A 72,089-nucleotide genomic window follows, 5' to 3' on the forward strand; every position below is an offset into this window, starting at 1 on the left:
GTATGCAAAGCTGGGTTTCTCTAATCTCCTCTCATTACTTCGTCACCTCTTTCATTAATCATCGCCATAATAAAAATCCACTCTTTACCCTAGTTTTCCATAAGGAAGAACATGTAGAATACGTGGAGTTTCTTTCCGTACAGGATTTATCGAGACATGTGGATTTGAGATTTCTCTCAGCAGTTCAGATTAAAAGTGAAATTTTTTTAGAAGCATCCTGTGGTGACTTAATATTATGCTCTGTGATGGATAAGTACATGAAGTCATCATATGCTATGAATTATTATATCTGTAATATTGTGACTAGGGAATGGTTTGCTCTTCCTCCAGCCCCTTCCGGAATAGGAAATTTTGGTGAAAACGTTGGTTTCTTGATTGAGCCTAATTCTAAGGATTATCATCATTACAAGTATCTGGTGTTACGATTTATTCCTTGTGGTAGTTCGAAGTTTCTTATAGAAAAGTTTGCGTCTGAGCAAGGGAAATGGACCAAATTGGTTGTTACATCTCCACGGATATTAGGGGTGTGATATCAAAAGAAGCTATACATAGATTGAAAAAACTGGTCAATATCAATAAAGTTGACTTTGTATCAGTTTTTGAACCCTTTGTTGACAAGAACAAAATTGAGGGATATAAAAGGTTTCTTGGATTTCAGTATAGTATTTCCAATGAAAATGGGAAGACATTGTGCTTCTGGTCTATTAATCTCCTAGCTACTACTATTATTAATGAATATCACCAGATTACTATTACTTTTGAAGATGGTGTTGGCGGAGATAAGGCCTACATCTCTGCCATATATACTAAGTGCATCTCTACTTAGAGGAAAGATCTTTGGTCTAGTCCGGCGAGTCTAAGCTCTAATATAGATGCTTCATGGTGCGTTGGAGGCGATTTCAATGTATTTATGGAATCAGAAGAAAAAATGGGGGGAAAACCTCATAGAGCCTACAAAAGCTTAGATTTCATATCCTGCTTGAATGAATGTGGGTTGGTGGATGCTGGTTATGTAGGATCAAATAATTCTTGGTGTAACAATAAAAGGCCAAGAAAGAGAATTTTGAAAAGATTAGATAGAATCCTTTACAATGATTTGGAATCATAAATTTCAAAGTAATATTGTTAGGCATCTAGGAAGAACATGCTCACATCATAGGCCTTTTCTTTTAAAAGCCCAATCAGATCAAGATGTCAAGCATAGTTACTTCAGATCCTAAATTTCTGGGTTGAACAACCAGGCTTCTTTGTTTTGGTACAAGAGGTATGGGATACTCAATTCAGAGGGAATATTGTCACGACCCAAAATCCGACTAGTAGTGAGGGCACCTAACCCAACCCGCTAGGTAAGCTAATTATCAATATCCAATTCCAATAACAATTATTAAAGCAATTTAAGTAAAGAAAAATCTTAATCTTATACATTTCCCAAGAACTGGTAGTACAAATCATGAGCTTCTAAGAATAGAGTATACAAAGCTGGTATGAAGTAAACACATCATCTGTTTGAAAAGTACATAAATAGAGTTTTATGAATCTAAGGCTACCATGAACAAGAGGCAGCTACAATCGGAGCGCATGTACATCTTCAGATCCAACTCCCAATGAACACAGCAACATCAACAACCAACATCTGCACACAAGGTACATAAGTGTAGTATGAGCACAACCGACCCCATGTACTCAATAAGTAATAAACCTAACCTTAGGTTGAAAGTAGTGACGAGCTTGTACCAAGGTCGGGTCCAAAACTAATAGTCCACAGCGGTCTATAAAAACGTAAAGCAAGTAATACAAGAAGCAACTCAAAGATAAAATGCTCAGCTAAATCATGATTTCTAAAAATAATTCTTCCTTTCAAGTACATCAGTAAAAACCCAAATCGTTTATCGAAGTTGCCAAAAATATGAGTACGTTTGAAACCAGAAATTTTTCCAAAATCCTTTCAATGGTAATTAAGATGTCTCATTTTCTTTCTAGATAACCAGTGTAAAACAAATGCATCACTATGCCCACATGTCAACTCGTGTGAGAAATCATGAATGACGTGATACCGTACAAGGAAAATACATCTCTATACTTGTATATCATGTGTACATGTCAATGCAATGCTGTATGTGATGCACCATGGTGACAACCACATGTGCTCACACTCTCGAATACTCAACCACTCGGTACTATATATGGCCCAGAGAAGATACATCCCGGAACATATACATAACTGACTATAAGTCACCCAGTACCAAGGAAGGACAATCTAGCCATGTGGAGAAGATCTATCTCCAGGTTCACATTCTCAAATACTCAATCACTCAGTACTGTATATGGCCCATACGGCCCAAGGAAGATCCATCCCAGAACATATATATCACTGACTCTAAGTCACCCAATACCGAGGAAGGCCAATCTAGCCCTGTGGAGAAGATCTATCTCCATATAATATCAACCGCGCTCACTGAGTGTGTGTGCGGACTCTGGATGGGCTCCTTCAGCCCAAACGCTATCATAAAGCCGTACCAATATCAGAATCAATCAGGCCCTCGGCCTCACTCAGTCATCAATCTCTCGATTCTCTCTCTCATAGGCTCACAATGTCGTGAAAATAACCCGAAAATAATGATATGATGTATCAATAAATAACAATAGAGACTGAGATATGATATGCATATGAATGCGTATGGTTGAGTATGTAATGCAATGAAAGCAGATAACATAACAGCAGAAATAACCTCGGTGGGTCCCAACAGGATAAACATGTAGTCTAAACATAGTTTATAGCATGAATCACATTTTGATAACTCTAGTATGTAGAGATTTCATGATTTCAGACAAGTTCAAATAACTACACAGTACCACAGAAATAACTGTCATAGTTCACACGGTGCACGCCCACATGCCTGTCACATAGCATGTGCGTCACCTCAACACCAAATACATAACACGTATAATTAGGGTCCATACCCTCAGCTCCAAGATTAGAAGAGTTACTTACCTCGAACAAGACGAATCCAATGTCGAGCAAGCTAACCAATGCTAAAGAAATTCCATTTTACGCATATCAACTTCTGAACGACTCGAATCTAGCCACAATAAATTTGATTCAGTCCACACAATTATAGGAATTAATTTCATATCAAAATACTAATATTTCCCCACAAAATCCGAAATTACACTCCAAACACATCTCGAAATCTGATGAAACTCACAAAATTCGAAAACGCATCCAATTACGAGTTCAACCATACTAATTTCACTCAAATCAGACTCCGAATCAATGTTGAAATCTTGAAAATTCATTTTATAAAATTGTAGAAAATTCCTCCGATTTCTTTTGAAAAATCAACAATCTAACGACGAAAACGAAGATTAATTCATGGAATATAATCACAAGGGAGTCGAAAACACTTATCCCAAGTTGTGTGAAAATATTCCTCTCCAAAATTGCCCAAACCGAGCTCCAAAATCCGAAAATGGTGAAAAATCACGAACCCTCGCACCTGCGAGTGTATTGTCGCTTCTGCGACCATCTCACCTGCATGACCATTTTCGCAGGTGCGAAAACACCAGAACCAGCAACTTTCAACAATGTAATATGCAACAAAATTGATCTGAAACTCACCCGAGGCCCTAAGGACCTCAATCAAATATACCAACAAGTCGTATAACATAATACAGACCTACTCGAGGCCTTAAATCACATCTGACAACATTGAAATAACGAATCACACCTCAATTCAAAATCAATGAACTTTGAAACTTCAACTTCCATAACCGATGCCGAAACCTATCAAATCACGTCTGATTAACCTCAAATTTTGCACACAAGTCATAAATGACATAACAGACCTATTTCAATTTCCAAAATCAAATTCCGACCCCGATATCAAAAAGTCAACCTCCCAGTCAAACTTCTCAAAAATTCAACTTTTGCTATTTCAAGCCTAATTCCACTACGGATCTCTAAATAATTTTCTAGACATGCACCATACGGAGATGTTGAAATCATCAGAATTCAAATTTGAGGTCGTTTATATATAAGTCGATATCCGATTGACTTTTCCAACTTAAGCTTTCCATTATAAGACTAGGTGTCTCAATTCATTCCGAAATCTCTCCGGACCCGAACTAACTAATCCGATGGGTCATAAAATAATTGTATAGCATAAATAGAGCAGTAAATGGGAAAACGAGGCTATAATACTCAAAACAACCGGTCGGGTCATTACAAATATCATGTGAAAGTTGCAGCAAAAATTGAAACTCCTGAGTAATAGATTAAGTGACTGGTCAAGAAATGTCATTGGTGATGTGTACCAGAATGTTAAAGAATGGGAAGTGAAGATACAAGCATTGGAGGAAATGGAACTAATCACCAATACGAAATAAAATAGGGAAGACCTTAATAAGGCACACGTAGAGTATATTACCTAGATGGCTAAACAGGAATCTCTCTTAACACAAAAAGCTCAACTCAAGTGGTATGAAGAAGGTGATTGCAATAGTAAATTCTTCCACAGTATTATAAAAGACAAAAGAAGGAGACTTCAGTTATTCAGAATTAAAAAGTGGCAGATGGATTCAGGGGGTGAAAAAATTTCTAAAGCAGCATGCAGGCACTTTGAAAGGCTCTTCGACTTGCCAGAACCTAGACTAGATAGCAATATATTTGATTGCGTTCCCACATGCATAGAGGAGAATGATAACAGAGTGCTAGTTTCTATTCCTTCTGCTGAAGAAATCAAAGATGCAGTCTTTGATATGTATGCTTCTAGTTCAGCTGGCCCGGATGGGTAAAGTGATATTTTTTACCAAAAATGCTGGCATATCATTCACGAGGATATTGTAGACTATGTGTAGAATTTTTTCAAAGGTGAAAATTTAACAAAGTATTACACTCACACTTGCTTGTATCTTATTTCTAAAGTGAAGTCTCCTAGAAATTTCTCCGAACTGAGGCCTATTAGCCTCAGTAACTACTCTCAAAAATTCATATCCAAAGTTATGTCAAGAAGGCTAAACTACTTTCTGCCAAAGATGATTTCAGATAATCAATCAGGCTTTGTTAAGGGAAGATCCATTACTGACAATGTCTTATTGGCTCAACAATTTTTCATGGAATAGCTCAAACCAACAGAGGAGGCAGCATGGTTATTAAACTTGACATGGCTAAGGCTTACGACAGGATGTCTTGGAGCTTCCTCATATATGTTCTAAGTAAGTTTGGCTTTTCAGATGACTATATTGATATTATAAGTAGGCTAATTTCTAATATTTGGTATTCTATTATTATCAATGGGGAAAGAAAAGATTTTTTCACCTCCTCACGAGGTCTCAAGCAGGTAGATCCTTTATCCCCCTCCCTTTTTATTATTGGTGCAGAAGTACTATCTAGGCTGCTTAACAAGCTTCACCATAATAGTGAGTTTATTCCTTTCTCTATGAGCAAGAGAGGCCCCAGGTGAATCATCTTGCCTATGCATATGATATTACTATATTCACCGGGGGCAAAAGTAAGTCTATTAAACTTGTCTTAAAGCAAATATAATTATATGAGGAGTTTTCTGGACAACAGGTTAATAGAGATAAACGTTTCTTCCTAACTTCTCCTAAAACATCTCCTTATAGAATTAACAAGATGAGAGAGGTCACTGATTTTATGGATCATAGCTTTCCTTTTGTATACCTGGGTTGTCCAATCTATATTAGGAGAAAAAAGATAGAATACTTTGATGGCCTTGTATCAAAGATTGCAAAAAGGTTAAGTGGTTGGCAAGGAAAAATGTTATCTCATGGGGGGAGAATGACTTTAATTAAGCATGTGCTTCAGGCTATACCCACATACACTCTTGCAGCCATGAGTCCACCAAAAGGAACCTTTAACCTTATCGAAAAATATTTTGCGAAGTTCTTTTGGGGCTCAGACAGTGAGAAGAGCAAGTATCACTGGAGCTCATGGAGCAATTTATGTAAAGGAAAAGAAGAGGGAGGCACTGGTATAGAATCTTGGTTGATATTAGTAGTACTCTTGCCATTAAAAGGTGGTGGAATTTAAGAATCAACCAAAATATTTGGAGCTCTTTCATTATCAATAAATATTGCATCAACAAACACCTTGTTGCTAAAGCATGGAGAAGTGGACAATCTCACGCCTAGAAACATCTCTTGGAGGCTAGGGACCAAGCTGAGAAGAATATCCTATGAATTATCAATAAAGGGAACTCTAATTTTTGGTGGGATAACTGGACTGGTAAGGGTGCACTTGTCAAACTATACCCCTGTCCAGCTAGATCTCACAAGATTCAAGTGGCAGATTATATTAATCAAGGAACATTGAATAAGGCCAAGCTTACTCATGCTCTTCCATTGACCATAGTGAATCATATTGGCACTTTGCCAATAGTGAAGTAAGACTATGAAGACTATCCAGTATGGGGAAACACTGCAGACAGGAAATTTTCCACCAAATCTGTTTATCAGAAAAGCGCAACTCATGGCAGCATAGTAATCTGATACAGAAGGTTTGGCATGGCAAGATCCCATTTAAAATATCCTTTTTGACATTGAGAATGTTGCAAAATAAGCTTCCCACTGATGATTTAGTGTATAATTTTGGGAAACAAATGATTTCCAGATGTCATTATTGTACTGCTTCTAAGTGTGAGACTCTTCAACATGTGTTTGTTGAAAGTGAAGTGGCTCTAAAACTGTGAGATTTATTTGGTGGATCACTGGGTATCAGACATCACAAAAGGCCTATTAGAAAGGTCTTGCAAGTGTGGTTTAGTACTAAGCCTGTTAACAATGTGCACAAGATCATACTGAACATTACACCCTTGGTTATATGCTGGGAGTTATGGAAATGGATTAGTTCTTGTAAATATGGGGATCAAAGAAAGGTGGTGTACAACATATTGTACCATAATACTATTTGGATCCTTAGAACAACTCTAAAATTGGCATTTCCTAGCTGTGATTGGGATCAATCTTGGCCTAAAACCTGTGAATTAGTTGAAAAGCTCAGGCCTATCCCTAAAAGCTTGATAGTCCTTTGGGATTTGCCTCCTGAAGGAAAAGTGAAAATCAACACTGATGGAAGCTATCTTCACTCTTCAGGATTAGCGGGTATGGGTAGAATTGTTAGAGATTGCGGCGGAAATTTAATTATGGCTTTTGCAGTCAGAAAATATGCAACAACAACAATATGGTTGAAGCCTATGCAGCCAAATATGGTTTTGAATGGTGCATCGAACAAGGATTCAGGGAGATTATATTAGAGGTTGATTCTCTAATTATTGCCAACATATTGATTCAAAATACAGTGGAGAACTGCAAGTTCAAAGCTGTAATACTAGAAACAAAGCAAATTTTATCTCAAGCTTATGTGGAGGTAAGACATTGTTTTAGAGAAGTCAATCAAGTGACAGATGGTCTAACAAAATATGCAAGTACCATATAGGATGCCAGAATTCTTTTTGCATTTCAAGATCTCCCCAGGAATGCTAAAGGAGCTTATCATTTAGATTGATGGCAATTGCCTAGTATGAGAATAAAATATGATAAGGCAAACTTTTTTGTAAGTTAATTGTCCTTACGTGTTTCATAATTGTGATAGTATTCTACTGTAATACTGCACTAAACATTTTTTGTCAGTGAGGCAAGGCCACATCCTCCTCAGGTGTCTTCCATGTTAAGCTATGACAACCAGACTCTACTGGGAATTTTTTTTTTTTTAAAAAAAAACATCTCCACGGATTTTGAATAGTTGGTGTAGTCCTCATAAGATTTCACTTATTGCTTGTGAAAAGATGTTATTTACACTAGTTTATGAGAGTAGCATTATAGTTGACTGTATTCTCTCATTTGATCCATTGAATGATCATGCCCGATTTTTTCGTATGATTAATTTACCACTTGAGGCTAGACATATTGGGGGTGTATGTAAATTGGGTGTATGTCAAGGTCGTCTACGATTTTCTCAGATAATTTTCCTACAAGCTTCTCCAAGTAGATACCCTTCGATAAGTATATGGGAGCTTGAGGATTACAGAACGGGGAAATGCTGTTTGGGGTACAAGAGAATCCTCACTAACACAACATTAAGATGCCCCCTCACACTCGGTAATGATTCCAAAGACATTGGTCCTGAGATTTGTGTGCTATCTTTCCTCCCATATAATGAGAATCTTGTATATTTTCTTATTGGTTACTCTGTTGTTGCGTACAATATGCAGACAGAGAAAGTGGAAAGCTCTAGCTGGCTTTCTCTATTGATCAAGCTGCAAGGGTCGGCGAGAAATCTAACAACATATTATCGTTCAAATGTGTTACCACTTACTCAAAAATGGTGGCCAACACCAGTACTAAGACAAACCCTTTAATCATAGAGCCATATCAAAGAGTAAGTTGTTTTTTTGTAAGCGTGAAATCTCAAGGATCAGTGGTGCTGTATGGTTAGAAACTAGATAAATCATGGGCCTGTTCCTTTAAGCTTCTCCACTTAAATAGGGCTTTTGTTGACATGGCTGAGTCTTCGAATGACGGTCGTGCTCGTCTTGGACTTGGCCGTGGCCTTTGGGTCGGCCATGCTCATGCGGTGCCGACGTCAATGAGGAATGCTACCTGGTTGATCCTGCCAGTAGTCATATGCTTGTCTCAAAGATTAAGCCATGCATGTGTAATGTCATGGGCGGCTTTCCAGCCATGCCCCATGATCCCTTGGACGCGCCCCGTGGCGTCCTGGCCAGCCTCCCAACGCCCGTCGCCACGGTCGGCCCCGTGGTCTCGGCAGCTCCAAGTGACAAGCGCGCATGTGCCTCTGTCGCCCCACCGATAGCCATCGCCAACGCCCAGCCACAGGCAAAAGCCAACAGCGCCGCGCGCGCAGACAATGCCGCGCGCGCAGACCCTGATGCTAAAGACAAAGTTGCTGCCAACGGACTTGCTGCTGCTTTGTAGAAGACTAAGTCCTTTTCATTGTAAATATAGAGTAGTTTTGCTGCATTTTCTTTAAGTGTGATTTTCCAACTTTCATAGGTCTAGTCATGTAACTTTGGTTTATTTTTTTTAAGCATTATTAAGGGGGACCAAGCAATCAAAACTTTCAAGCAAGCAAACAATTCTCTGTACTGGTGTCTCTCCCCCGACACCGTCTTGTTTTCTGTAATAGTTTTCATTCAATGCAATCAAGCTTTCTTTCATTCTCAATTCTCTTTTCTGCTCTCTTTCAATTGCTCATGACATTGGTTTTCCCGTACGGCACTGACAATCTAGTCTAGCGTACGGAGGGGACCTCAGTTGGCGGACAGCAACCGTACTGACATCGGTTGCCTAGCCTTACGTCGCCCTTCCAAGGAACTTCAGGAAGGCGCCGCGTAACAGTTGGTATCAGAGCCTAGGCTCGACATCGGACGAGGGATCACATTGCAATTACCACCATTTCTGACCATGGTGAATTATGGGGATCGCATCGCGACCCTTGAGGGAACGGTTGACGCATTACGGCCCATCGTGGAAATGGTGCCCGATCTAAAAACCAGCCTAGTGCAAAGGTTGGACGACCTGGACCGCAGACTCACCCAGGCCGAAGTTGACATAGAAAACATCAGCCGCGACTCTGAAGGAGACCGGCAAACAGCAGCCACAGAGGCAGCTGAAATTTTTGGTAAATTTGAGGTCCTCCAGCAGGAGCGTGCCGAGGATTTAGCCAACAGGGAACAAGAGGCAGACAGGGTGACTGCCATGCAACAAACCATTGACAACTTGACAGGCCAGCTCAATGTTGTCAATGCTGCTTTACAAGGCCTACTTCGAGGAGGCGGAAACCAATTTGGGGGTGGTGTGAACCTCGCCCCCATGGCACAAAAGCTGAAAATTCCTGAGCCAAAGCCATACAGTGGAGCTCGGAATGCCAAAGAAGTGGAAAATTTCATTTTCGACATCGAGCAATACTTCGATGCCGTGGGAAGCCTGGAAGAAGCTAAGAAGGTAGCAACTGCTGCCATGTATCTTCAGGGTGATGCCAAACTATGGTGGCGGGTGAAGTACGAAGCCATCAAGGCAGGTGAAGATGCCCTCGACACATGGGCGGAACTGAAGGCAGCCATACGCCTACAGTTCTTCCCCGAAAATGTTGAGTACAATGCCAGGAGAAAGTTGCGGGAGCTCCGCCAGACCAAATCAGTGCGAGATTACGTGCGGGAATTCTCCGCGCTCATGCTGAACATCCGTGACATGGGGGACAAAGACAAACTCTTCACCTTCCTGGAAGGGTTGAAACCTTATGCCCGGATGGAGTTGCAGAGACAAAGGGTAGACACGTTGCCTAAGGCAATCCAAGCAGCAGAGTGCCTTGGGGATTACCAAGTGGAAGCCCGGAAGGATAGGCCTCAACAGCCTGTCCGAGGAGGATACAAAGGGGGCCAACCAAACACTAGTGGCCCTAGCAGAAGTGGAGGAGACCGGAGTGCACCCAAATCCAAGACTCCCTCTTCCGGCAGTACTAGTGCTGCATCTAACAACAATGATCGGGGGAGGAAGCCCCCCTCAGGATGTCGCCATTGCGGCGGACCACATTGGAATAATGAATGTCCACATGCACAGATGAATGCCCATCAAGCTTTTGAGGATGGGACGGATGACGACGCCGATGATGCGGACCAGACCGAGCCAGTAGGTGCATTCAATGCAATTGTTGGCTCCATTTCTGAGCCCTTAGCGGGTACCAGTGCCGGTATCCGCAAGAAGAAGGACCCCTGTCCAATTGCCAGGAAAGGAAATAAGAAGGCGAATTTGAGGACTCCTCCTCATCAAGAGAGGACCCTAATGTTCGTTGACATGAAGGTAAATGGCAAGCCCATTCGGGCAATGATAGACACAGGTGCCACCCACAACTACTTAGCCTCGACTCAGGTGGAGCGTCTTGGACTAGTCGTAGGAAAGGGCAAAGGTCGTGTGAAGGCTATCAACTCACCACCTCAACCAGTGGGTGGAATAGCCAAAGAAGTACCAGTGAAGCTTGGCCCTTATGAAGGAAAGTTCAACCTGCGCGTAGTGATCATAGATGACTTTGAGTTAATCGTGGGGTTGGAATTCCTGAGACAGACCAATACCATGCCCGCACCGTATGCAGACATGCTGCTGATGATGGGGGCAAATGGGGCCAAGCCCTGCATTATTCCGTGCATTCCCATGAAGATGGCAGCCGAGAACATCTCGGCCTTGCAGTTGAAGAAGGGGGTAAAAAGACATGAACCCACGTTCCTGGCTACCCTCTGCATGGAAGATATAGAACGCTCCTCGGGTCCCATTCCTGCACCCGTGAAGGAGTTACTTCTGGAATTTGAAGACATCATGCCACAAGACATGCCAAAGCGTCTTCCGCCTAGGCGAACTGTGGACCATGAGATTGAGTTGGTGCCGGGTGCGAAGCCACCTGCCCGGGCGCCATACAGAATGTCACAACCCGAACTCGCCGAGCTTCGGAGACAATTGACGGAAATGCTAGACACAGGGATCATTGTGCCCTCTAAGTCCCCATACGGGTCCCCTGTGCTATTCCAAAAGAAACATGATGGTAGTTTGCGACTCTGCGTGGATTACCGGGCTCTAAACAAAATCACCGTGAAAAACAAGTACCCTATTCCGCTAATGGCAGACTTGTTTGATAGACTGGGTGGTGCGACGGTATTCACCAAAATAGACCTGAGGACAGGTTATTGGCAAGTTCGGATTGCCGATGGTGATGAGCACAAGACGACCTGTGTGACAAGATATGGGTCGTACGACTTCCTGGTTATGCCCTTTGGCTTGACTAACGCGCCAGCCACATTTTGCACCTTGATGAACCAAGTCTTCCGAGAATACATTGACGAATTCGTCGTGGTTTATTTGGATGACATTGTGGTATATAGCCAGACACTAGAAGAACACCTGGAGCATTTGCGGAAGGTCCTAGCCCGATTGCGGGAGCACGAACTATATGCGAAGCTATCCAAGTGCTCCTTTGCTCAGAAACAAATTGACTTCCTCGGACATGTCATCGAGGAAGGGAGGATCAAGATGGACCAGCAGAAGATTCAGGCCATTACAGAATGGCCGCCTCCTAAGGATATACATGCCTTGAGGTCGTTCCTTGGCCTATGCAACTTCTATCGGCGGTTTGTGAAAAGTTACTCCCTCATTGCAGTGCCGCTGACAGAACTTCTCAAGAAGGCCACCCCGTGGGATTGGGGCCCCAAGCGGGCAAAGGCCTTCGACGCATTGAAGATGGCTATGTCCAGTAGCCCAGTCTTGGCCCTCCCTGACTTGGCCAAGCCATTCGAAGTGCAAACGGATGCCTCCGACTATGCACTTGGTGGAGTATTGCTACAAGAAGGGCATCCCGTAGCGTACGAGAGCCGGAAACTGAAGGATGCAGAGCGACGCTATGCCGCCCATGAGAAAGAATTATTGGCTGTCGTTCATTGCTTACGCCTTTGGAGGCATTATCTACTGGGAGCCCCATTCGTGGTCAAGACAGACAATACAGCCGTTAGCCATTTCATGACCCAGCCAAAGCTGAATGGACGACAGGCTAGGTGGCAGGAACTCCTAGCGGAATTTCACTTCAACCTGGAGTACCGAAGTGGAAAGACCAATCATGTTGCTGATGCACTCAGTCGGAGAGCTGATCTAGCATCGATGTGTGTTCTCGCCGCCCTAAAGGGAAGCGAAGTAACCACCACCATAAAAGACCAGATACAGGATCTACTCATCAAGGATCCTGCTGCACAGTATTTGGTTGATTTGGTAGGACAGGGCAAGACTCGCCAGTTCTACACCGAAGATGGGTTCCTGAAGGTGAAAGGGAACCGACTTTATGTTCCTAAAGGAGGAGATCTGCGACGGACTCTTCTTGCAGAATGCCACGATACTTTGTGGGCCGGTCATCCCGGCGAGGAACGCACCATGGCATTGCTTCGCCGTGCATATTATTGGCCTCAAATGGTCGATGACGTCGCTCAGTATGTGAAGACTTGTCTAGTATGCCAGAAAGATAAGTCAGACCGCTTGACGCAGGCAGGGCTCTTGGAACCACTAGCTGTACCAAAAAGACCTTGGGAAAGCGTTTCCCTGGACTTCATCACCGGATTGCCCAAGGTCGGAGATCTCACAACTATCTTGGTTGTGGTGGATCGGTTTTCCAAGTATGCTACCTTTATAGCAGCCCCACAATATATATCAGCAGAAGATACAGCTCGACTATTCTTCTCTCATGTCGTCAAGTATTGGGGCTTACCTAAAGACATTGTTAGTGATCGCGACTCACGCTTCACTAGCAATTTTTGGACCCAACTCTTTAAGTGCCTCGGGTCAAAATTGAGTCATAGCTCAAGTTTTCATCCGCAATCTGATGGCCAGACGGAGCGATTCAATGGCATGCTAGAGGAATATCTCCGGCACTTTGTGACCGGATCGCAGAAGAATTGGGTGAAGCTTCTGGATGCTGCTCAACTGTGTTTCAATTCACAAAAGAGCTCAAGTACCAACAAAAGCGCTTTTGAAATTGTTACCGGACAGCAACCGCTACTCCCACACACAGTGAACGCACCAAACATGTCAAAATCTCCTCGGGCTGCCAGCTTCTCAAAAGAATGGAAGCAAAATTTGGAGATAGTGCGGAGCTATCTTGTCAAAGCCCAAAAGCGGATGAAGAGGCATGCTGATCAGAATCGCCGCTTTGTGGAATACCAGGTGGGAGACAAAGTGATGGTCAAAATCCCAAAGCGGTACTTGTTTGCAGGGGTCCATGACCCTCGCCTATTGCAAAAATATATTGGACCCTTGTCCATTGAAAGGCGCATTGGGAAAGTTGCATACCGGGTGGATACCCCAGCTTGGTGGAAAATCCATCCTGTTTTCCATGTCAGTCTCCTGAAACCTTTTCGGGAAGATGTGGAGGATCCTTCACGAAGCCAACTCACAATACCAAGTATTCGAGGCCCCAATTCAACCGGAAAAAGGCGTGCTGAAGCTATTCTTGATGATCGAGTGATTCACGCCTCAAGAAAAGATCACCAGGAGTTCTTGGTGAAATGGCAGGGATGTGATGTAGAGGAGAATACTTGGGAGAGGGGAACAAACCTCAAAGCCTACAAGAGCCTGATTGATGATTACCTTGCAAGGAAGGCGCCGAGGACGTCGCCAACTCAGGTGGGGGAGAATGTCATGGGCGGCTTTCCAGCCATGCCCCATGATCCCTTGGACGCGCCCCGTGGCGTCCTGGCCAGCCTCCCAACGCCCGTCGCCACGGTCGGCCCCGTGGTCTCGGCAGCTCCAAGTGACAAGCGCGCATGTGCCTCTGTCGCCCCACCGATAGCCATCGCCAACGCCCAGCCACAGGCAAAAGCCAACAGCGCCGCGCGCGCAGACAATGCCGCGCGCGCAGACCCTGATGCTAAAGACAAAGTTGCTGCCAACGGACTTGCTGCTGCTTTGTAGAAGACTAAGTCCTTTTCATTGTAAATATAGAGTAGTTTTGCTGCATTTTCTTTAAGTGTGATTTTCCAGCTTTCATAGGTCTAGTCATGTAACTTTGGTTTATTTTTTTTAAGCATTATTAAGGGGGACCAAGCAATCAAAACTTTCAAGCAAGCAAACAATTCTCTGTACTGGTGTCTCTCCCCCCCGACACCGTCTTGTTTTCTGTAATAGTTTTCATTCAATGCAATCAAGCTTTCTTTCATTCTCAATTCTCTTTTCTGCTCTCTTTCAATTGCTCATGACATTGGTTTTCCCGTACGGCACTGACAATCTAGTCTAGCGTACGGAGGGGACCTCAGTTGGCGGACAGCAACCGTACTGACATCGGTTGCCTAGCCTTACGTCGCCCTTCCAAGGAACTTCAGGAAGGCGCCGCGTAACAATAATAATGTTATATTTCTTCAAAATTATTTAAATATATGTATGTGCACCCGTGCTCAAAGACTCTTATGGTATAATTATTATTGGGTATACCTTTACAAGTGATATTGGCGGTTCAAATCACAATCCGAACGATCTTGTTTTCAGCATGGAGTATAAATATATGTAAAAATTACTAAAATTTCAAAAAGAATATAATTTTGAACCTATAATTTTAAAACTACAATGGGTTCATGTTAGAGACAAAAGTTAAACCTGTCAAATATAAATTCTAGATGCACCTCTTTACATCAGTGCACCCATCCTCTTGAAATCCTGGATCCGCCTCTGTTCATACTTTTGATTTTAACTACTTTTGAAAGCCCTCCTTACACTCCTCGGTCCTCCTGAAAGGAGCATCCTTCTGGGTCAATCTGGTCATAGGTGCAGCAATCAATGAGAAACCCTCTACAAATCGACGGTAATACCTTACCAAACTAAGAAAACTCCGTATTTCAGTAGCTGAAGACGGCCTGGGCCAACTCTGTACTGCATCAAGCTTCTTCGGATCTACCTTGATTCCCTCACTCGACACTACATGTCCCAAAAATGTCACCGAATCAAGCCAGAATTCACACTTTGAAAATTTTGCATACAACTTCTTTTCTCTTAAGGTCTGAAGCGCGGTCCTCAGGTACTGCTCATGATCCTCCCTGCTCCGAGAGTACACCAAGATGTCGTCAATAAATACAATAATAAATGAGTCAATATAGGGTTGGAATACACTGTTCATCAAGTGCATGAATGTTTCTGGGGCATTGGTAAACCCAAATGACATCACAAGGAACTCGTAATGACCATACAGAGTCCTGAAGGCAGTTTTCGGAATATCTGGCTCTCGAATCTTCAACTGATGATAGCTTGACCGTAAATCAATGTTTGAGAACACTTTGTCACCTGTAGCTGATCAAATAGGTCATCAATGCGTGACAATGGATACCTATTCTTCACTGTAACCTTTTAAACTGTCGATAATCAATACACACGCACATAGAACCATTCTTCTTCTTTACAAACAAGACTGGAGCACCCCAAGGTGATACACTGAGCTGAATGAAACCCTTATAAAGCAACTCTTGCTACTGCTCCTTTAACTCCTTTAACTCCGCTGGGGTCATACGATTTGGTGGAACAGAAATGGTCTGAGTGCCCGACAACAAGTCAATACCAAAATCGATATCCTTATCAGGTGGCATGCCCGGAAGGTCCGCTAGAAATACATCTGGATAATCTCTCACTACCGGAACTGACTCAACGGTAGGAATATCAATAGTGATATCTCTCACAAAGGATAGATATACCTCACACCCCTTCCCAACCATCCGTTGTTCCTTAAAAAGACACACCACCCTGCTAGGAACATAATCTAAAGTACCCCTCCACTCCAACCTCCGCAAACCTGGAATAGCCAACACCACCATCTTGGTGTGACAATCAAGAATAACATGATAGGGCGACAACCAGTACATGCCCAAAATAACATCAAAATCTACCATACTGAGCAACAATAGATCATCTCTAGTCTCAAAACCACTAAGTACAACTAAATACCATCGATATACACGGTCAACAACAATGAAATCTCCCACAGGCGTAGACACATAGACAGGAGAACTTAATGAATCATGGAATATACCCAAATATGGAGAAAAGTAAGATGATACATAGGAATAAGTGGAGCCTGGATCAATTAAGAATATTGTATCTCTATGACAAACCGGAACAATACCTGTGATAACTGAGTCGGATGCAACCGCCTCCGTTCTAGTCGAAAGAGCATAACACCTAGCCTGCCCCCCCTCTAGGGAGACCTCTACCCACCCGACGTCCACCTCTAGCTGGCTGTGTAGGTGGAGTGGCAACTGGTGCAGTAACCACGGCCTGAGAAGTCTGGGGGCCCTGTGGAATACGTGGAGCCTGAGTAATTTGTAGAGGTGCACCCCTCCCGAGTCTGGGGAAGTCCCTCACTATATGAAGAGTGTCACCATACTAAAAACAAGCTCTCAGAGGATGTAGCTGCTGGAACTGGCTCGGGCCTGGTTGGCTGGACTGACCACTGAAAGCATCCCGTACAGGAGGTGCACTAGACAGTGGCGGTTCATAATGGGCAACCTGAGACCTAGGAGTGGACGGAATACTGCTGGAAGCTGGAAGTACTGAATGAACAAGATAACTCACATAGCCTCTACCATGACGGGCTGTAACTGGGGCACAAGCACCAATATATGGGCCAGAATCTCGAGGCCTCTTGGCCTCCCTCTCCTCTCTCTCCCGACCCCACATACCCTCCAATCTTCGAGGGATCTCCACAACCTGATGGTATGGGGTATCAGTCTCCAACTCCCCAACCATGCTGAATCTAATACTATGGTTGAGCCCCTCGATAAATCGACGGACTCTCTCTCTGACAGTGGAAACTAATGCAGGTGCATGACAACATACTCTAATACGGTCATAACACCCTGACGCAACTGCTCAAACTCAGCGTGTCATGCATCCCTAAGACTCTAGGGAACAAACTCCCTGATGAACATGTCTGAGAACTGAGCCCAGGTGAGTGAAGCTGCCGCGGCCGGACTACCCAATTCATACGCTTGCCACCACTGATAAGACGCTCCCTTAAGCTGGAACGTAGTGAAAGCAACCCCACTCGACTCCACAATACCTATAGTACAGAGGATACGGTGGCACTCCTCAAGAATGCCATGTGCATCCTGTAAATCCAAATCACTGAAAGTAAGAGGGTGGTACTTTTTGTACCTCTCGAGCCTGATCTGCTCTTATTTAGATACTGCTGCCCTAACCTCAGGCTGAACTGGAACAACCGACTGCACTTGTATGACCTCTGGTACCTGGTTAACCTGGACCTGCTGCTCTGGGGTATGGGCTGCGGGAGTCTGTGCTCCTCCCCCAGCTTGAGATAGGGCAGGATCAAGTGGAATCAACCCCGCCTGAGCTAGAGTGCCAAACATACTCAAAACCAAGGCGAGAGTCTCCTGAAGTGCAGGGGTAGTAACAGGCATCTCAGGTGCCTGCCCCTCAACTGGAGCTGCTGGTGGCTCCTCTATAGCAGCTCAGGCAGGTGCTCTGGCTGCATAACGTGGCCGTCCTCGGCCTCTGCCCGGCACCGTCCTCTCGCGGCACTAGCAAGGGGCACGAGTGTCTGATCATCAGATCTAGCTGTGCATGACCTTACCAACTGGGAGAGAATAGAAAGACGGAGATTTAAAATTTCGAAGTCAATAAATTTGCACAATAAGGAATCAAAGAAGTGAAACTTTTACTAATAGTTCCATAGCCCCCCTGAAGATAAGTACAAACTGTAACGACCCAGCCGGTCCTTTTGAGTATTAATGCCCTATTTCCCCATTTACTGAATATTTTATGCTCAATTGCGACTATGTGATTTGTCGGGAAAGTTTCAAAATGAATTGGAACACTTAGTTCCAAGATTTAAGGCTTATGTTGAAATAGTTGACCGGATATTAACTTATGGATAAACGACCCCAGAATAGAGTTTCGATAATTTCAATAGCTCCGTATGGTGATTTTGGACTTAGGAGTGTGTTCAAAAAATTATTTGGAAGTCCGTAGTTAAATTAGGCATGAAATAGCGCAAATGGAAAATTGAAAGTTTGGAAGTTTGACCGGGAGTTGACTTTTTGATATCGGGGTCGGAATATAATTATGGAAATTTGGAATAGGTCTGTCATGTCATTTATAACTTGTATGCAAAACTTGAGGTCAATCAGACTTGATTTGATACGTTTCGACATCAAATATAGAAGTTAGAATTTGTTAGTTTTCATTAGCTTGAATTGGGGGTGCGATTCGTGGTTTTAGTGTTGTTTGATGTGATTTGAGGCCTTGAGTAGGTCCGTGTTATGTTACGGGACTTTTTGGTATATTCGGATGGGGTCCTGAGTGTCTCGGGTGTGTTTCGGGGTGAGTTTTGAACGAGTTTGGGCATTTCGATACTCTGATGATGTTCTGGAAACAGTTGGAGTACGGGGGTACATTTTGGAGTGCTGAGGCAAGGACTCATGTGCGGACCATAGAGGAAAGGTGCAAACCGCAGAGCAAATATGCGGACTGAAGAAATCCTCTTGCGGCCGCAGAAAACAGAATCTGCAGGTTTGATGGCCGAACTTCGGAATCTTATATCTTTTAATCTACAAGAAATTTGGAGATGATCCAAAAATAAAAGTTATAGCTCTTTGAGTTTATTCTTCAGAAAGATAAACTATTCATTATTTGGACATTTGTTCTGAAAGTTATGGCCAATTTACTAAAGCTAAGTAGTGCAGTCACTGCTGAAGTGTGACCGCACAATTTGGATTGCGGCCGCCGAACCTAGAATGTGCGGACTGCACAAAACAATGTGCGGTCAGCACATTGGGAGATCAGATTGGTACCATATAAATGAGGGTTTCATCTCAATATTTTCACATTTGGACTTTGGGCGGTTGGTTTGTTGTGATTGTTCGTGGGTTTTTCAAGAACTTCATCGGGGTAAGTGATTCTAACTCGGATTCGGTTAATATATATGAATATATCATTGTTTGTATCATTTAATTAGTATTTTGAGATGAAAATTTGGTTTGAAATTGTAGAAACTTCATAAACTATAATTTGAGGATTTGAAGGTCGAGTTATGATTGGATTTGACTAATTTTGGTATGGTTGAACTTGTGGTTGAATGGACGTTCATATTTTGTAACTTTTGTCGGGTTCTGAGGTATATGCCCCACTGACGATTTTTGAGTTGAATTTCAGATTTTATTGGAAATTTAGTATTTCATATGGAATTGATTCCTATAATTGATGTTGACTGTATCGAATTAATTATGATTAGATTCGAGGCATTCGGAGGCCGATTCACGAGGAAAAGGCATATTGGAATAAAGAACTTGCACGGTTTGAAGTAAGTAACACTTCTAAACTTAGTCTTGAGGGTATGAATCCCTGAATTTCATGTTATATGAATTATTTTGAGGTAACGCACATGCTAGATGATGGGCGTGTGGGCGTGCACCATAGAAATTGTAACTTAAATAAATTTTGTAGCATTGCATAATCAAAGAATCATGTCATTTAGAAGCACAGCTCCAATGCTAGTTTTGCCTTCATGTTCTTGTACAGTGTATTGTGATACTTCTCGGATCAGTATTAGGTGTGTCTTAATGTAGGAGGGTAGAGTGATTTCTTATGATTCGCACCAGTTGAAGCCACATGAAAAGAACTACCATGTTCATAATTTAGAGTTGGAAGCCATTGTTCATGCATTGAAGACTTGGAGGCACTATCTCTATGGTGTATCTTGTGAGGTATTTATAGATCATCGGAAACTTCAACACTTATTCAAACAGAAGGATTATGATATTACTATGTTGTATCATCCCGAGAAGTCCAATGTGGTGGCCGATGCCTTGAGTAGAAAGATGGTGAGTATGGGTAGCCTTGAATTCATTACTGTTGGTGAGAGGTCTCTTGTAGTTGATGTTCAGGCCTTGGTTAATCAGTTTATGAGATTAGATATTTCGGAGCCCAGTCGGGTTCTAGCTTGTGTGGTTTCTCGGTCTTCCTTATATGACCGCATCAGAGAGTGCCAGTATGATGATACCCAATTGCTTGTCTCGAAGGACACAGTTCAGCACGGCGATGTCAAAGATATTACTATTGGAGATGATGGGATGTTAAGAATGCAGGGTCGGATTTGTGTGCCAAATGTAGATGGTCTGTGTGAATTGATTCTTGAAGAAGCCCATAGTTCGCAGTATTCCTTTCATCCGGGTGCCGCTAAGATGTACCAGGACTTGAGGTAGCACTATTGGTGGAGAAGAATGAAGAAAGCTATAGTGGGGTTTGTAGCTCAGTGTTTTAATTGTCAGCATGTGAAGTACGAGCATCATAGACCGGGCGGATTGCTTCAGAGACTTCAAATTCCAGAATGGAAATGGGAGCGTATTACCATGAACTTCGTAGTTTAACTCCCACAGAATCTGAGGAAGTTTGATTCTATTTCGGTGATTGTGGATCGGTTAACCAAGTCCGCGCATTTTATTCCAGTCGGTACTACTTATTCTTAGGATCGGCTGGCCAAGATTTATAACAGCGAGATTGTTCGCCTAACCGGTGTTCCGGTGTCCATCATTTCAGATCGGGGCATGTAGTTTACATCACAGCTATGGAGCAGTGCAGCAAGAATTAGGCACGCAGGTTCAGTTGAGTACAATATTTCACCCTCAGACGGACGGACAGTCCGAACGCACTATTCAGATATTGGATGATGTGCTACATGCTTGTGTTATAGATTTCGGGTGTTCTTAGGATCAGTTTCTGCCAATTGCATAGTTTTCCTATAATAACAACTACCAATCAAGCATTCAGATGGCTCTGTATGAGGCTTTATATGGGAAACAATATTGATATCCAGTGGGGTTGGTTTGAGCCCGGTGAGGCTAGGCTATTAGGTACTGATTTAGTTCAGGATACTTTGGAAAAGGTTAAATTGATTCAGGAACGACTTCACACAGCGCAGTCTAGGCAGAAGAGTTATGCCGACCGGAAAGTTCGCGATGCTGCTTACATGGTAGGAGGGAAGGTACTACTTCGAGTTTCACCTATGAATGGTGTTATGAGATTCGGGAAGAAGGGATAGTTGAGTCCTAGGTATATTGGGCTTTTTGAAATACTTAAGAAGATTGGAGAGGTGGCTTATGAACTTGCATTGCCGCCTAGTATATCGGGTCTTCATCTAGTGTTTCATGTATCCATGCTCCAGAAGTATGTCGGAGATCCGTCTCATGTTTTGGATTTCAGTAGAGTGCAGTTGGATGGTAATTTGACTTATGATGTGGAGCCGGTGGCCATTTTGGACCGGCAGGTTCAAAAGTTGAGATAAAAGTACATAGCTTCAGTGAAAGTGCAGTGGAGAGACCAGCCAGTAGGAGATGCTACCTAGGAGACTGAGCGGGAGATGCGGAGCAAATATCCACGCCTATTTGAGACTCCAGGTATGATTCTAAACCCGTTCGAGGATAAACGTTTGTTTAAAATGGGGAGAATGTAATGACCAGCCGGTCATTTTTAGTATTACAGCCCCATTTCCCCATTTATTGAATATTTTATGCTCAATTGGGATTATGTGATTTGTCGGGAATGTTTCGGAATGAATTGGAACACTTAGTTCCAAGATTTAAAGCTTAAGTTAAAATAGTTGACCAGATATTGACTTATGTGTAAACGATCCCGGAATAGAGTTCCGATGATTTCAATAGCTCCGTATGGTAATTTTGGACTTAGGAGTGTGTCCGGAAAATTATTTGGAAGTCCGTAGTTAAATTAGGCTTGGAATGGCAAAAATGGGAAATTGAAAGTTTTAAAGTTTGACCGGGAGTTGACTTTTTGATATTGAGGTCGGAATCCAATTTTGGAAATTTGAAATAGGTCCGTCGTGTCATTTATGACTTGTGTGCAAAATTTGAGGTCAATCAGACTTGATTTGATACGTTTCGACATCGAATGAAGAAGTTGGAATTTGTTAGTTTTCATTAGTCTTGAATTGGGGTGTGATTCATGGTTTTAGTATTGTTTGATATGATTTGAGGCCTCAAGTAGGTGTACGTTATATTATGGGACTTGTTGGTATATTCGGATGGGGTCCCGAGTGGCTCGGGTGTGTTTCGGGGTGAGTTTTGAACGAGTTTGGGCATTTCGGCACTTTGATGATGTTGAAACAGCTGGAGTGCAGGGGCACATTTTGGAGTGTTGAGGCAAAGCCTCATGTGCAGACCGTAGAGGAAAGGTGCAGACCGCAAAAGAAATGTGCGGACCGTAGAAATTCTCTTGCGGCCGTAAAAAAGAGAACCTATAGGTTTGATGGTTAGACTTCGGAAGCTTATATCTTCAAATCTACAAGGAATTTGGAGATCATCCAAAAACGAAAGTTGTAGCCCTTTGAGTCTATTCTTCAGAAAAGTAAACCATTATTCATTTGGATAGTTGTATCGAAAGTTATGGCCAATTTTCTGAAACTTAGTAGTGCAATCACTGCTGAAGTGCGACCGCACAATTTAGATTGCGGCCGCGGAACCTAGAATGTGCGGACCGCACAAAATAATGTGCGGTCAGCACATTGGGAGATCAGATTTGTACCATATAAACGAGGGTTTCATCTCATTTTTTTTTTCATATTTGGACTTTGGGAGCTTGGTTTGTGGCGATTGTTCGTGGATTTTTCAAGAACTTCATCGGGGTAAGTGATTCTAACTCGGATTTGGTTAATATACATGAATATATCATTATTTTCATCATTTAATTAGTATTTTAGATGGAAATTTGGGGAAATTTTAAAAACTTCATAAACTATAATTTGAGGATTTGAAAGTCGATTTGTGATCAGATTTGACTAATTTTGGTATTGTTGGACTCATGGTTGATTGGGCGTTCATATTTTGTAACTTTTGTCGGGTTCTGAGGTTTGGCCCCACTGACGATTTTTGAGTTCAATTTTTGATTTTATTGGAAATTTAGCATTTTCATATGGAATTGATTCCTATAATTAGTGTTGACTGTATCGAATTAATTATGAGTAGATTCGAGGCGTTCAGAGGCCGATTCGCGAGGCAAAGGCATATTGGAATAAAGAACTTGCTTGGTTTGAGGTGAGTAACACTTCTAAACTTTGTTCTGAGGATATGAATCCCTGAATTTCGTGTTATGTGAATTGTTTGGAGGTGACGCACATGCTTGGTGATGGACGTGTGGGCATGCACCATAGAAATTGTTACCTAAATAAATTTTGTATAGTTGCATAATCAAAGAATCATGCAACTCTACGAAGTGATGGAGAATAATCTGATCGTGAAGAAATTGCAAATATATGTTTCATGGACATAAAAGAAGATAGCAATGAGGACTCAGGTGAACTTGGCCTCATGGCAGACGAAGGAACAGGTGAGGAAGAGGACTCAGGTGAACTTGGTCTCATGGAAGACGAAGGGACTAGTGAGGTACGTCTTCCTACATGTCCTAATTGTTATGTACTCCAAGAATTTATTGATATTGCTCTTGCAGATATTAAGAGAGTTCTAAATGAACTTAAAAAAATCAAAAGAGAAAAGAAAGACTGGGCTTTAAAGTTGGAAGTATGTGAAATTGAGAGAGATATGCTTCAAGATGAAGTTAATGAACTTCAACTTCAACTAAATGGATTGCGAAAATCCACCAGTCATAGTTCTATTAGATCGAATCAAATTGCTCCTCATACATCTTCGACTAGAACTAGAAATCTTATTGCATATGCTTATTGTTGCAAAAATTTTCACAACACTAACTAATGCAGGAATAGAATCAGAGGAGAAAAAGGCTCTGCAAATCCCAATAATCCCTCTTGTTTTTATGCGGAAAACTTGGTCACACTTCTAACCATTGCAGGTTCAAGAACAATAGGAGATGGGTCTGGCGACCCAAGTCTTCTAGTCAAGATAATACTCAGATTTTAACCATTCAGGACCCAAGCACGCGTGGGTACCTAAAAATAAGTAATCCTTTTTTGCAGGAACACCGCAAGAAGAATCGAAAAGGAAAATGGTACCTTGATAGCATGTGTTCCAGACATATGACTGGTGATAAATAATTATTCAAAATGGTCACCAAACTAGATGGAGGAACAGTCACCTTTAGAGATAAATCAAAAGAAAATGTAATTGGAGTTGGAAGAGTTTCCCTCAGCTCAACATATGATGTAGACGAAGTATACCTGGTTGATGAACTTGGTTACAATCTTTTCAGTATCAGTAAACTATGTGACAATGACTACGAGGTTCATTTCAAAAAACATGGTTGGTTTATTGAAGATGAATCAGGTAAAGTTATTCTCTTTGGAAATAGGGACAGAAATGTCTATATTATCAGTAACTTAGATAGTTTTGGTAATCAAATCTGTCTAGCTTCTATGATTGATGATCCTTGGGTATGGCATAGAAAACTTGGTCATGCCAGCAACCATACTATTCATAAACTTTCCAAAAATGATTTTGTTATTGGCCTTCCAAAACTAGATTTTTCAAAAGATCAAATTTGTGATGCATGTCAACTAGGAAAACAAACCAAGTCCTCTTTTAAAATTAAAAATATTATTTCTACTACAAAGCCTCTTCAACTCCCGCATATGGACCTTTTTGGTCCCACTAGAAATGTTAGTATAAGTGGTAGAAAGTATGCATTTGTTATAGTAGATGATTTTTCTCGATTCACCTGGGTTATCTTTCTAAGTCATAAATATGAGGCATTAAGGAATTTTGAAGTCTTTTGCAAGAAGGTGCAGCGGGAAGAAGGTTACTACATATCCTTCATAAGATGTGATCATGGAGGAGAATTTGAAAGCAAAGCATTTGAGAACTTCTGTAATGATCAAGGGATCTCTCATAATTTTTCATCTCCAAGATCACCGCAATAAAATGGAGTAGTGGAACGTAAAAATAGAACCTTGCAAGATATGGCAAGAACCATGATTGTAGAAAATTCTCGTCCACACCATTTCTGGGTAGAAGCTGTAAGCACAACATGTCACATCATCAACAGATGCCTAATGTGACCTATTCTCAAGAAGACTCCATATGAACTATGGAGAGGAAAAAGACCCAACAACAGTTATTTTCATCGTTTTGGGTGCAAATGCTTCGCACACAATAATGGAAAAGATAATCTTGGTAAGTTTGATCCCAAAAGCGATGAAGGTATTTTTCTTGGATACTATCCCTCTAGTAGAGCATATAGAGTTTTTAACAAGCATACTTTATCTATTGAAGAATCTATACCTGTTATTTTTGTGGACATTAACCCTCGCTTAATGAATGAACAACTTCCTGAAGATGAGAAAATTTCCATAGTTCAAAAGTCAATCAATACAGGGGTGAACACTCCTGATGAAGTAACTGTTCAACAAGATCAGTCGACTAATAGTCCTACAGAAAATCAAGGATCTTCTACAAATGATCCAACAAATTTTGTTGAAAAGGAGCCAATATTAGTTGTTCTAGATGAATGGAAAAGTGAGCCTGGATATCCACATAAGTACATCATTGAAGATCCTCAGGAAGGAATGAAAACTAGAAGATCACTAAAGCAAATACCGAATGTTGCTCTCATATCCAGTTCGAACCAAAAAGGTGGATGGAGCACTTGGGGACAAAAGCTGGATAATTGCAATGAAGGAAGATCTTGATCAATTTGAGAAAAATAAGGTATGGGAACTCATTCCTAAACCACCAAATGCATCCATTGTTGGAAAAAAATGGGTATACAAAAATAAGTTGAATGAATCTAGACAAGTTGTGCGAAATAGAGCTAGACTGGTCGCACAAGGTTATTCACAACAAGAGGGAATTGATTACGAGGACACTTTCGCCCCTGTTGCCAGGGTAGAATCAATTCGCATTCTATTAGCCTATGCTGCTCACAAATGCTTTAGACTATTTCAAATGGATGTGAAAAGTGCTTTCTTAAATGGGTTCATCTCTAAGGAAGTAGTTGTTAAGCAACCTTCGAGATTTGTAAATGAATCATTTCCAAATCATGTCTACAAATTGTCCAAAGCACTGTACGGTCTAAAGCAAGCTCCTAGAGCTTGGTATGAAAGATTTAGCTCATTTTTACTCGAACATGGGTTTGACAGAGGTAATATTGATACTACTCTTTTTATCAAACGATCATCTCTAGGTAATTTAATTGTACAAATCTACGTAGATGATATTATTTTTGGCAGCACTAACCCTGTTTTGTGCAAGGACTTTTTAAACATCATGAAAGGGGAATTTGAAATGAGTATGATGGGGGAACTAACGTTCTTCCTTGAGCTTCACATCAAGCAAGTACATAAAGTGATCTTCATTAGTCAAAGAAAATACACAAAAGAACTCATCAAAAAATTTGGCATGTCAAACGCAAAGGCCATAGGAACACCTATGAGTCCATCAACTACCTTGGATGAAGATAAAGACGGTAACGGTATTGATGAAACAATGTATCGAGGTATGATTGGCTCCCTACTCTATCTTACAGCTAGTCGACAAGATATTATATTCAGTGTTTGCGAATGTGCAAGATATCAGCCAGCTCCTAAAGAATCCCACTTGAATACTGTTAAATGTTTTATCAGATATTTGATAGGGACTGTCGACAATGGATTATGGTATGAAAGTTTAGAAAGTTTTGATCTCAAAGGTTTGTCAGATGCAGATTTTGCAGGAGATAAAATTGATAGGAAAAGTACAAGTGGAACATGCCAATTACTTGAAAAATCTCTTATATCTTGGCATAGCAAGAAACAAAGCTGTGTAGCCTTATCTACCACTGAAGCGGAATATTTGGCAGTAGGCACACAAGTATTATGGATTATGACTCAACTATTAGATTATGTTTTAAGTCTTAACTGTGTTCCTATTATGTGTGATAATACCAGTACTATTTGTCTATCAAAAAATTATGTGCATCATTCTAGGGCTAAGCATATCGAGATTAAGCATCATTTTCTACGTGATCATGTTGCTAAAGGAGATATTGTGTTAGAATTTATAAATACTAAAAATTAGTTAGCGGATATTTTTACAAAACATTTGCTTGAAGAAAGATTTTGTTTCCTCCGTAACAAAATTAGTATATGTACAATTCCCGTATAACTATGTTTAATGTTTTCCACAATTGTCTAATTCAATTTTTTTTACCATATATTTTCTTGTAATTTTCACCCCAAACAAAATCTTTTAAGTACTTGATTAGTTTGTATATGTATTAATTGTGAACCGACGGTGGGCTTGTAGAAGGCAACTTTTCAGTTGTCCTTCACATGTCTCTCCGAGAATCGAGGCATCCTCTCAAATCCTTTTTATCCCCTTTCCCTCGATCATATCTCCCATTCTCTGAAAGAAACCCAATCTCTATCTCTCTATTTTCTTTTACTCATGGCCAAAACCAAACCCTCTCCTTCCTCTTCTATACCGAGAAGAAGCCATCGCTTCAAGAAAATCAAATATGACCTTGTTGATGTAGAATCCTCAAAAAGCACAAATCATCTACTGAACAAAGAAGAGTCGAGTGAATCTCAAGAAGACATTGTCATCTCCCAAAAGAAGGCGGGAAAATGACTAATGGAGTCCATACCTAAATAATCTTCTCAGAAAAAAGGGAAAACTGAAAGTGTAGAGTTTGGCCCTGAAGACAAGATGAACTTCTATGGCCCTAAAGAAAAGGCTAGGTTTGTTTCCTTCAAAGGAAAGTCTATTTCTTTTGGTCGCACTGTAAGTTTAAAGTCTATGCAAAACTCTCACTGTGATGTTTTGTCTGTTTTCAAACTTTAGAAACTTGTTTCCCTATTTGCTATTGTTGGTGATAATGTCTATGAAGAGTCTATGTGTATGTTTTATGCAAATTTACTTGTGAATGATAAAGAAGATTTAGAATCCATGGTTTTAGGAACTCATATTATTCTTGACTCTTATCAGTGTGAGAGAAGCTTTGAAACAAAGTTTGTTGGGTACAATTTTTTTGTGCAACACTCCTGGCCATATAATTTTGAATTGTCATTTGAGGAAATCAAGAGTGTGTTGTCTGAAAATCCTCCTGATATAGGTCGAAAGAATTTGAAGTTTGAACACCTTGTCCTAGCCCGCATTATTGCTACCCCATACTGGTTCACTGAGTACTCTGTCTCTCAGAGATATATTTGTTCTGTATTATATGGTAAATGGTAAAGCTATCAACTGGTTTGCCTGGGTACATCAGTACATACTTGAAAGCATCAGGGATGTTTCATCTTCTGCGAAAAGTTTTCCCTATGGTTTACTAATCTCTCACATCTTGAAAGTTATGAAAGTGGATCTATCTCTCTATGCTCCTAAAACTATCTCTAGCACCTATGGCAAGACTACCTTTTCTATGATGGGATATACTTGATTTAGGGAACATGGCTTAATAATGACAAAGCACCGGAGTTCATCCCTCCTCAGAGCAGTAGAGGGATCAAATCTGAAGCCAACAAATCCTCTTCCTCAGATCAGCTACTGCTGATGCAGCAAAACATTGCAGGTTTCAAGGAATTACTAACCTCTATGCAGGAGCAGATGGATAAGATCAGGAAAGTTATCAAGGAAACTGGAGCAAACGTGGCTAAGCTAAGGATCACTCTCCAAGCCACAAGGAGGCAAGGGATCAAGTCCATGCAGGATGTCACTGAGAAGCTGACCAAAGTCACCAAAAGATATTGACACTTCTTATGACTGCTTCTGCACTAAAGTGATCAACACCCTGAAGTATTTCCTTGGAAGGAATTAAATGTCTAGGATACTTAGACAATCTTTTTATTTTATTTTATGAGGTGGTTAAAACTATTTCTTTTGGTTGTGCATGTCAGTTGACTATGCTCACTATAACTGCTCAACTGTCTATTATCTTTGCTGCTTAACTAGTATTATTACTGCAAATTATTTTTCTTGCTCTTTTTGATTGATGTCAAAAGGGGAGAAGAAATAAAAAGAGTACAGGTACAAGACAGGGGGAGAAACACACAAGAACCAACTTCAAGACAAGGGGGGTACAATTGAAAAAGGGAAGTACCCATAAATTATTGTCATCATCAAAAAAGGGGAGATTGTAAAGTTTAGAATTTTATTAATGATCAAAAATCTAAAAGAAGTCTTGACTAATGATATATTCTTGTATACAGATTCGATAAGCAACAATGTTGATAAAAGGAAAGAAAATCCTACTCAACGGCTTTGTATTTTAATTTATTTTTTACATGAAAAATAAATCAATCAGCCAAAGTAAAAAGAAGGAAAGTCAACAATCAGCATTATCAAAGATTCTCAAGCGCGCAAGAATGGGAAGAGAGCAAATCAAGGCCACAAATCAAATTCGGTAGATTCTGCAGAAGCTCAAATCAAGGAGGAATAAAGGAAGCAATTCATCAAGATTAAGAATGAATCTAACTAATATTTCAAGCTATTTTCATCAGGCTACCCTTGGGTCTTTCTCTTAGATATATATGCCTCAAAAGGAAAGGAATCCTAGAATTGTTGCAATACAATCCCAGAAGACAAGGAAATAGAAGACTCATCAAGCTATAAAGGAAGAAGCAGAAGAATATTCAAAGACACGCAACTACATCATTTGTTTCTAAGCCTTTCTAGTTCTTAGTACAAACATTGTATTCTTGAGTCTACAAGTGTCATATAATATAGGAACCGTTAGAACACAAAATGAGATTTGTGTCAACATTGGAAAGAATCACTGTTGCTATATATTGTTGGTGGTGAACGTACTAAAATCATCACTGTTGTAAAAATTTATCAAATATTTAAGAGAACCCTTGTGACCCAAGGGAACTAGACGTAGGTACCATACCGGTACTGAACCAATATAAAAATTATTGTGTCTTCTTTACCTTTCTGTTCAATTAGTTTATCTCTACTGAAATCATTCACTGCGCAAAGTCTAATCGACTAAACTTATACTTAGTCAACTAATATTTTTAAATCAGTTACAATTCACCCCCATCTTGTTCTTTCACAAATTGCTAACTTGTTCTCTAAGAGGGCTCCTGGGACACTACAATCTAACATAGAGAAGAACCTGAAAGAAAGAATCAAAGTTGTGTCCTTGAGGACAGGAAACATGTTGGCAGATCCGATTATAAAATCTAGATCCAAGGTGGTGAGCAAATGGACTGGAACAAATGAGGAGTAGAAAATTGGGGAGCCAATGGGCGAGACTAGTAATGCTAAAAAGGAAAACGAAGAGAGAAAATACATGCCTGCTTTACATTTCCCTCAAAGGATAAAGCATAAAAAATTAGACAAGTGTTTTGGGCAGTTCTTGGAGATGCTCAAACAATTATATGTGAACACTCCCTTCATAGAGTTGCTCACTCAAATGACCGCTTATGAAATATTCTTAAAGGAGATGTTGTCGAGCAAAAGGTTGTTAGAAGAAACAACAATGATCAAGCTTAATATCCACTGCAGTGCCATATTGCAAAATAAAATTCCTCAAAAGTATGGAGATCCAAGAAGTTTTACCATACCATGCTTTTTGTGGATTGAGAAGTTTGACAAGGCCTTGTATGATTCAAGTTCATCTATAAATCTACTTTTCTATTTTCAGAAACTTGAAGGTGAGATTGGAGTGATCAAGTCTATACCAGTATACTCGCAACTGGCTGATAAGGCAACAATCATACCCGAGTAAATAATCGAAGATATGTTAGTGGGAGTGGATAAGTATTTGTTCTCCGTTGATTTTACTGTGGTAGACATGGAGGTGAACAAGGATGTGCCTATAATTCTAGGGAGGTCACTCTGTTCCAAGGGTAAAGAAATTCTTGATATTTATGATGGGAACTCATGTTCAGTGGAGAATGAGAAAGTGGTTTTCCAGATGAAGAGGATGATGAAGTATCCTAGTGATGAAGCGTCTGCCCACTCTTGTTTCAAGCTTGATATGATTAGAGAGTTGATTGAAAAATGTCAGTTTGACAAGCTTGTATGTAATCCTCTATAAACGCGTATCACTCAATCTAACATAGTGGAGGATGAAGATCCTTAAATCAAGAAAGAGGTTAAATCTCTTGAAACTAATAATCATGTAGTAGATGAGGAGGAACTCAAGAAGGAGGCATCTAAGCCTAGTGTGTAATTAAAAGTTCTCCTTGCTCACTTAAAATATGCTTTTCTTGAAACTAACAATTTTTCTATGATTATTTCTGCTTACTTGATAGGTAAATAGGAACACAAGTTGGTTGAGCTACTAAGAAAGTGCAAAAAGGCAATTAGTTGGACCATAGCTGATATTCAGGGAATTAGTCCAGCTATTTGCATGCACATGATTTTATTGGAAGAAAATAGAAATCCAGTAGTGCAACATCAACGCAAGTTGAACAAAAATTTAGAATAGGTATTGCAAAATATATTATCAAATTGCTAGATGCAGGAATGATTTTTCCATCTCTAATAGCCAATGGATTAGTCATGTGTAAGTTGTACCAAATAAATGGGGCATGACAATGGTGAAGAACGAAGATAATAAGTTGTTCCCCGCAAGAACAATTATCAGGTGGAGAGTGTGCATTGATTATAGAAGGTTGAATGATGCAAGAAGGAAAGATCACTTTCCACTTCCTTTTATTGATCATATGCTCGAAAAAGTGGCTGGACATGAATGTTATTGCTTTTTGGATGGGTAATCATGCTACAATTAGATACCCATTGCCCCTGAAGATGTTGAGAAGACCACATTCACTTGTCCCGTGTGAATTTTTGCTTATCGGAGAATATTGTTTGGATTATGTAATGCACCAACCATTTTTTAGATGTGCATGATGTATATCTACTCATATCTGAATGTGAAATGCTTTGAGGTATTTATGGATGACTTCACTTTGTTTGGTGATGATTTCAATGACTACTTGAAGAACTTGGAACTTGTGCGTAAACATTGTGAAGCCACTTACCTATTACTCAACTGGGAAAAATGTCACTTCATAGTAGAAGAGAAAATTGTTATAGGCCACAAAGTGACTACGAATGGAATTGAAGTAGACAGAGCAATGGTTGATGTGATTGCTAGACTTCCACCACCTACTTCTATGTAGAGCATTAGGAATTTCTTGGGACTACTGGGTTTTATAGGATGTTCATCTAAAACCTTTCGAGCATCAAGCCATTTACTGCATTGCTATCAAAGGATGTCAAGTTTGTGCTCACTATGGAGTGCCTAAGGGCATTTGAATTCATTAAGGAAGGACTTATTAGTGTTCCTATTATGGTGACACCTGATTGGGTCAAGCAATTTGAGATAATGTGTGATGCTAGTGATATAGCTCTAGGAGCAGTTTTGGGACAAAGAAAGGATAAAATATTTAGGTCTATCTTGTAATGATCCGACTAATCATTTTGCTTTCCCATTCCTTTATTTAACACGTTCCGTATGTATTTTTCCTATTTTATGACTTGTGGGGAGAATTGTTTTGGTTTCCGAAGAGTTTAGGTTGAATTTAAAACACATAGTTCCATAGTAGTGGCCTAAGGTGGCCAGGTTTGACTTAAGTCAACAATTTGAGTAAACGAAAATCGGGATTCAAGAGTTCCAAAAGCTTTGAATGATAATTTTGGACTTGACTGTATATTCGGATCGAGTTTACGGAGATTCGGGAGTGATTCAACACTTATTGTTGGAAATTGGCATTTTGAAGATTTTATAGTTCTCTATGTTTGACATAGAGTGGACTTTGGTTATATCGGGTCTCGTTCGGTATTTCGAGCCTAGGATAGGTTCTTATTATCATATAGACTTGCGTGTGAAATATGATTCCATTCGAGTTGTCTAAATATGATTCATGGTGTTCTGAGTTAGTTTATAGAATATAGAAGCTGGAAAGATTGATTTGTAAAGCCCCGTAAAATTTTGCATAAGGAATTTAAGGTTTCGTGGTGCCGAAGTAGGCTTACGTGTTTGAGGATTTTAGAAATTCTGCTCGCCGCGGCTAGGACTTTTTGGGTTGAACAATACGTTGGGGAGTAAAGAAAAAATTTGGGCAGAAATTCTTCGCTGCGAGCAAGCTTGCTGCAGCTAGAATATTGCAGAATCACTTTGCGGACCGCATAATGGCCGCAGAGTGAGGCAGGAATGGGCAGCTTTGGATGCCATTCTGCGGTTGACTATGCAATCGCAGAACTATTCTGCGGTTCATTATGCGCCCGCAGAACAGGTCTGCAGGCCGCATAGTGACCGCAGACCCAGGCAGGCGACCCCCAGTTTTGGCCACCGAATTATGCGGCCGATATGCGGACCGTATATTAATTTTTCAATCGCATATGCGACCGCAGATCCTGTTCCAGAGCTTCATTTTTGGTTTTTTATAACCCAACCCTACTTAGTTAAATAGACTCAATGGACCATTTTTGAGCTAAAATCTGATGTTTTAGAGAGAAGTGAGAGTGTTTTAGAGAGAGAGTAAACCCTAGGCTAATTTTCATCAATATTTGCCCAAGATTTGGGAAAATTCATAAGGAAAACTCACAAGGTCTTCATCCTAGAGGTAAGATTCTACACCCTAACCCTTCATTTCGAAAGTTAACTAGAAATGGGAAATTAGTTAGATGATTCTTGGGTATGTGAGTTGGTTATTTTGCATGCATGTGTTATCAAGGGGTGTAGGATGATTGTTGAGCTCAAAATGGTAAATAATGGGTTGTGGGATGATGGAATCCTCCATAAAAAGACCTTGAAACCTCAATGCACACCTAGTGTCTGATAAAATGCTCAAATGAGCTAGAACCATGATCATCGTCCTAATTTTGGTTCAATTTGTTATATTTCTCAAATAGATTGAAGTTGCTAAGAATTTTGGAACATTTTAGAGTTTAAAGAAGCTCCATTGAGGTATGTTGGCTAAACTCCACTCCTAGAATTAAATCCCATGGTATTTATGCAATTTATGTAAAGTCTCGAATTGTTCATCATGAAAGTAGCTATTCCAAATAAGCTTGTGATGAGAGATATATGTACAATATGTATCCCAAAATGATTTTATTATGTTATATTATCATTTGAGAATATGTTCAAAGTATGGGCTGTGCATTAATGTAAAGTCCCGAATTGTTCATCATGAAAGTAGCTATTCCGAATAAGCTTGTGATGAGAGATATATGTTCAATATGTATCCCAAAATGCTTTTATTATGTTATGTTATCATTTGAGAATATGTTCAAAGTATGGGATGTGCATTAATAATGCGACTTCAAGTCAAGTTCAAACGAAGGCTATTATGCCGAATTTTGTGAAAATATCTATGTGCCTAAGACTCTTAATTGGTCACATGTGTACTAAAAACTTTGATTTATAATGCCTTATTATTGATGAGGATGATGATGTTTGATAGTGAAAAAGGAGAGTATAGAATACTAAATACGGTCGATGTACCAAGAATAATTTTATAATTGTGGCCACTAGTGCCAATAAAATGAAAAATGTGAAAAAAGTATGAAATGCGATGATGGGTATAAAAAGGTTGATGTCTCGAATGAGACGGCCTAGCCGATCGGGTCATGATCGGATGTCATGCCGCACACATGGTGGTGATTGTGCTGGAAATTATGATTTTGGTTAATATATCTGATGAGATGGCCTAGCCGATCGGGTCATGATCGGACTCCGTGCTAAAAGTATGGTGGTATTTGGTATTGTGAATATTGGAATCATGAATGGTGCCATATTGGTACTAAAGACCTCCCAACTTAAAATATGGAAATTTATTTGAACATTATCTTGATCCTAATTTGAGGTTTGATGTTGTTTGAGGCTTCACTGATATTATAATTGTACTTGCTCATATTATTTATCATTCTATTGAGAGGGTGTTTTGTTATTCATACTAGTACTATTCCATATATACTAATGTCCTTTTCGCCGGGGGCACTGCATCTTCAATAGATGCAGGTGGTTCGACAGCATGAGATACTGATCAGTGATAGCGGTACACTCTCTTCCCAACAGACTTGGTGAGCCTCATTTCATGTATCTTTTGTTCCTTGTGTATTGTGTTTGAGGTATAGCCAAGGCTTTATTGCCGGTATTATCATAATACTCTTCTGTATCTATTAGAGGCTTCGTAGACATAGTGTGGGTTGTATATTGGTGCTGGGGAAGTCAAAAAATATTATGTTGTATTTGAATTACTTGTTCCACTTTAGACCATGAAAACATGTGTGAAATTTGAGACTCTAAAATGAAGTAACAAAAGGTAAGAAATTGGTATTGCAGACATGATTACTTTATTGTTTGATTAACAAAAATAGGTATTTTCTTTATTCATGAATGGGTTTGGGTAGAAGCAAATCTAATAGGCTTGCTTGGACGGGTTCACTCGGTTGAGCGTCGGTCGCGCTCCCCGAGTTCGGGGCGTGACATGATTAATTTTGTATGGGGTGCGATTCTTGGTTGCGATATTATTGTATATGTTTCGAGGCCTCAAGTGTGTCCGAGTTACATTTTTGGACTTCTTGGTATGATTGAAATGGGTCACGGGTGGCTCGAAAGAGTTTCGGACTATCCGAAACATGTTCACAATTTGTCAAATTATGCTCGTGGTGGTGTACTTTGCAATCGCGAAGAAGGTCCCGTGATCACGAATAATAAGTTTTGTAGGGGAAGTTGTTTCTATTCATGAAAGTGTACAAGGTCCAACAAACACGATGGAGGACCTGGCTTCTCTTCGATAAGCAACAATGTTGATAAAAGGAAAGAAAATCCTACTCAACGGCTTTGTATTTTAATTTATTTTTTACATGAAAAATAAATCAATCAGCCAAAGTAAAAAGAAGGAAAGTCAACAATCAGCATTATCAAAGATTCTCAAGCGCGCAAGAATGGGAAGAGAGCAAATCAAGGCCACAAATCAAATTCGGTAGATTCTGCAGAAGCTCAAATCAAGGAGGAATAAAGGAAGCAATTCGTCAAGATTAAGAATGAATCTAACTAATATTTCAAGCTATTTTCATCAGGCTACCCTTGGGTCTTTCTCTTAGATATATATGCCTCAAAAGGAAAGGAATCCTAGAATTGTTGCAATACAATCCCAGAAGACAAGGAAATAGAAGACTCATCAAGCTATAAAGGAAGAAGTAGAAGAATATTCAAAGACACGCAACTACATCATTTGTTTCTAAGCCTTTCTAGTTCTTAGTACAAACATTGTATTCTTGAGTCTACAAGTGTCATATAATATAGGAACCGTTAGAACACAAAATGAGATTTGTGTCAACATTGGAAAGAATCACTGTTGCTATATATTGTTGGTGGTGAACGTACTAAAATCATCACTGTTGTAAAAATTTATCAAATATTTAAGAGAACCCTTGTGACCCAAGGGAACTAGACGTAGGTACCATACCGGTACTGAACCAATATAAAAATTATTGTGTCTTCTTTACCTTTCTGTTCAATTAGTTTATCTCTACTGAAATCATTCACTGCGCAAAGTCTAATCGACTAAACTTATACTTAGTCAACTAATATTTTTAAATCAGTTACAATTCACCCCCATCTTGTTCTTTCACAAATTGCTAACTTGTTCTCTAAGAGGGCTCCTGGGACACTACAATCTAACATAGAGAAGAACCTGAAAGAAAGAATCAAAGTTGTGTCCTTGAGGACAGGAAACATGTTGGCAGATCCGATTATAAAATCTAGATCCAAGGTGGTGAGCAAATGGACTGGAACAAATGAGGAGTAGAAAATTGGGGAGCCAATGGGCGAGACTAGTAATGCTAAAAAGGAAAACGAAGAGAGAAAATACATGCCTGCTTTACATTTCCCTCAAAGGATAAAGCATAAAAAATTAGACAAGTGTTTTGGGCAGTTCTTGGAGATGCTCAAACAATTATATGTGAACACTCCCTTCATAGAGTTGCTCACTCAAATGACCGCTTATGAAATATTCTTAAAGGAGATGTTGTCGAGCAAAAGGTTGTTAGAAGAAACAACAATGATCAAGCTTAATATCCACTGCAGTGCCATATTGCAAAATAAAATTCCTCAAAAGTATGGAGATCCAAGAAGTTTTACCATACCATGCTTTTTGTGGATTGAGAAGTTTGACAAGGCCTTGTATGATTCAAGTTCATCTATAAATCTACTTTTCTATTTTCAGAAACTTGAAGGTGAGATTGGAGTGATCAAGTCTATACCAGTATACTCGCAACTGGCTGATAAGGCAACAATCATACCCGAGTAAATAATCGAAGATATGTTAGTGGGAGTGGATAAGTATTTGTTCTCCGTTGATTTTACTGTGGTAGACATGGAGGTGAACAAGGATGTGCCTATAATTCTAGGGAGGTCACTCTGTTCCAAGGGTAAAGAAATTCTTGATATTTATGATGGGAACTCATGTTCAGTGGAGAATGAGAAAGTGGTTTTCCAGATGAAGAGGATGATGAAGTATCCTAGTGATGAAGCGTCTGCCCACTCTTGTTTCAAGCTTGATATGATTAGAGAGTTGATTGAAAAATGTCAGTTTGACAAGCTTGTATGTAATCCTCTATAAACGCGTATCACTCAATCTAACATAGTGGAGGATGAAGATCCTTAAATCAAGAAAGAGGTTAAATCTCTTGAAACTAATAATCATGTAGTAGATGAGGAGGAACTCAAGAAGGAGGCATCTAAGCCTAGTGTGTAATTAAAAGTTCTCCTTGCTCACTTAAAATATGCTTTTCTTGAAACTAACAATTTTTCTATGATTATTTCTGCTTACTTGATAGGTAAATAGGAACACAAGTTGGTTGAGCTACTAAGAAAGTGCAAAAAGGCAATTAGTTGGACCATAGCTGATATTCAGGGAATTAGTCCAGCTATTTGCATGCACATGATTTTATTGGAAGAAAATAGAAATCCAGTAGTGCAACATCAACGCAAGTTGAACAAAAATTTAGAATAGGTATTGCAAAATATATTATCAAATTGCTAGATGCAGGAATGATTTTTCCATCTCTAATAGCCAATGGATTAGTCATGTGCAAGTTGTACCAAATAAATGGGGCATGACAATGGTGAAGAACGAAGATAATAAGTTGTTCCCCGCAAGAACAATTACCAGGTGGAGAGTGTGCATTGATTATAGAAGGTTGAATGATGCAAGAAGGAAAGATCACTTTCCACTTCCTTTTATTGATCATATGCTCGAAAAAGTGGCTGGACATGAATGTTATTGCTTTTTGGATGGGTAATCATGCTACAATTAGATACCCATTGCCCCTGAAGATGTTGAGAAGACCACATTCACTTGTCCCGTGTGAATTTTTGCTTATCGGAGAATATTGTTTGGATTATGTAATGCACCAACCATTTTTTAGATGTGCATGATGTATATCTACTCATATCTGAATGTGAAATGCTTTGAGGTATTTATGGATGACTTCACTTTGTTTGGTGATGATTTCAATGACTACTTGAAGAAATTGGAACTTGTGCGTAAACATTGTGAAGCCACTTACCTATTACTCAACTGGGAAAAATGTCACTTCATAGTAGAAGAGAAAATTGTTATAGGCCACAAAGTGACTACGAATGGAATTGAAGTAGACAGAGCAATGGTTGATGTGATTGCTAGACTTCCACCACCTACTTCTATGTAGAGCATTAGGAATTTCTTGGGACTACTGGGTTTTATAGGATGTTCATCTAAAACCTTTCGAGCATCAAGCCATTTACTGCATTGCTATCAAAGGATGTCAAGTTTGTGCTCACTATGGAGTGCCTAAGGGCATTTGAATTCATTAAGGAAGGACTTATTAGTGTTCCTATTATGGTGACACCTGATTGGGTCAAGCAATTTGAGATAATGTGTGATGCTAGTGATGTAGCTCTAGGAGCAGTTTTGGGACAAAGAAAGGATAAAATATTTAGGTCTATCTTGTAATGATCCGACTAATCATTTTGCTTTCCCATTCCTTTATTTAACACGTTCCGTATGTATTTTTCCTATTTTATGACTTGTGGGGAGAATTGTTTTGGTTTCCGAAGAGTTTAGGTTGAATTTAAAACACATAGTTCCATAGTAGTGGCCTAAGGTGGCCAGGTTTGACTTAAGTCAACAATTTGAGTAAATGAAAATCGGGATTCAAGAGTTCCAAAAGCTTTGAATGATAATTTTGGACTTGACTGTATATTCGGATCGAGTTTACGGAGATTCGGGAGTGATTCAACACTTATTGTTGGAAATTGGCATTTTGAAGATTTTATAGTTCTCTATGTTTGACATAGAGTGGACTTTGGTTATATCGGGTCTCGTTCGGTATTTCGAGCCTAGGATAGGTTCTTATTATCATATAGACTTGCATGTGAAATATGATTCCATTCGAGTTGTCTAAATATGATTCATGGTGTTCTGAGTTAGTTTATAGAATATAGAAGCTGGAAAGATTGATTTGTAAAGCCCCGTAAAATTTTGCATAAGGAATTTAAGGTTTCGTGGTGCCGAAGTAGGCTTACGTGTTTGAGGATTTTAGAAATTCTGCTCGCCGCGGCTAGGACTTTTTGGGTTGAACAATACGTTGGGGAGTAAAGGAAAAATTTGGGCAGAAATTCTTCGCTGCGAGCAAGCTTGCTGCAGCTAGAACATTGCAGAATCACTTTGCGGACCGCATAATGGCCGCAGAGTGAGGCAGGAATGGGCAGCTTTGGATGCCATTCTGCGGTTGACTATGCAATCGCAGAACTATTCTGCGGTTCATTATGCGCCCGCAGAACAGGTCTGCAGGCCGCATAGTGACCGCAGACTCAGGCAGGCGACCCCCAGTTTTGGCCACCGAATTATGCGGCCGATATGCGGACCGTATATTAATTTTTCAATCGCATATGCGACCGCAGATCCTGTTCCAGAGCTTCATTTTTAGTTTTTTATAACCCAACCCTACTTAGTTAAATAGACTCAATGGACCATTTTTGAGCTAAAATCTGATGTTTTAGAGAGAAGTGAGAGTGTTTTAGAGAGAGAGTAAACCCTAGGCTAATTTTCATCAATATTTGCCCAAGATTTGGGAAAATTCATAAGGAAAACTCACAAGGTCTTCATCCTAGAGGTAAGATTCTACACCCTAACCCTTCATTTCGAAAGTTAACTAGAAATGGGAAATTAGTTAGATGATTCTTGGGTATGTGAGTTGGTTATTTTGCATGCATGTGTTATCAAGGGGTGTAGGATGATTGTTGAGCTCAAAATGGTAAATAATGGGTTGTGGGATGATGGAATCCTCCATAAAAAGACCTTGAAACCTCAATGCACACCTAGTGTCTGATAAAATGCTCAAATGAGCTAGAACCATGATCATCGTCCTAATTTTGGTTCAATTTGTTATATTTCTCAAATAGATTGAAGTTGCTAAGAATTTTGGAACATTTTAGAGTTTAAAGAAGCTCCATTGAGGTATGTTGGCTAAACTCCACTCCTAGAATTAAATCCCATGGTATTTATGCAATTTATGTAAAGTCTCGAATTGTTCATCATGAAAGTAGCTATTCCAAATAAGCTTGTGATGAGAGATATATGTACAATATGTATCCCAAAATGATTTTATTATGTTATATTATCATTTGAGAATATGTTCAAAGTATGGGCTGTGCATTAATGTAAAGTCCCGAATTGTTCATCATGAAAGTAGCTATTCCGAATAAGCTTGTGATGAGAGATATATGTTCAATATGTATCCCAAAATGCTTTTATTATGTTATGTTATCATTTGAGAATATGTTCAAAGTATGGGATGTGCATTAATAATGCGACTTCAAGTCAAGTTCAAACGAAGGCTATTATGCCGAATTTTGTGAAAATATCTATGTGCCTAAGACTCTTAATTGGTCACATGTGTACTAAAAACTTTGATTTATAATGCCTTATTATTGATGAGGATGATGATGTTTGATAGTGAAAAAGGAGAGTATAGAATACTAAATACGGTCGATGTACCAAGAATAATTTTATAATTGTGGCCACTAGTGCCAATAAAATGAAAAATGTGAAAAAAGTATGAAATGCGATGATGGGTATAAAAAGGTTGATGTCTCGAATGAGACGGCCTAGCCGATCGGGTCATGATCGGATGTCATGCCGCACACATGGTGGTGATTGTGCTGGAAATTATGATTTTGGTTAATATATCTGATGAGATGGCCTAGCCGATCGGGTCATGATCGGACTCCGTGCTAAAAGTATGGTGGTATTTGGTATTGTGAATATTGGAATCATGAATGGTGCCATATTGGTACTAAAGACCTCCCAACTTAAAATATGGAAATTTATTTGAACATTATCTTGATCCTAATTTGAGGTTTGATGTTGTTTGAGGCTTCACTGATATTAAAATTGTACTTGCTCATATTATTTATCATTCTATTGAGAGGGTGTTTTGTTATTCATACTAGTACTATTCCATATATACTAATGTCCTTTTCGCCGGGGGCACTGCATCTTCAATAGATGCAGGTGGTTCGACAGCATGAGATACTGATCAGTGATAGCGGTACACTCTCTTCCCAACAGACTTGGTGAGCCTCACTTCATGTATCTTTTGTTCCTTGTGTATTGTGTTTGAGGTATAGCCAAGGCTTTATTGCCGGCATTATCATAATACTCTTCTGTATCTATTAGAGGCTTCGTAGACATAGTGTGGGTTGTATATTGGTGCTGGGGAAGTCAAAAAATATTATGTTGTATTTGAATTACTTGTTCCACTTTAGACCATGAAAACATGTGTGAAATTTGAGACTCTAAAATGAAGTAACAAAAGGTAAGAAATTGGTATTGCAGACATGATTACTTTATTGTTTGATTAACAAAAATAGGTATTTTCTTTATTCATGAATGGGTTTGGGTAGAAGCAAATCTAATAGGCTTGCTTGGACGGGTTCACTCGGTTGAGCGTCGGTCGCGCTCCCCGAGTTCGGGGCGTGACATGATTAATTTTGTATGGGTTGCGATTCTTGGTTGCGATATTATTGTATATGTTTCGAGGCCTCAAGTGTGTCCGAGTTACATTTTTGGACTTCTTGGTATGATTGAAATGGGTCACGGGTGGCTCGAAAGAGTTTCGGACTATCCGAAACATGTTCACAATTTGTCAAATTATGCTCGTGGTGGTGTACTTTGCAATCGCGAAGAAGGTCCCGTGATCACGAATAATAAGTTTTGTAGGGGAAGTTGTTTCTATTCATGAAAGTGTACAAGGTCCAACAAACACGATGGAGGACCTGGCTTCTCTTCGTGAACACGAAAGAGCCTACGCGAATTCAAAGAAGGAAGAGGAAGGGAAGGGCCTGCCATCCTTTAGCCTTCGCGAACGTGGGTGTGGATCCGCGAACATGACTAGCTAAATTCTCTGACTTTCTTGGGGCATATTGTATCAGGTGAGGGTATTAAGATGGATCCCAAGACATCGAAGTAGTTTAGAGTTAGCCTCGACCTACCACAACAATTGAGATCAGGAGTTTCTTAGGGCTAGAAGGTATTATCCTCGGTTTATGAAGGACTCCTCGTCTATTGCAGCTCCTCTAATCAGATTGACTCAGAAGGTCATCCAGTTCAGGTGGTCTGACAATTGTGAGGCGAGCTTTTAGAAGCTCAAGACCGCACCAGTATTGGTTCTGCCTTCTAGTTCGGGGATGTACATTGTATATTGTGATGCTTCACGTGTTAGGTTGGGTTATGTATTGATGCAAGAGGGGCGAGTTATTGTATATGATTCTCGTTAGTTGAAGCTCCACGAGAAGAATTACCCTGTGCACGATTTATAGTTAGCTGTGATAGTTCATGCTCTCAAGATTTAAAGGCATTATCTTTATGGAGTGTCATGTGAGGTTTACACCGATCATCACATCTTACAACATCTATTTAAGCAAAATGATCTTAATCTGAGGCAAGGTTAGTGGCTTGAGTTACCGAAGGACTATGATATCACCATTCTTTATCATCGGGGCAAGGCGAATGTGGTCGTAGATGCCTGAGCAGAAAGGCCGAGAGTATGGGTAATTTGGCATTCATTTCAACAGAGGAGAGGTCGTTGTCTTTGGACATTCAATCCTTAGCTAACCGACTTGTGAGGCTGGATATTTTTTAGACCAATCGAGTTTTGCATGTGTTGTGGCTCAGCCTTCCTTATTCTAGCAAATTAAGGCTTATTAGTAAGATGATCCGCACTTCTTGTTCATAGAGAGATGATACTACGGGGTGATGCCAAAGAGGTGAAGATTGGTGATGATGGTGTTCTATAACTCCAGGGTCACTTATGTGTTCCTAATGTTGATGGCCCGAGGGAGTTGATTTTGCAGGAGGCACTCAATTCATGTTAATTGATTCATCTAGGTGCCATAAAGATGTATCGTGATCTGAGGCAGCATTACTGGTGGCGGCGGATGAAGAAGGTCATAATTGAGTATGCGTCGAGATATTTAAATTGCCATCAGGTTATCTATGAGCACTTGAGGCCAGGTGGTTTACTGCAGCAGATGGTTATACCGGAGTTGAAATGGGAGCGCATCACTATGGATTTTGTGGTTGGTTTGTCGCGGATGTTGAGAAAATTTGATGTTATTTGGGTCATTGTCAATAGACTGACCAAGTCTACACACTTTATTTCGGTTTTGATTACATATATTTCAGAGAGGTTGGCCCGGATTTATATTCAGGAGATCGTCCGGTTGCATGGCGTGCCTATTTCTATTATCTCTAATCGAGGCACTCAGTTCACTTTGCATTTCTGGAAAGTTGTACGGAGTAAGCTGGGTACCTGAGTAGAGCTCTGTAATGCCTTTCATCCGCAGAATGACAGAGCGGACAATTCAGATTTTTGAGGATATGCTTAGGGCTTGTGTGGTTGACTTCGGAGGGCAGTGGGGCTGATTCTTACCGTTGGCCGAGTTTGCTTATAACAACAACTACCAGTCCAAGAACGAGATGTCTCCATTTGAGGCCTTGTATGGACGGCGATGTCGTTCCCCCATCAGTTTGTTTGAGCCCGGCGAGGCTAGGTTGTATGGTACCAATTTGGTAAAAGATGCCTTGAATAAAGTAAAGTTGATTCAGGAAGGGAAGGTAAAGTCGATGGAGGACCTGGATCCTCTTCCTAAACGCGAAGAAGCCTACGAGAACACGAAGAAGGAAGAGGAAGGGAAGAGGCTGGCACGCTTTGGACTTCGCAAACTCGGCAATGGGTCCGCGAACGCGAAGGGTTGGAAACAGTGGTCTTCACGGACATGAGTGATAGTTTGCGAACGCGAAGAAGAAGGCCTGAATATGGGCAGTGTGGACTTCGCAATCGCGAGGGTACTTCCACGTTCGCGATGAAGGAGGCCTGGGCAGAAGATTTATTTCGAGATTGGGCTCATTTTATCACATTTCTCTTGGATTGGGTTATTTGAGGGCTTCTTGAAGAGCCGTTTTTATCAAGCATCACTAAGTAAGTGATTCCTGCTTAATGTAAGCAAAATACATTGATTATATATAGATTTTAACAAAGATATTTATAGAATTATGGGGTTTTGGTTGGAAAACCTAGAATTGGTAAAAATGAAATCTGACCACGAATTTGGGCATGAAATTTGAAATAAATATATTTGAGTTTATGATTCTATGGGTAATATATATCTTTGAAATTTTTGGAATTGGGCGCATATGCCCGGCGTTAACTTTAGTTGACTTTTCAAGTGGGGTTGAGAATTGATTCTAATAGTTATATTATGAGGTCTTAAGTATATTTTGAGCGGTTTGAACGTTTCTTTGGCTAGTGTCGAGTCAACTCCCGGTCAAACCTATGAGCTCTTGAAACCTTCAAATTGTATACTTTCGACATATAGAGCCAAAGCCTTCTAAGAACCTTCAAATCCAAATTCGAACATATGCCTAAGTCCAAAATCACCATAAATCTGTTGGACCATAAAATTACCATTCCGAGGTCATCTACTAAAAAGTTAAACGTTGGTCAGCTTTTACAACTTAAGCTTCCAAAATAGACTAAGTGTATCAATTCACTCTCAACCTTCCCGAAGCCAAACCAACCATCCTCACCAATCGCAAAACAACAAACCTCATACAAGGAGCATCAAATAGGGGAAATAGGGCTCAAATACACCAAACGACTTGCCGAGTCATTATATTCTCCCCCTTTTAAAAATGTTCTTCCTCTAACGGGTTTAGAGTCATACCTAGAATGTCAAAAAGACAAGGATATCTATATTGCATATCATGCATGTTCTCCCAATTCACATCCTAGATCGGTTGACCTCTCTATTGAACCTTCATTGATGCAATATCTTTAGACCTCAACTTCCAAACCTGCCTGTCCAAAGTGGCCACTAGTTCTTCTCAATAAGCCAATTTCTCATCCAACTGTAGTAAAATGAAATCTAACACATGTGACTGGTCTTCATGAAACTTCCGAAGCATAGATACATGAAACACCGGATGAACTCCCGACAAGCTAGGTGGAAAAGTAAGTCTATACGCCCTTTCGCCCACTCTCTCTAACACCTCAAATGGACCAATATACCAAGGGCTCAACTTGTCCTTCTTTCCAAATCTCATCACACCTCTCGGAGGAAAACTCTAAAAAGAACCATCTCACCCTCCATGAAAGCGACATCACGAACCTTTCTATTAGGATAACTCTTCTATCAAGACTGTGATGTACAAAATTGCTGGTACTAGACTGTTAGTTATTATTGCCGCATGCGGAGCCATCTGGATACTAGACTGGTAGTTATTATTGTATGCAAGCTCTGCTAATGTTAAAAACTAATCCCATTGTCCCCCGAAATTAAAAACACATCCCCTCAACATATCCTCAAAGATCTAAATGGTCCACTCGGACTACCCGTCTGTATGAGGTTGAAATGTAGCACTTAAATCCACCTGCAAGCCTAACTCATGCTGAACAACTCTCTAATAGTGTGATGTAAACTGATGCCTCGATCCAAGTTGATAGATATAGACAGACCATCCAAACGGACAATCTCTCTGGTGTAGATCTTAGCCAACTGCTCCGAAATGTAAGAAGTCATGACCGGAATGAAATGTGCATACTTGGTCAGTCTGTCCAATTGACCAAAATAACGTCAAATCTCCTCAAAGTCTGTGACAACCCTACTACAAAATCCATGGTGATACGCTCCCACTCCCACTACAGTATATCTAACCTTTGTAGAAAACCACTCGTCCACTAGTGCTCATACTTGACCTGCTGACAATTCAGACACCGCGACACATGTCCAATAATGTCCTTCTTCATCCTCCTCTACCAAAATGATTCTTCAAGTCACAATACATTTTCATAGCACCAGGGTGAATAGAATATCGTGAAGTGTGAGCCTCTTCAAGAATCAAATCCCTTAAACCATCCACATTAGGAACACAGATCTGACCTTGATGCCTCAATACCCTGTCATCACCAATAGCCACCTTCTTAGCACCACCTCACAATATCGTTTCCTTATGGACAAGCAAATGGGGATCATCATACTGACAGGCTTTAATCTGCTCAAACAAGGACGAGTGCACAACAACACCAGCGAGAACTCTGTTAGGCTCATAAATATATAATCTTAAGAATCTATTGGTCAAAGCCTGAACATCCATAGCTAAAGGCCTCTCTACAGCTAGAATAAATGCCAAACTCCTCATACTCTCCGCCTTTCAACTCAAAGCATTTGCTACCATGTTAGCTTTCTACGGATGATACAAGATAGTGAAATTATTATCCTTCAATAACGCCAACCATCTCCATTGCCTCAAATTTAAATACTTTTTCTTGAACAAATGTTGAAGACTCTGATGATCCGTGTAAACCTCACAAGACATGCCATACAAGTAATGCCTCCAAATCTTGAGCGCATGCACAATAGTTGTTAACTCTAAATATACCGGGTAGTATTTCTCATGAGGCTTCAATTGGCGTGACGTGTAGGCAATCACCTTATTGTCCTACATCAAAACACAACCAAGCCCAAGATGCGAAGCATCATAATAAACACTATACATCCTCGATCCTGAAGGCAATACCAAAACTGGAGCCATAGTCAAAGCAGTCTTGAGCTTCTGAAATCTCTCCTCACACTCGTTAGACCATTTGAATAAAGCACCCTTATGGGTCAACTAGGTCAATGAAGTTGCAATAGATGAAAACACATCCACAAAGCAACGATAATAACCAGCCAAACCTATGAACCTCTTTCTCTCAGTAGCGGTAGAAGATCTGGGCCAACTCTAAACTGCCTCAATAATCTTCGGATCCACCTTGATCAAATCACTAGATACCACGTGGCTCAAAAATGCCACTGAGTCCTAACCAAAACTCACACTTGGAGACTTAGCATATAACCTCTTTTCTCTCAGAATCTAGAGCACAATCCTCAAATATTGCTCATTCTCCTCAGTGTTACGGGAATATACCAAGATATCATCAATGAACACAATGACAAAAGAATCCAAACAAGGCTGGAACACCGTGTTCATCTAATACATGAAAGTTGCTGGGGCATTAGTCAAACCAATAGACATCACCAAAACTCATAATACCCATAACGAGTCTTGAAGGCCGTCTTAGGTATGTTTGAAACCCTAATCTTCAACCGATGATAACTCGACCTCAAGTCAATCTTTGAGAATACCTTGGCACCCTGAAGCTGATCAAATAAATTATCAATTCCAGGTAATGGATATTTGTTCTTGACGTTCACCTTGTTCGACTTCCTATAGTCAATACACATCCTCATAGAACCATCCCTCTTTTTCAAAAATAACATTGGTGCACCCCAAGGTGATACATTAGGCTTGATAAACCCCTTATCCAACAATGCTTGTAATTTCTCCTTTAATTCCATCAACTCTGCTGGAGCCAGGTGATTCAATGGAATAAATGTGGGCTAAGTGCCCGACACCAAATCAATACCAAAATCAATATCCCTATCGGGTGGTATGTTCGGTAGGTCAGTAGGAAATATATTCGGAAACTCCCTCACTACTGGAACAGACTCAACAATAGGAGTATCAGCACTACCATCTCTAAAAAAGCTCGATATGCTAAACATACCTTCTCAACAATTCGCTGCACCTTCAGAAATGAAATCACTCTATTAGGAGTATGACCAAGAGAACCCCACCATTATAACCTTGGCAACCCAAACATAGCTAACGTCACGATCCCAGCGTGACAATAAAGAGCATCATGGTGCGAAAATAATTAATTCATACCCAAAATCACATCAGCATCCACCATACTAAGCAACATAAAATCAACATTAGTCTCATAATCCCTAGTGGTAACCACACAAAAATGATATACACGATCTACTACAATACAGTCACCAACAGGTGTATATACATGAATAGGTGTATCAAGATACTATCACGCCCCAAACCTAAGGGGCATGGCTAGCACCTAGTGTCGTACTGGCCCGAGCGAATCACTCTGTAACTCATGATCGTTCGACGAAAACTAGAACATACATAGGTTGAGTTGGCTGAACTCATTCTTTTTGTAACTCTCATGGGCCAACATACCCACTGTGAACAACTAATTTTTGATCACACCCGAATTTTATACTATTTTAGTGTAAATATTTCTTTAAGGTCTAATCTTAATATTTTAAACTTTTATCTTACTCTTAATAGGTTTTAGTTTTAAAAGAAAAAAATTAATTAAAAACAAATCTACAAAAATATTCACATGCTTGTAGTACAAATTTTATTTCCATTTGTAAAGAGAAAAAGAAAATTTACAAAAACAAATGGTTTCTTTTAATTAGAATTTGAATAAGATGTTGTATTTGTTTTAGTGTAATTAAATTATATATATATATATATATATATATATATATATATATATATATATATATATATATATATATATATATTATTGGATAATCAGACATAGTTAATTAATATTTTTGTATAAATATTTTAATTGAATTTTAGTTATAAAAGAAAAAAAGAAAAAGAAAAAAAGAAAAAAAAGAAAGAAGAGGAAGCAATTAAGTTCACGTAACTTTGCCAAAAGTTTAGTAATAAACTTTAACTTAAAAGAGATTCCACTTACCCTGTGACTCTCATATACACCTCCATATTCACCTGATTTGCTCTCACAAAGATAAAAATATAACTAACTCCATAATTCCCTTCCCCTTCACGTCAATCTACTCCAGTCCACACCTCACGTCTCAATTCTTTTCTGAACCTCAATCCCACGTCTTCACTTCAACTCCTTGGCACAAGACTTGATAACTACCATTGTTCTTCTTTATAAAAGGAAAAACTCACGAAGAAAATAAGCGAAGAAAAAATATTGGAAAGGAATCGGATAAAAAAGAATCATCCATCAAAATACCACAAAAAGGAACTCACTTTCTTCCCGGTATAGAGAACGAAAACAGTAAAGGAAATAGGTCTCCGGTCGCGGTTCGGTTCTGCAATCACTGCTCAAGTTTCATACATTATATTTGTTGCAAAGTTCCAAGGTCAGAAGTTATCTCACTAGTCAAATATTGGCGATATTTTGAATTCTACGTTAAAGGTTCATTACTTGCTTTGCCTTCTAAATTTTGTCTCTTATACTCTTTTGAATATTGGATCCATATCTTAATCATTTCTATCCCATTTTGATGTGTCCGATTTGGATTATGTGATAAAGCATGAAATGAATTTGGCTTTATAATTCAGTTTATTTTTTTATATTGAAGGATTAGTTTTTGGAGATGAATTACTAAATGGGTTTAGAGTGCATAATATTAAGGGGAATAATGATTGTCTATTTGCATGGTGGCATTTTTTAGTTTATAAAACATTGAATCTACTTCATGACCGATTATATTTGGGGTTTGAGTTTTTAGTTATTATAAACCAATGGAAATATCTGTGATTTGATCTATCTATTCTCATGTTGGTATTTAAATTACCATACGGTTTGAAAAATTAAAATATTGGTGAACAAAAAAGATGGGATGTTGTGGGGTTTTAGCAAGATTTAGAACGAATTTGACCTTTGAAGTATTCTGTTATATGCATATTATTTGAGTGAGCTCATATCAAACTACTGTTTGTTTCATTACCACGTCTGTCGTTTTGCTTCAAGGAAAGTATGATTTATTTTGTTAGATCATCTAATAAACTTTTAAATATTTCAAATTTAGATAGTTTTTGTAGAGCCAAGAGGTTAAATTTTGAGAGTTTAGACTTAATATTTTGGGCCTCAAACGAGCCGATCATTTCGGTATTAGATTGATTCTTATCATGTTACTTTGCTGCAATAGGGGACAGACGAACTTTTCCAAGCCCATTTCCTTTAGTATCCATATGGCGGCCCAATAGCGAATAAATAATGCTAACCCATTTTTTTCATGGATAATAAATGTTCATACCTGCTCTAAACTATTAGTCCACTTAACCCCCTCAAAAGTACTTCATTCATCAAAATAATTCCATATCCATAAATCATGGCCTCACAACAATCTCAAATGTAGCAAAGAAACAAACAATGAATACACAAGTATGCTTTTAGGTGCGTTCTTAATTAATTGAATCATCATGATTATGTATACGTTCGCGTGACATAATTACGATTCCCAAAATTAAAACTAAGGTATGCGTTCGCGCAACTTTGAGCGAAACAATCTTAAAAATAATAAAGTGTTATTAATTATGTACACGTACGCGTGTCATGATTCATGACACACCAAACAAAATGAGTACATGTACGCGTGACTCATTTCAAGATAATTTTATAATTACGGATAATCAAGTAATCTAAAAGCGGTAAAAGGTAAAATGCACATAGGTTCTAAAATACGTAATTAAAACAATTTAAATAAGCCAGGTATGATTAAAAGCGACCGTGCTAAAATCACAAAACTCGGGAATGCCTAACACCTTCTCCCGGGTTAAGAGAATTCCTTATCCGATCTTCTGGTTTCGCAGACTTTAAACAGAGTCAATTTTCTCGATTTTGGATTTTAAAATAAACTGGTGACTTGGGACACCATAAATTATTTCAAGTGGTGACTCTAATTAAATAAATAATCTCATTTTGAATAATATCACTTTAATTGGAAAAACTCCCCTATCCCCACGGGAAAAAGGAGGTGTGACAGCTCTGGCGACTCTGCTGGGGATAAGAACCCAGAACTTCTGGTTCGGGGTTCAAAATTCGAGCTTATAAGATTATTTATACTTGACTTTATTAATTTGATGCTATTACTCACATGTAAGCGCTCGGTATCGGCTGGTGATTCCATGGATGAGGTGCAAGTTGTCATTTCTGGGTTTGGACCTAATGTGCTAATTGTCACTTATTTACCGCTTTGATATTATTTGAATTAGATTAAACTGTCTTCTTACGCCTCCCTTCTAAGTCTTCTGACTTTATGGTGCACACGTGCGCGCGACCCAATTTTTAGATTGAAGTCATACCAATTAGAACGAGGTTGGCTCAGTAACTAGATCGGGTAGACTTTCGTGCTCTCGGTACATTGCCCCGACCTCGGCTCGAGCTGTCTGCTTGAGTAAGCCAGGTCTAAAACACTACCCCTAGGATTTAAACCTAGAATAACATAGCCTCATGCTGGATCCATAGTAGGAACGTTTGTTTGCATCATGTGCATTTGACTTTGGGGACTCAATACAGGGGTTGGATTCGTCTAGGATAGGTGTACCCAAAATTATAAGACCATCATGATGCATCTTAAATGCTACATGTGCATTTTTCTTTGATTCGGTTTGTGCATGTTGACCGGTTTCTAAAATAAAAATAAAAATATAAAAATCGAGGGAAACCATAAGGAAGAAAATAGGAGAGAGAAAATTTACACGGTTTTTGAAAAATCCCGGTATTTGAAAATTCCAAAAATCCTATCAAACGTTTACCCCAAAAAAGATTATTACAAAATAAGCTTGAAGTCTTTCTTCCAAAATTCAAAGAAAAATCAAAAAAATCCAAAAAATATTTTATTTCTCCTTTAAGAAGTCTTCTTTTCAAAAATTTCCAAAGAAAAAAAAAGAGCTACCTTATGTACTTTATTCCCGGTATTTCCGAATTAGGCAAGATCTGATTCATGCGGCATCATGATACGTAGGCAATCCCCATAGGATTCGATCATTGCCATCAAATAAACTGAGTAAAACAAAAGAGAGAAGAAAGAAAAATAAAGAAAGGAGTGACAAAAATAACAAAGAAAAACAAAGAGCGAAAAACAACCCAAAAACCCCCCAAAAAAAAAAAGCAAGAGTGAAAAAAACATAAAAAGAGAACTCTTTGTCCAGTTTAAAAAATAAAATCGCGGAAAATTTTCGTGAATGTTGCCAAATGGAACAAGCAAGACACCAAGGTAAAGCCTCCAATGGATGAAGCAGAAATGGTTACGGTCTCTCTACAGGCCCAAGAGGCGGACTACTTCCAGAACATGATATCCGTTATGGGTAATCCGTCCGCTAAGGCTATCAAAATTGGGGAGATGGTCGAAAATGGTTTTAAAACAGGCCAAATCTTGAGTCATGCTACCTTTAAGGCCACATCACAGACCGTTCAGAATGGTTCATGGGATTTGATGAACAAAAACATGAGGGAAGAGGGAGACATGATGGCTTTGAGCTCGAGGGGAGCCCGCAGGTCATTTAACCAATCATATATGCTTCCTAAGGTCCCACAACACTATTATCCCCATCAAGATGCTGCTTATGTCGTGGCACTGCCTCTCTATGCGGTGATGAATGCGCAACCTTACACGTGGCCACAACATTATACACAAAATCGAGCTCCACCTCTCATAAATGCCCGTCCCTACCAAATGTTCCCCAATATAATCCTCGCCCAAGAGAGCATCTCAGAAGGAATCAGTTCACCCCTATTGGTGAATCATATTCAAGTTTATTTCAAAAGCAAATTGGTCTAGGTCTGCTGCAACCAGTGGTCCCGAACCGGCCAAATCCCGAGTCCTCCTCACTCCAAGCTGATGCTAGATATGAATACTACTCTGTAGCAGCATGACATGATACAGAGGACTGTTGGACCCTCAAAATAGTAGTTGAGGAATTTGATTTGGCACTGAAAGACATTGTAGCCATGGCCATGACAGAAGAAAAACCTAAAAGAAGAAGCTAAACTTGAGAAGTTCCCTATCGGACGGGAGTCTCGGTAGCCGGTCTTGCTGTCTTTTCTATATTTCGGGTTATTTCAGCGTGTAATCCGAATGTTTTTACTATATTATTTTACTTTCTTATGTAAACCCTTCTATATTTTAAAAAAAAACAAAAACAAAATTCAAATAAATGAAATTAATATTTCATCATCCATGAATGTCTTTTTTTTTTTACTCTTGTCACTTTTTTTACTTTCTTTCTAGTTATGTTAAATGCAGATTTTAATAACAAGACATGCTTGCGGACTTCATGCCCGGATCCTAAAATGCTGTTAGACCTTAAAATAATGAATCAAGAAGTAGAATGTACTGAAGATAAGGCTTGTAAGAAAATAACTAGAGAATTAGGACAATAAGCCTAAACCAAGTCCAAACAAAAACTTCCCTTACTTGATTGGTTTATGGCACTGAAGTCGTGGTATCACTAGAAGTTGAAATTCCCTCTCTTCCGATCATTATTGAAACTGAGTTCGAGGATGAAGATAGGGTCAAGACCCGATTGAAGCAATTGTTTTTGGTTGATGAAAAGCGATTGACTGCAGTTTTCCACAGGAAGTTGTACCAACAAAGAATGGCCCGTGCCTACAACAAGAAAGTGTGGCCCAAGAAATTTGAAGTAGGGCAACTCGTTCTGAGGCGTATTCTTCCGCATCACGAGGAAGCTTAAGGAAAATTTGTCCCGAATTAGAAGGTCTATATATTGTAACAAGAGTGTTGCCAAAAGGGAGTACTGTATTTGGGAGACATCGAAGAAAATGTTCCTGATACAACTGTCAATGCAGACGCGGTCAAAAGGTACTATGTATGACCCTTTACGCAGCTTTAATTCTCTCTGATTGGGATGACGAAGGCTTTCATTCTCACTACCCAAATACTATTAACCCTTTGCTAACCCTTTGAGCCAGATACTTTTTCCTTGGCCACCTCTTTGGAACCTTGTATGTAATGAGAAAGGAAAAGAAAAAGAAAAGAAAAAAAAAAGAAAAAAAAAAGTAAAAAGGAGAAAAAAGAAAAGAAGCAAAAGAAAACAAAACATAAAAAAAAATCAAAACAAGTTCAAGTTCATTGAACTACGTCCGACCTGATTCCGAAAGGATACGTAGGCAACCTCACTCTGGGGTCGGTCACACCAAAATAAAAATCCACATTCCCCCAAAAGTGAAAACTGGGGTAGATGTTACAATGATTCGGCGATGGTTTCGCCCGAAAGGTTCTGAAGTTGTAATTCAATACCAATTCTTTTTACCCAAATCCTTTGAAGTCCTTCCGATCAATTGGCGAGAATGTTCAAGAATTGGAGGATACTATTACTTGAATCGGATGCAACCAAATGAGAGAAACAAAATGAGAGAGTCCTATTGGTGAAAACCCTCAAGGGCACTGTAGGGCAATGGTGAATAGAGAAAATAAAATTGAGAGAGTCTTGTTAGTGAAAATCCGCAAAGGCATTATAAGGCGATGGTGAGAAGAGAAATGAGAGAGATCAGCTAGTGAAAACCCGCAAAGGGCACTGTTGATTGAAAAGAGGAACCACGCAGCCATGGCATCAACACAGTCCTGAGCAAGATTTTTCGGTTTCAAGTCAAAAGTTGTGATGAGTTTCTAAGAGTCGGACAGTTTACACATATCAGGCATCCAGTCCAAAAGGCATGTCATGTTCATTGAAGTCCGCATGTACTCCCAGATAAGTCTATCTTTCTGTTCCCCGAAAGGGACACCTCTTATTTTAAACTCATTCTCTATTCCATTGTTTATATTTATTTGAATCCCTTTCGGTCTAACTTTTTTTTAAAAATAAGACAAAGAAAATACGGCAAGATCAATTTATAGGGTTCTCGTTTGAAGTGAGCTGATATATTCAAAAGGCGCCGAGCCTCGGCAAGGGCATCAAGTCGACCCCGGCTGGCCATGATTGGCCGATGCTTTGAAATAAAAAACTTTGAAAGAAGCCTAAAGCAAAATGCCCACAAAGGCAAAAAAAAGTTGAAAAAGGTTAAGTCCCACACGACCAACCGTCATGGCAAAGTTTGGAAATGCCAAAAGTTCTCCAGGGTCAAAAATGGAGTTGGTATTTAGGAAATAATCAGTTGTAATTGAGAAGAAGATGAGCCGAGATCAAGAGATCGAAATAATCAAGGCCACAAACCGACCTCCATTTTAACACTAACGATTCTTTCTGTGTTCAAAGTAGGAACTGAACAGTTTTAGGAAATAGTTCGTGAAGGGACAAATCCCACCAAGTGAATTTCTCAAAATCCTTGATTTTCTTCCAATATACATATAATCATGTTATTTTTAGTTTAATTTTAGGGAATCAATACCGTATCTTCAACACAGGGTATTACATCCCCGAGTTACATTTCGCATTGCTAACATAGGGTACGACATTCCCTAGTAGCATCTCAGAGTGCCACGAGCCTCATCTTATTCCTAACACAGGGTACTACATCCCCTGGTAATATTTCTCATTTCTAACATAGGGTATGACATTCCCTAGTAGCATTTCAGAGCGCCGCCACGAGCCTCATTTTATTACAAACATAGGGTATGACATTTTCTAGTAGCATCCCGAGTGCCACAAGCCTCACCTAATTGCCAACACAGGGTACTACATCCCCTGCCTGCATTACTTATTGTCAACATAGGGTAAGACATTCCCTAGTAGCATTTTAGAGCGTCACGAGCCTCATTTTATTGCAAACATAGGGTACGACATTCCCTAGTAGCTTTTTGAGTGCCACGAGCCTCATCTTATTGCCAACACAAGGTACTATATCCCCTGGCTGCATTACTTTCTGCCAACATAGGGTACGACATTCCCTAGTTGCCTTCCTTCCTGTTAACATAGGGTACGACATCCCCTATTATTCACACAAATAAAAAGAAGAAGAAGAAGAAGAAAACCATGTCTTTTTTAATTCTTTATTCTGCAATAGCAGAGATAGTTTAATGTGTTTTCAATAACTCACAAAAATTTTCTAGTGCAAACTGGGGCAGAAAATTTTGTTCGTTTTGTTTGTTTCTGATGACTTGCAGGATTTTTTGCAAAGTATGGATTGGATGTGCAAAAATAAAGATTCCAGCTCTTGTTAGAGAAAGTGAAACGTTTGATTGCAATACAAACCGCAACCAGCTTTGACATATGGCTCAAGATTCATCTTCTCATCATCTGATCAAGAAACAAGTCTGTGAGAACATTTCATAGTTTGTTACATCGAGAGCATCAAGTTTCAGTCTAAAGTCAATCGGGGAAGCAACTCAAGAATCAAGACAATACTCCAGATGGCACATAGATAGAAATTTTGTAACTCTTAGATTTTAAGAGTATGTAATTTTCTTTTCATTTTGATGTAATAGTAGGAACCGCGGATCGGAACCTCGATAGAACTTCACTCGGCTCTCTATCTAAGCGTACTATGTCACTCTTTTTCCATTCGAACTACACGTGACTTGATTCCCTTATAACCCGGGATATGTAGGCTGCCTAAACCCAAGGCTCGGTCACATCTTTTCTTTTATCTTCATTTCCTTTTTAAATAATAGTGAGGTAAAATATCAGTCACCCTGTTCATTTTCTTTACCTGAAAACTCTTCATGTTTCCAAGCAAAGAGGGGCATATTGTGAACAACTAATTTTTGACCACACCCGAATTTTATACTATTTTAGTGTAAATATTTCTTTAAGGTCTAATCTTAATATTTTAAACTTTTATCTTACTCTTAATAGGTTTTAGTTTTAAAAGAAAAATAAATCTAAAAAAATATTCACATGCTAGTAGTACAAATATTATTTCTATTTGTAAAGAGAAAAAGAAAAATTACAAAAATAAATGGTTTCTTTTAGTTAGAATTTGAATAAGTTGTGGTATTTGTTTTAGTGTAATTAAATTATATGTAAATATTATATATATATATATATATATATATATATATATATATATATATATATATATATATATTATTGTTGTTAATCAGACATAGTTAATTAATATTTTTGTATAAATATTTTAATTGAATTTTAGTTCTAAAATAAAACAAAAAAGAAAGAAGAAGAAGCAATTAAGTTCACGTAACTTTGCCAAAAATTTAGTAATAAACTTTAACTTAAAAGAGATTCCACTCACCCGATTTGCTCTCACAAAGATAAAAATATAACTAACTCCATAATTCCCTTCCCCTTCACGTCAATCTACTCCAGCCCACACCTCACGTCTCAATTCTTTTCTGAACCTCAATCCCATGTCTTCACTTCAACTCCTTGGCACAAAGACTTGATAACTACCATTGTTCTTCTTTATAAAAGAAAAAACTCACGAATAAAAAAAGAGAAGAAAAAACATTGGAGAGGAATCGGATAAAAAAGAATCATCCATCAAAATACCACAAAAAGGAACTCACTTTCTTCCCGGCATAGAGAACGAAAACAGTCAAGGAAATGGGTCTCCGGTTGCGGTTCGGTTCTGCAATCACTACTCAAGTTTCATACATCATATTTGTTGCAAAGTTTCAAGGTCGGAAGTTATCTCACTAGTCAAATATTGGCGATATTTTGAATTCTACGTTAAAGGTTCATTACTTGCTTCGCCTTCTAAATTTTGTCTCTTATACTCTTTTGAATATTGGATCCATATCTTAATCATTTCTATCCTATTTTGATATGTCCGATTTGGATTATGTGATAAAGCATGAAATAAATTTGGCTTTATAATTCAGTTTATTTGTTTATATTGAAGGATTAGTTTTGGGAGATGAATTACTAAATGGGTTTAGAGTGCATAATTTAAGGGGAATGATGATTGTCTATTTGCATGGTGACATCTTTTGGTTTATAAAATATTGAATCTACTTCATGACCGATTATATTTGGGGTTTGAGTTTTTAGTTATTTTAAACCAATGGAAATATCTGTGATTTGATCTATCTACTCTTATGTTGGTACTTAAATTACCATACGGTTTGAAAATTTAAAATATTGGTGAAAAAACAAGATGGGATGTTGTGGGATTTTAGCAAGATCTAGAACAAATTTGACCTTTAAAGTATTCTGTTATAAGCATATTATTTGAGTGAGCTCATATCAAACTACTGTTTGTCTCATTACCACGTCTGTCGTTTTCCTTGAAGGAAAGTCTGATTTATTTTATTAGATCATCTAATAAACTTTTAAATAATTCAAATTTAGATAGTTTTTGTAGAGCCAAGAGGTTAAATTTTGAGAGTTTAGACTTAATATTTTGGGCCTCAAACGAGCCGATCATTTCGGTATTAGATTGATTCTTATCATGTTACTTTGCTGCAATAGGGGACAGACGAACTTTTCCAAGCTCATTTCCTTTAGTATCCATATGGCAACCCAATAGCGAATAAATAATGCTAACCCATATTTTCCATGGATAATAAATGTTCATACCTGCTCTAAACTATTAGTCCACTTAACCCCCTCAAAAGTACTTCATTCGTCAAAATAATTTCATATCAATAAATGATGGCCTCACAGCAATCTCAAATGTAGCAAAGAAACAAACAATGAATACGCAAGTATGCTTTTAGGTGCGCTCTTAATTAATTGAATCATCGTGATTATGTATACGTTCGCGTGACATAATTACGATTCCCAAAATTAAAACTAAGGTATGCGTTCGCGCAACTTTGAGCGAAACAATCTTAAAAATAATAAAGTGTTATTAATTATACACGTACGCGTGTCATGATTCATGACACACCAAACAAAATGAGTACACGTACGCGTAACGCATTTCAAGATAATTCAATAATTACGAATAATCAAGCAATCTAAAAGCGGTAAAAGGTAAAATACACATAGGTTCTAAAATACATAATTAAAATAACTTAAATAAGCCAGGTATGATTAAAAGCGACCATGGTAAAATTACGGAACTCGAAAATGCCTGACACCTTCTCCCGGGTTAACAGAATTCCTTATCCGGTCTTCTGGTTTCGCAGAATTTAAATAGAGTCAATTTTCTCGATTTGGGATTTTAAAATAAACTAGTGACTTGGGACACCATAAATTATTCCAAGTGGCGACTCTAATTAAATAAATAATCTCATTTCGAATAATGACACTTTAATTGGAAAAACTCCCCTATCCCCACGGAAAAAAGGAGGTGTGACACCACAACTCATAATGTATAACTATAAGTGGGAAAATATTATATCAGCGAACCATTGTACTTAAAATATGAATACATACAGGTCGTCGTGGCCTCCGACATACTGTACATAATGAACCTGTGTCTACAAAGCCTCTAAGAGTATTCGACATCAAATAGGATAGGACCCCGTCCTACCCATAAGTCTGTAGCAACTCTAACACGATGACTTATCGACTCGGCTGCATTCCGAATGAAGTGGAGTCTAACCGATCTTTCGCTGAATGTTAACCTTGTCCATTATAAAGGGCTTGTCAAACTGATTACCTACACCTGCAGGCATGAATGCAGCATGCACAACAAATAGGACGTTAGTACGAATAATGTACCGAGTATGTAAGGTAGAATTGAAACATAACAATAAGTCAAAATCAATGAGAGAGATATAAGAATCAACTTGAACCTTCGAAGTGCCATCATATATGTATACTAATTATAATTATATATTTAATGTCTCTCTTTTGAACTATTATCAATGTTGTAATATGACTGCCTAACTGATCAGTGGTATCTACCAGACAGGCCGTAGCACGGTGGTAAATGTATGACTGCCCGACTGGCTGTAGCTCGGTGGTAAATGCATGACGGCCCGTCCGGCTGTAGCTTGATGTTAAATGCATGACTGGCCGACCGGCCATAGCACAGTGGTAAATGCATGACTGCCCAATCGGCCGTAGCACGGTGGTAAATGCATGACTAACCGACCGGCCGTAGCACGATGGTAAATGCATGACTGTCAAAACGGTAGTAGCACGGTGGTAAATGAAGATGAATGACTGCCTGATCGGTCGTAGCTTTGTGGTAAATTAAGATTCATGACTGCCCAACCGACCATAGCTCGGTGGTAAATGAAGATGCATAACTGCTCAACCGGCCGTAGCTCAGTGGTAAATGAAGATGTATATAATACTATATTATGAACATTAAGGGGTCATTTGTTACGAGGTATTAGGTGGGATATGATATAGGATAAAATTTATATCTTGTTTGGTTGGAGGTATATATTTATACCGCCAACCAAACAAGGTATAAATTTAATTCCAGACTTAATCCAGGATATCCCATCTTATCCCATCTTATCCCATCAAATGTGGGATTATTTTATCCCATCTCTCATATGGTATAAATTAGTAATGGGATTATAATCTAATCCCGAGATAATTTAATCCACGTACCAAACGACCCCTAACATCTTTATTGCATGCCTCAATAGGGACTTAGGAACATACTTAGACATGCTTTAAATATTATTTTATAGGAATGAATAACATCGACATACTTAACTACTAAAAGTAGAACCATTTATGCAATAACATTACGTTTACGTTTCATTACTTGGATCATGCCAAAAGAAGGAAGGATTAGCCTTGACATATCTTTAATATCAAGTTCCTACTTGTATTTGTGAATATTTTCCTCTATGCCTCAATCTCGAACTACTTACGGCTTAACGATAGCACCACGAGTTCGAAACAACTAAACGAATGTATACTTGTCGTGACCAGTCCCATTTTATTCAATTTCGTATCATTAAAAATATGGGCTTAAGTGAAAAATTTCTCTATTTATGTTAATTGACCCACACAATTAAAGCCGTGACTTTATCACTAAGAAATTGGCTATAAAGATGCCACCAGCATAATAATTTTACTAGTCACTCGATGCTCCTTGTTATGGAGCCACGTGGTGACATCCTTGTCACCTTGTAATTGTCCACAAATACTCATCCTAAAGTACTACTATTAAAATATTAAAATACTAATAAATTATGTTACCATATAAAATTAATACATACACTAATATTTTATTAAAATATCTATGTAAAAATACATATATTTTATCAACTTCTAATTTTTCTAATCTTATGTATAGAGTACAAATTTTGGTACACTTAATTCTCCAAACGGTAAAAAGATAACCTTCTTTCCTTGTGAGAAAATAATTTCTATCTTTACAATAAAGAAAATCTCATTTATAAACTTTCTCATAATATGTGTATAATTTAAAGTATATCCGAAAGTAGTAATATTAATAACTATATAAAATCATACTTTTCAAACTTTTTACAAAAATGTTCGAGACAAAAGAAATACCATATCAAAATATATCTAACGGTGTCAAGGTTGTTAAACTTACGGGGTCTTACAATAACATTGTTACAAATCCTCTATAACCTCATAAATGACCTTAATCTCTTCAGGCTCAAATGAATTACTACGACTCATCCTAACACTAAAGTATGGGATGTTATACTATTAGCAATAGAGACCCCCTTTTCATTCTACACGTGTAATCCTCTAGGTGCACACATAATGACTCATCACCAAAATTTATACCTCATGTATATAAGTGTCACTTTCTGCTCATTCATATATATGGTCCATGTGGAATAATAGTCATCCAACAATTTCGAACAATTTACGTACATCCATTACACTTTTCCACTTAATTAATTACACGCATAATTAATTTATGGATCTCATTTCACTTAAATACTAATTACTTTTAACATACTTCATATACCTTGTTATCACGGTCATGTGGTATAGCACTAGTCCATAAATACTGGGTATTATAGCTTGGACCGTATTTTATCCCAAAATATCAAATTTCGATGAAACTCATTTTCTTCTATTTGTTTACCATCTGACCTTCACGACACTTACTCATCACTTATTATAAATAGCATAAATACTTATAACCTCAAAAATAATCTTGTCCTTTAACTTATATCAATTAACTTACAAAAAAATCCAATGTTCAAAAGTACCGGATGTAACAACTACGAGGCAAATCTAGATGTAATTCAACGTACAATGACACATAGGATTATGTAGAACAAGGATCGAATAGAACTGATGTATCTTTGTGACAAATAGAAAGATACCTGTAATAACTGCATCGAAAGCCTTTGCCTCGGATCTACTCGAAAATGCATAACAGCAGGCCTAACCTCCGCTAAACTAACCTCTACCTCTAGAATATCTCCTGACTCACTGGTCTGCACCTCTAGCTGGTTGGGTCGGTAGTGTGACAACTGACACTAGAGTAAAGACCTAAGAACCCTAATGTGTTGTGCCTCTACCATGCCTGGGGTAATCCTTCTTGATGTACCCCACATCTCCACTCTCGAAACAACCTCTAGCTGAGAATGGATGTTGAATCAGAGGCTGCCTTTAGGATCCTAAATATCCACTGGAAGAACCCTGGGCTGAAGGAATAAGGTAGAAACTTTGTGGTTATAATGTACTTAATGATACTGGACCGGGGTGCCACGAGCAGGCTGATATGCTAAAGGAACTAGCCTGCTAGAATGGACTCTCCCTAAATAGTCTCCACCTCCAAACAAGGTAACACTGAAACTGCCAGAGTGTCGAGGCCTCTTGCCCCTCATCACTATGGTCTCCCTTTTATGACCCCGAATGTGCTCAATCATGTGCGCTATACACACAACCTAAAGGAATATAGTCCCAGTCTCAACCTCCTAAGCCATAGCAATCTTGATACCAAATTTCCACCCCTTCATCAACCTCCTCACCTTCTCAAACTCGGTGGGGATCAGTAAAGATACATGATGATATAGCTCAGTGAATCTCATCTTATACTCGGTCACAGATATGCGACCTTACTGGAGGTGCTCAAACTGGCCACACATCTCATCCCTCTTCATGAGGGGAATGAATTTCTCTAAGAACAGATGTAAAAATTGAACCCAAGTGAGTAAAGGTGATCCTGTTGGCTTGCTACGCTCAAATGATTTGCACCACCTCTTGATTGTCCCCTTAAATTGGAAAGTAGTAAAATTGACCCATTCCGAGTCAACCAAACCAAGATTCCGTAGAATCTCCTCACAACCATCTAAGAAATATTGTGCATCTATCGAAGTAACACCATCAAACTATGGAGGACTCAGCTTCCTAAACTGATCAAACCTTTTTTGCTCCTCCTCAGACATAGCAGCCTCCAGTACTAGCGTAACATTAACCATGGGACTATGTCCCCCAATTAGTACTACTCCTGATGTCTAATACATGGCAGAAACCTGGTCAAGAGTATGAGCAGCAGGAGTCTGTGTTCCTCCCTAGCCTCAGAAGTAATCGGTGCCACTGGAAGTACCCAATCGGTGCCAAACCCTCTACAAGTCCAATCAGACTAACAAGAGCATCCTGAAGTACTAGTGTAGAAATAAACCCCTCTGGGATCTGAGCTGGTCTAATCGGCTCTATATATTCAGGAACCTACTCCTCAACGGGAGCTGCTGGTGGCTCTACAGTCGCTTCTCGAGCAGGGCCCCTAACTACGGTGCGTGCTGCTCCACCCCTGCCATTCCTTTCGCTCCGACTTCTCGCAGTCCTTGCATGTGGTACTGGTGCCTGCTCATCTATACCAGAAGAACATGTCCTCACCATATGTGACAGAATAGAAAAGCAAGGATTCAAACTTAGGGATAAACAGATTCGCACGATAGAGAATAAAAGAAAGAGAAGTTTCCCTAACAGCCTTGTAGTGTCACGAAGATAAGTACAGACATCTCCATACTGATTTGCAAAACTCTACTAAATTTGCTCGTGACTCGTGATACCTAAGCAACCTAGTGCTCTGATACGAATTTGTCACGATCTAAAATTTCACCTTAGGCCGTAATGACGCCTAACTATACTTGCTTACCTAGCCAACCCACAATCATCAAACATAGTCTAGATTTCTTTAATTGATAGAGTGATATAATAATTAAAGACATGAATATTTGCAAAATAATATAATATCTGATACAATCATAACATGTTCTCAACACGACTAAAAAAGTACAACCCTCAAGGACTAGGTAGAACAAGTATACGAGCAACTACTAAATAAGTAAAAATATGTAATACATGATCAACCATGTCTAAGATAAGGAAGATTGGCAGCAAATACTAAAAGATAGGGGCTCGGACACTGCAAAATGAATTCATTGAATATAGCTCAACTAAAACTCTGAGCAACCGCCTAGGCTCAAGTAGAGGATCCGATGGTACCTACCTGAGGATCTATACAAAAAGATGTGAAGAAGCGTAGTATGAGTATACCACAATCGGTACCTAGTAAGTATCAAGTCTAACCTCAAAAAAATAGTGTTGAGGGATATACACATCAACAGACTTACAACACATATATAAATAGTAGAACTCAGAACTAAAACAATAAATAACCTCATGAACGACAGGTATTAAAAACATAAAACAATCGAAAGGTGTAAAGCATGATTTTCCAATTCAAGACATATTCATAACGCTGCTTTGATATGATATTTAAAGATGGCATCTTCAATCAATGGAGTCGAGTCTCCCAACTAGCATATATAGATGACATGCAACAGTTAGCATTTAAACGAATACGTCTAAATGAGTCAAAGATGTCTATGCATGGTCAAACTCAATTACTTACCATAATCGGTACATGATCTATGTACCCCGATACATAATCTATATATCACTGAACCCGATACACAATCCATGTATCACTTAAACTCGATACGCAATTCATGTACTGACCTGATACACAATCCATATATCGACCATGCTTATAGGGTCCAAAGTAACATGGGTAATCAGCTGACATTGGAGGGACGGATCCTTATCCAAGCGCAAAAAAGTGATTGATAGTTCACTTATAATCAAATATCCATTCATCATGTCCTATCTGCCACAATTGTATCTCAACCGCACGACCTTACCTTTCATGCCACAATCTCAGTCTAGATCAAGTATCCAAATATGATAAGAATGTATATGTCCAAGAATTAATAGATAAAAGATTCTTAAGGACTTAATAATAATCATGCGGATACGTGCTCGTGGAATTTCTATATGACTACGGATGATCCAAGCAATTCAACATATCAAGAATAAGCTCCCATGCCTTCATAAATAATCATAAACCTAGTTATGATCTCTAACATAAACAAGAGAGCAACGTAGTCATATAAGCCAAACAAATCATCAATCAAGATGAGCGCATGATCAAAACAAGACCTAAAGTATCTACCAGACATAATATAAACTCGGTACATGTATATGCACTCGACACCCGCATATACACCACTCCCCTATACCATAAACACATAGAAATCAAGTCAATCATAGGTTGTTTCCCTCGTAACAAGAATAACTAAGAGACTTACCTCTACCAAGTAACCACAAATCAATCAAAATTGCCAAATCGTCGAAATCCAACACCAAACGGCTCGACTATAGTCAAATACAACCCAATAATGTTAAACAAAGTCATAGAAATTAATTCTAAACAATAAAGCTGAAATCTTTAATCAAATCTCCAAAAGTTAATAAAATTCAACCCGGGCCCACACGGTCAAAACCTGAGTTAAAGGGTATGTCCCGACTACCCATAACCCCGCGAGTCCAAATATATGATTAGATTCCAAAATCAAGTCCAAATCATAGCTCAAATCCTCAATTTCGCTTTTCTTAGGTTGTAGGTACAAAACCCCAAATTTCTCTTTCAAATTCTATAATCTATATATAATAATCCATTGGAAACAAGATAAATTATCAAAATGAAGTAGAAATCATTTACCCTCTTCCCTTGTGTGAAAATCTCCTTCAAAAATTACCCCTCTCCAAATCTAGGGTTCAAAATATGAGATAATGAGCAAAAATCCCAAAATTTCAACTCTTAACTTTGGTGCAGATGTCGCATTTGCAACCTGGGGCTCGCAAATGCGATCCAAGGCTCGCAAATGCGAAGATCCTATAGCTTCCCAATCACAAATGCAACACAACACCTTTGCAAATGCTAAGGTCCCCTCAGAACCACACTGCCACAAATGTGACACAAACCCTCGCAAATGCGGGGTCCTCCCAGCACGACTAGGTCGCAAATGCGACCACCAACTCGCAAATGTGATAGCCGCAATTGAGACCCTTCCATTGCAATTGTGACGCACAAGAACCAGATCTGCTCAAAGTCACAAAAATGCTCCGAATTCAGTCAAACACACCCGAGCCTCTCGGGTCCCCATCCAACCATACCAACAAGTCTAAATCCTAATCCAAACTCATCCAAAGATTCAAAACACCACTACTACCATAAAAACCAAGAATCGACAATCAAAATTCATCTCTTAACTTTTAAATTTTTCAACTTTGGCGAACATATCTGAGTTATGCCTAAATATTTCGGATCCCAATTAAACTTTATACACAATTTCTAAACCCCTAAATGAACCTGCCCATAGTCTTGGAATACCGCACGGACCATGATAACATCAAATTAAAGTCAACTCCCGGTCAAATCTATGAACTCTCCAAACCTTTAAATTGTCAACTTTCGGCAAAAAAGAGCCAAAACTTTCTAGGCACCTCCAAATCCAAATCTGAATATATGTCTAGGTCCAAAATCCCCAAATGAACCTGTTTGAGCCATCAAATCACCATTTTGAGGCCATCTACTCAAAATTCAAACCTTGGTCAACTCTTACAACTTAAGCTTCCAAAATGAGACTAAGTATCTCAATTTACTCTTAACCTTCCTGAAGCTAAACTAACCACCCTCACTAGTCACAAAATAACAAACCACATATTGAGAGTGTCAAATAAGGAAAATAGAGCTCAAATACACCAAATGATCAGTCTGGTCGTTACAGCTCTTGATTACTTAGAAGAACCACTAAATTAAACCATATAAAATAATACAAAGATAATTACTAAAATATTTTTCTTTCTATTAAATAACTAATAAATAAATTTGCGATTAATTCAAAGATCCATAAACGAGTTCATGTAATTAAACTGGAGTTAAATCCACAAACAACACTCAATATACCATATCCATCAAACCCTAAGGTAAACAACTCTATACTAGTAGGAGAAATCATAACAAATAAGTTTTAGAACATAAAAAATATTAATCTAACATTACAATCCAAACTCGCATATTAAACCGGAGGAAGGATGATAAAATTTTATGTCATGAAGCCTCTAATTATCTCTTAATCATTCATAGGTCAAAAGTTCTCTTAAAAACGTGTTTCGGCTATATTTATATTGTCTATCCACGCACTAGGATGAAACTGCCCTTAATGAAATAAAGTAGAAATATCTCGCAACATTTTACATTGATGTGTCGCACGGTGCTATGCACCCCGCATCGCACTAATAGAATTTCCACAAATGTTAACTCTCTGAGCTTTGAAATCTCTGGCAAACATTTATGCCAACGCATCGCCCAGTACCATGCACCATGCGTCGCACTAACATGTTTTGTTTTCAAATGCCCGAAACTCCAAGTCTCTAAACTTTTCATATTTCCACCTAATGAGTCGTATTGTGCAATGCCAGGGGCATCGCCCCAGCTCACTTTGTTCTATTACTCATTTTTCTTCCAAATTTTGTGTGCATAGTCACTCTTTGACCCCCTCACACAATCTCGGATAATCAAAACTAAGCTTCTATTCAAACTTCAAAACTCCATATTTTATTTTAGCTAGGATGCAAGTCCTAAGCAAACAAATCACATAATAAGTACAGAATCTTGACATTTAAGCTCAAAGACAATTGAAATGTAGTATGGTAAAGAAAGGAGATATTGATTACGCCAAAGAAGGAAGCTTGCTGGAGGAAGAAGATTTAATACAAGGAAAATTCTTACTTAAAATAATCAAGGAAAAAATTGAAAAGATCCAAGGCTGTTTTTTTACTTAAGGAAAGTCCAAAATTATGGATTATCAAGATCTACTCAGAAGTAATCTCTAGCCCACAAAGGAGTCCACATTCAAAGTAACCAAGGTCAAATTCAGGAAGATGGGTATGACCAGATTCAAAGTGGTACAAATCAAGATTCAAGATCAAAGAAAGAAGATCTTGAAGTTCTCTTGGGTTGTTTAAATAAGATCTCACTCTGTACAACAATTAATCAGGTGATACAGCGAGGATGTCAAAAGGAATAAAATCTCTCAGAAGAAGAAAGAAATTCGCACAAGCAAAATTTATTTGGGATTGCATAATAGGACATGATCTACATGTTATTAGTACAAAGTGTTGGAAGAAGGAAACTTCAAAATAAAGATCCTACAGAGAAGGAAAATTTGAGAAGGCAAATTCGAATAAAGATCTTGCAAAGAAGGAAAAGTTCATACGTATGGAAACATAGCCCAAGGATATCTACTCATTATGCAATAATTATACCCATGATCCATCAAAGCTTAAATTGATCTCTACCAATCAAGAAGTCAACAGATCAAGAAGCCAAGGTATTGAGCCAATAAGATTCATCACTTGAAAGGAAAGATTTCTCGCAAACGGTCAAAAGCAAAGGAGTTTGAACACCTCCACAAAATCTGGAAATAGAGGAAATCAAGGCAAACTAGGAGCAACGGTAAAAGATATCCGAAGCACAAGAAAAACTATATAAGCAGCAGCTCCGACCGGAAGAAAAGTATGAGCCTTCTATCCAACTACAATTTCTTTTTTCTACTTTTAACAAGCATTTTAATTCACTTTTAGTCGATTTACTATGTACGTAAAAGAGAGAAGAGAGAAAAAAAATATTGGAGAGGTTATATATCCTGAGAGGTTATGTCATTGTTCGTTTCTTTGGTGAGCGAGTGGAAACCAACATTTTATGTTGTTGGTGAGCGTGTTAAAACCAACCCTTGTTACTGTTGTTAGTGTGCGAGTGAAATCCACCTTGTAAACGTTGGTGGTGGACGCTGAAAACCACAATGGCCATACAACCCAAATTACAAAGAGCTCAAGAGATAACCTCTTTGCAACCGAAGGGAACTGAATTATGATACCACATTGGTTCCGAACTAATATAAAAGTTCATGGTGTCATTTACTGTAACGCTTTCATATTTTATTAAGCACCATTATTGTTTGTTGTGATTGGTACTTGTTTAAATCGAAGTACTTACGAAAAATGCAGAGTCGACTAAGTCCGAATAATAGTCCACTAAAAATTTAAAAAGGCTACAATTCACCCTTTGTACTTTCAGTCTATTAGTGTACATAGGTCGGGTTGGTTCGGATTTTTTAATTATCAAACCAAACCAATGGTGTCGGGTGTTTTTAAATCTATAAACCAAACCAAACCAAACCAACAAAGTCGGGTTTTGCAATCTCGGGTTTTCTCAGGTTTTTTGATTTTTTTCGGGTTTTTAGATTTTTTCCGGTAAAGTCTTCATAGCACAAAATATATAACTTGTGCTCCAAATATTTCTTTAGTCTTAGTAACATACAACTCTGTGATGCATTTTTCAAGAAAATAACACAATAATATGAGATAAGTCATAACATTATACTAAAATATTCAATAACAAAGATAACAAAATTGCATAAAGCAAATATTACTAATTAATAAGTCATAATAAAAATTAATTTAATCTAAAAATACTATATAGGTCATGCTAAATTAAGTATAGCTATGTGAACCTATTTCCTTTTTGATCCGTTCCAAAAAGAATGAACCTTTTCTAAATTTAGAAATAATTTAGCTTAAACTTCCAATTCTACCCTTAATGAGAAGCTTTTATAACCACACAAATATTCTGTACCTCTTTTTGACTTGTTTAGGACCACAAATTCAAAAAGTCTTCATTTTTTCTTAAATTTCGTGCTCAGTCAAACAGGTTCACATAAATTGAAACGGAGAGAGTATTAATTACATAACTAAGCACTAAAGAAAAAGATAAACTAAGTTATGAATTTTCATTATAAACTAATATAAAACTAAACAATAGATATCTAACACTACTATCGCCATTCCTAGTGTTGAATTGAAATTATTTTGTTAGCATTAGTATTGATTTGAACTTTATTTGAGTTACTACATTTATGAGTTTACCATTCAAGAAAGTTAAGTCCAAACATGAAATAATACGTTAAAAGATAAAACTGTGAAAATAAAATTAAGAAATATTTATAAATTACATTACAATAACTATTTATATATATAAAATATTTTTAAAAATTATATAAATATAATGTCGGGTTGATTTGGTTTCGATTTGACTTTTTAAAGTTAAAACCAAATTAATTATGATCGGATTTTATTTTTCAATAACAAACCAAATCATAATTAAAAAAAATTCTGATTTAACTGGGATTATCAATTTGGTACAGTTTATGGGTTTTCTTTGTATGAATATTTTTTGTACATCCCTGACCCTCCTACATATACTAGTTCGAGGTGATACTAATATCACCTTTTGCACGGAATGCTAGCGTATGAGAATTTGAAAGGTGCCATGTGGCGACAAAGGTTGTTCTAATATCATTTCGAACTAGTACAAGGGTGAAAAGCCTGTAGTTGGAAATACAGGACAACCGGGGCAAAACAAAGGGAAAAAATAGCGAGAATCACAGAATTCGGGATTTCCTAATGGATATCAAATGCTTTTCATGTGTTACCTTCGATGAATCAACCTCAAAATTTCCCCAGCAGTTGAGTCATTCATTATCTCCAGGAGATTTATATTCAAAGTTGAGAAAACTTAGGCGAAAGAAGGGAAAAAAAATATTATCAATTCTTCATCGAGAAGTGGAAATATTCTATAAAATTTCAATTTTTTAGAGAAGGTGAACACCAGTGCATAATACATGTACAATAAATCTATAAACCAGTGTACAATTAGTGTATAATGTATAGGCAATTAATTATACACATATTATACAGATTATACAAAGTATATATAAATGACTACTTTTCTCCTTCTATGTTTATATCTAAAAATACATATTATAAACAATTATACACTGATTATATAATGGTAGGCACAAATGGTAGACGAAACTGAAATGATGAAGCTGAACAAGTAAAATATATATATATATATGCTGAAATTCACAAAAATCCCATATAAAATTCTGTACGGGTAAAACCGAGACTAACGAGTACCCCGATTTCCCGATGAAGCAAACGAGGCAAGGACATGACTGCAAGGAGTCGGAATCGAGTCCAGGAGTCTCTCGCGTCAAGGCCCGGACAAAACACTTGCCCTCAGAACCATCCAGACCACGCCCCCGGGTCTAGCTCGAGTTCCACTACCTCGGAGAGCATTACCAAACTGCCGCGCACGATCAACAAAGATCCATGATATCCGTGTCCAACCGGATATCACAGTGTGAATCTCAGCCCGTATTGGTGGTGGATCAGTGATTAGCGAAAAGTAAGATTTTTACCATTCTTAGAATTGTATAAAACTCCCCTACTATATAAAGGGGAAGTTGATTATTCATTAGGCACA

At 38.8% G+C, this 72,089-nt stretch overlaps 3 protein-coding genes across 3 annotated transcripts; all 3 read left to right on the plus strand.

The window, feature by feature from the left end:
* Nucleotides 1-20,381: 20,381 nt before the first annotated feature.
* LOC138895749 (uncharacterized) lies at nt 20,382-21,601 on the plus strand. The gene is made up of 2 exons (XM_070180474.1): nt 20,382-20,761; nt 21,331-21,601. The coding sequence occupies exons 1-2, from the start codon at nt 20,382-20,384 to the stop codon at nt 21,599-21,601; spliced, it is 651 nt and encodes a 216-aa protein (XP_070036575.1).
* Nucleotides 21,602-30,702: 9,101 nt separating this feature from the next.
* LOC138895750 (uncharacterized) lies at nt 30,703-31,188 on the plus strand. Its single transcript, XM_070180475.1, has one exon. It carries the CDS (start codon nt 30,703-30,705, stop codon nt 31,186-31,188), a length of 486 nt encoding a protein of 161 aa, XP_070036576.1.
* Nucleotides 31,189-37,246: 6,058 nt separating this feature from the next.
* LOC138895751 (uncharacterized) lies at nt 37,247-37,732 on the plus strand. Its single transcript, XM_070180476.1, has one exon. The coding sequence runs from the start codon at nt 37,247-37,249 to the stop codon at nt 37,730-37,732; it is 486 nt and encodes a 161-aa protein (XP_070036577.1).
* Nucleotides 37,733-72,089: the final 34,357 nt, after the last annotated feature.

The sequence above is a fragment of the Nicotiana tomentosiformis genome, chromosome 7 (assembly GCF_000390325.3).
Source record: "Nicotiana tomentosiformis chromosome 7, ASM39032v3, whole genome shotgun sequence".
Lineage (NCBI taxonomy): Eukaryota > Viridiplantae > Streptophyta > Magnoliopsida > Solanales > Solanaceae > Nicotiana > Nicotiana tomentosiformis.

Bases quoted from the DNA above. Each gene is read 5' to 3' on its own strand.
- LOC138895750 (XM_070180475.1), top strand. From the start codon at position 30,703: ATGGGCGAGACTAGTAATGCTAAAAAGGAAAACGAAGAGAGAAAATAC.
- LOC138895749 (XM_070180474.1), top strand. From the start codon at position 20,382: ATGGTGAGTATGGGTAGCCTTGAATTCATTACTGTTGGTGAGAGGTCT. The intron at 20,762-21,330 runs GTAGCACTATTG...TCAAGCATTCAG, and splicing joins AAGATGTACCAGGACTTGAG to ATGGCTCTGTATGAGGCTTT.
- LOC138895751 (XM_070180476.1), top strand. From the start codon at position 37,247: ATGGGCGAGACTAGTAATGCTAAAAAGGAAAACGAAGAGAGAAAATAC.